The 63,191-nt window shown below is 42.3% G+C and overlaps 3 protein-coding genes across 7 annotated transcripts in view; 2 read left to right on the plus strand and 1 right to left on the minus strand.

Moving 5' to 3' along the window:
- Window positions 1-1,833, plus strand: part of tom1 (target of myb1 membrane trafficking protein) — a 9,792-nt gene extending 7,959 nt beyond the window's left edge. For all 4 annotated transcript variants that reach the window (XM_080447766.1, XM_080447768.1, XM_080447767.1 and 1 more), the window contains 3 exons: window positions 469-531; window positions 765-804; window positions 929-1,833. In XM_080447766.1, coding sequence (XP_080303892.1) covers window positions 469-531; window positions 765-804; window positions 929-1,023 — 198 coding nt within the window. In that variant the 3' untranslated portion in view covers window positions 1,024-1,833. The remainder of the gene's footprint in view (window positions 1-468; window positions 532-764; window positions 805-928) is intronic.
- Window positions 1,834-4,397: 2,564 nt separating this feature from the next.
- On the plus strand, window positions 4,398-12,730 carry gcat (glycine C-acetyltransferase). Its single transcript, XM_080446666.1, has 9 exons — window positions 4,398-4,664; window positions 7,379-7,509; window positions 7,605-7,706; window positions 7,940-8,086; window positions 9,512-9,666; window positions 10,156-10,238; window positions 10,898-11,069; window positions 11,809-11,930; window positions 12,366-12,730. The coding sequence occupies exons 1-9, from the start codon at window positions 4,457-4,459 to the stop codon at window positions 12,515-12,517; spliced, it is 1,272 nt and encodes a 423-aa protein (XP_080302792.1). The 5' UTR covers window positions 4,398-4,456; the 3' UTR covers window positions 12,518-12,730.
- An 8,342-nt stretch (window positions 12,731-21,072) lies between these two features.
- hook2 (hook microtubule-tethering protein 2) lies at window positions 21,073-40,434 on the minus strand. 2 transcript variants are annotated; one of them, XM_080448022.1, is made up of 22 exons: window positions 40,259-40,434; window positions 38,307-38,389; window positions 37,518-37,590; window positions 36,880-36,930; window positions 36,604-36,736; window positions 35,858-35,925; window positions 35,534-35,599; window positions 35,249-35,329; window positions 33,759-33,922; window positions 33,013-33,153; window positions 30,850-31,051; window positions 29,053-29,163; window positions 28,517-28,604; window positions 28,305-28,371; window positions 27,561-27,698; window positions 26,794-26,881; window positions 25,894-25,928; window positions 25,719-25,801; window positions 24,971-25,074; window positions 24,180-24,287; window positions 23,627-23,698; window positions 21,073-23,418 (listed from the first exon to the last, which is right to left on the minus strand). In XM_080448022.1, the coding sequence occupies exons 1-22, from the start codon at window positions 40,301-40,303 to the stop codon at window positions 23,290-23,292; spliced, it is 2,130 nt and encodes a 709-aa protein (XP_080304148.1). In that variant the 5' UTR covers window positions 40,304-40,434; the 3' UTR covers window positions 21,073-23,289. The 2 variants fall into 2 exon arrangements, with proteins under 2 accessions (XP_080304148.1, XP_080304149.1); XM_080448023.1 differs by lacking the exon at window positions 35,249-35,329.
- Window positions 40,435-63,191: the final 22,757 nt, after the last annotated feature.

Raw genomic sequence — 63,191 nt, forward strand, 5'->3', positions numbered from 1 at the left:
GTATCTGTGTACTGTACTGTTAAACCGGTTTCACGCGGTAGTGACCGTCCACCCCGAATGGTTATAGTTATTGTGCTTGGTGTGGATGGCCCATTTATCCTGTGTGGACTCTGAGCCAGGTGTTACTTACTACACACCTGTTCTGCATCGATGCAATTAGTTTGAGTGCTTAAATCAGCCATCAGCCACCCTACAAAGTCTATACTGTTACACATTGTGGGAAATACAATTTATATTTAGCATGACGGTACATTGTTTGTTTTGTTTTTTCCTCTTCACAATTACTTTCAAGAAACACATCCCGTTCATTCATTAATTTGCTTGCAGATGGCATGTGGATTCAGGTTCTTTGCTTGGAGTGGTTTGGTTTGGTGGTTTTGTGTGATAGCTCATCCCAGTTACACAGTGATAATTGTTGAACAATTGGTAAATGCTGTTATGGTATTTACTTTTCCCTTACTTTCTTAGATTCCTGTCAGCCAGTCTTCTGTGATGGAAGATATCGAGAAGTGGCTGGCTGTGGAAGAAGACGTGAGTGGCTACCATCTATTTTCTCATGCACGCTGGCACTGCACAGCATATATTTTATTTTATTGCATGCACACCCACCCATGCACATATTCTGACAGTTGGTAATCTTGTAATATAATGTTACAAACCATAAAAAGGGCAGATGTTTTAAAAGCTATACCAAGGTGCAGTATCCTGATGTTGACATGTGTGTGGAAATGATAACAGATGGCTTTCCTCTGTTTATGACACAGGATGACAGTTTTGAAGATTCAGACGGTGTGATCAGTGAAGGTACATATTCTGTCTAGTTGTCTGGCATCATACCTTTTTTTTTATGGGGGGGGGGGGGCAGTACGGTGAGAGTGGCCGTCTTGGAAATAGTCCCATACTAATCCTGCAATCTCTTTCTCTGCAGAGTTTGACAGGTTTCTGGCCAAAAGAGCGAAAGCAGCAGAGAAATTACCTTCAATCACATCATCTTCCCAGGATGCCTACCATTCTCAATCCTAGGCTAACCTGTCTCTGTACAACACTAATATGAATCCTGACCCACTGACTGAGGAAAGTTTATCATTGTGGATGAAAGTGACCCATGCTGCAAGCCATCTTGAAATGTGAAATACCACCCTGAACCTATGCAGATAAAGACGTCACATTGGAGTATAGTGCTGTTTGGTCGGATTGTGCTGTTATATTGTTTTGTCTGTTTATATGAAGGGTAAGTTATTTGGGACCAAGTTCATGGCCCTCCTCTTGACACTACTGCTGTATAATGCGGGGTTATTCATGTGTGGAAAGCAAATATTTGCACATTTTTATAAGGTTCCTGCTATTGAAAGAGAGAATATTGTTACAGAAAATGTATTTGCTACAATTAAAGTACTGTTGCTCTGTTAAAAAAAAAGGTCAGGAATTGTGACAGGCCACAGGAATTTGCATCTCACTATCAGAATGATACTGTAAAGGTATATTAGAGAGAAGCTCAGCTGTAATGTTAATAGTATGAGGCTTTTAATCACATAGTGATCTAAGAAAACAATAAAAAGCCAAATGAGAATTTCACATATAACATTCTGTAATAAAGTTACTTCACTTGAAGTTTAACATGATACACCATGTCGCAGTGCTTATATTAAACTCAGAAAGTATATATTGAGAACCGTGTTATGATTCCATGTGATGGCTGGGTGTATGCTATGTAATGGGATGCTTTTCATGCAGGTCATGGCTATGTAAACATGGAGAAATAGTGTCCTGACAACATGAAAACAAGTACATTAAAAGCAGATTATGTTTTATGTTATTCTGCCATGATTGATACCATGATTTGTTCTATAACTTTAAAATGTAAGTGTGATGCTCTAAAACAGGTTTTCAACTGGCGGTCCGTGAACCACTGGTGGTCCGTGAAGGTATTGCATGTGGTCCTTGACCATGCATGCATTCAGTAATTCTAAATTCAGTCATTTATTTCATTTTGTTATTTTGTTTTATTTTAGGAGAAACTTAGTAACTTGGTATTTGAGGATAGATTAATTAAAGACATTATCATCATTATCAGTGGTCATTTGAGGAGGCTTGTGTTTCAATTCCAAAACCACTACAAGCATGACTACAAAAGAGGAACTGCTCATTGACATTCACAGACTATGTCAAGAGGCACATGTATGAAACACATCCCCTTGTAAAGATCTGGATGAGTTGTCAGAATTCCCAGAGCTTACAGTGAAAACAAAATGTATGTTCATTCTGTAATTATGTATCATTGTGAGAGTGGTATTTCCACGCTGGCATACCTTAAGAATATGTACAGGGCAAGATTGGAGCCAGAAAATGAGACTGTCCCTGTCCACCTTCTGACCAAAAAGAGACAGACATGGACCACCTGTAATCATACCGTGGACCACTTGTTGAGAATCAGTGCACTGAATGACCTGGTGACCTAAGATGACACATCAGTGTTGTCAGCGTGATAGTGTCAGTTACTGGGAAGTCGGAGGTCAAGAAATTCCACAGAAAAGGGAGTTCGAATATCAAGAAGGGGAAGTGTACCGGATTGCCTGGTTGAGTCATTATCTCACTCATACAAAAGTTACAAATCAGTATCAGTTAACATGAGTTTAATATGGAAGGTTGGTTAAATAAGAGAACAGAATATGGTTAACCGTGAGATAGGAATAGATCAGTGGGTCTCAACCTTTTTTGAGCTCTGGACCACTAGCATATTTCAGTTAAAACATGACTGTTAATGACTGATATCATTCGTATCACAAAACAAATTATATCAAGCCCCTGCCCGTCATTATTTAATTTCATGCTTTACCCCCCCCCCCCCCCCACACCATGCCTATAAATTCAAATATTTTTTTAAATTTGATGTTTTTTGTGTGTTTTTTTTTCACATTTTAAAACATTTCCCCATGGACCACCTGCAGGGCTAATTATGCCATGGACCACTAATGGACCTTTGGTTGAGAAACAGTGTTATAAATCATGAGTTCTTATAAATATACATAGTTGTAAACAGATTATAATGCATTATAAGTATGTTTATAATGCATTATAGACACATACGGGATGCATAGCAACTTGGCAAGTGTTAGCAAAAAACTAATCTTAGGCCATATCCACACCCAACCCAACAGCAGTGGTCTGTCATGTCAGGGTGGTGGTCCATGGTTATATTAAATACAGTCATGGAAAAAGTATTATTTGTTTTACTTAAGTAAAAGTATCAATACTGCAATGTAGAAATACTCTGTTACAAGTAAAAGTCTGGAATTCAAAATGTACTTGAGTAAAAGTACAAAAGTATTATTGGTATCAAAATATACTTAAAGTACAAAAGTATAGGTATCATATGTATAAAATGTATTAACATCTTTTGAAAATAGCAGATCTACAAGCTCACAATGTGTCGCATCGTTGTGAGCTTAGATTGGCTATTTTCAAATAGCCAAAGTTTAAATAGGGCTGAAGTGGTTAATGGTTAATGTACTAAAGTGTTCAAATAATTGTTGTGGAGTAAAAGTGCAATATTTGCCATTGACATGTAGTGGAGTAGAAGTAAAAATACTGAAAATTGGAAATACTCCAGTAAAGTACAAATACCTCAAAATTGTACTTAAGTAGGCTACAGTACTTGAGTACATGCACTTAGTTACTTTCCACCACTGGTTATATATATATATATATATGATAAGTTGACCTCTTCAAGTGCAGTCAAGGTGGTCTCTGTAGTGTAGTGTAGTATCCTGTCTACCAATATTTGATCTTTAACATAGACATGCAACAAGCAAATATTTTTGACAACAGGTTCCCCAGCCAGAGCTATTCCCCAGCACATTGTAGCGACAGGTGCTCTGGCTTTTGATTGGACGACCTTGGCACGCCCACTGAAGTTACATAGTATCCTGTGACGTCAGGCATGGGATCAGCGTTGCCAAGTCTGCTTATTATAAGCGACTTTGGGCTTTTCTCCAAAGTTGCTTGGTAAATATTGGTAGTTGCGGCGGGTTGCGGTTTTTTGGGGGGCTTGTTTCTAAAGTGTAGTTGCTTATTTGGGCTTGTTTCCCCAATGTTGCTTAAGCCCAGTGGTTCTCAAACATTTTCATGTCAAGGACCCCCAAATGAATATGTATTTGTCCACAGCCCCCAGATTGTGGTATTCAAAAATATTCAACATTTTTCACTTTTTTCCCAAGATTTTCTTTTGAAAATAGTAGTTCTACAAGCTCACGTGAGCTTGTAGATCTTCTATTTTCAAATAGCTGACGTGTAAAAGTTGCTCATGTCGCTTCTTTTGGGCTTGCTTTCACAGACCCAGCTGCTTGTTTCTCTCCCAAAACCTGGCAACACTGCCTGCCCTGTGGGATCGTTGTAATCTTACTAGCTGAGTGTGTGTGTGACTGAGGACAATATTTTGACAAGGAGTTTCACCATCATGTCTCTCCGCACAGCTGTCCGTGGGTTCGTTAGCCCCCTCCGGTGTGTTTTAAGGTCTTCTGCACGGGGTTACGGCGCAGTCGCCGAGGCCAGGGTGGTTCTGGAGAACGAACTGGACGGGATCCGAGCCGCGGGGACGTGGAAAGGAGAGAGGATCATCACGTCCCAGCAGGGTCCTCGTATCAGCGTGGACGGTAGTCGTGGCAGTGAGTATTATTCCATGTGTTGATGTCGTCATTGATCTACCTCAGGTGACACTTGGACCATAGCCACAGATACATTAACAGTGGTGGAAAAAGTACTCAATTTTTTAACTTAAATTAAAGTATCAATACTGCAATGTTAGAAATACTCTGTTTCAAATACAAGTCTACAAAGTCACTAGTAACTAAAGTTTTCAAATAATTGTAGTGGAGTAGAAGTACAATACTTTCCTCTGGGACCCCCCTGTATTTCCTCTGGGATCTGGGATCCCCCTGTATTTGTCAAAATACTTAAATTAATTCCACGATCTCATTAACACCAGAGGCAGCTCCACTGATCATGTTCAACCCAGATTTGACACAAACAAGGGAATGAACTCTTTCTCATGCTATACAACTAAAATGTGGAATGCCCTACCCAAAGGAGTAAAGGAGTGTAAAACCCTACTCACTTTCAAAACTGCCCTAAAGAATCACCTTCAGGAGGCTGCAATTCCAAACTGGCCCCTGTCAAAGTCCTAACCTACCCCCCCCTCCCCCTCCCCTCCTCCTAAAACTGTCTATTGTACATATTTCTTGTTTTTCATACCAGTAACATGTAAGCTGATTGTATGACGTTCTGCATAGTAGTGTATATTTGTATGTCTTAAATGTCATCATGATTTGAGTGCACGGGGATCTCATTTTAAGTGCTTTTATGAGTGATCCAGTTTAGAGGACCTTGTATTGTGATTTGTACTTCCATGTACTGTTACCATGTCTTTCTAAATAAAGTATTCAATCAATCAATCAATCAATGACATGTATGGGGTAGAAGTAAAAGTATTGAAAATTGTAAATACTGAGTAGAAAAGTAAAAATACCTCAATTGTCCTTAAGTACAGTACTTGAGTACATCTACTTAGTTACTTTACACCATTGGTCATTGATCATCTACCTCAGATGACACTTGGACCGTGCCACAGATAAATTAATATAAAACTAAATACCGCTACAGATTGAAACCTTTTTTGCATTTCTTATGACTAGAATTAGACGTACGTGTACAACTAATACACCAGATGTCAGCCTTATTTCATTTACCCAGGCATAGGCTCGCTTGCTGATATGATATCTTGTGTGCCACACAAGATATTTTACATAACATAAAGTCATCCTGAATAATGATATATGCCAGTGGTGGAAAAAGTACTATATATTTTTTACTTCAGTAAAAGTATCAATACTGCAATGTAGAAATACTCAAGTAAAAGTCTGTTAAAAGTAAAAGTACTCGTTATGCAGAATGTCCTGTTTCACAAGTTATCATATGTCTAAAATCTATTAAGAAATCTTTGAAAATAGCAGATCTTGTGAGCTTGTAGATCGGCTATTTTCTAAAAGCCAAAGTTTAAATAGGGCTGAATATGGGGTTGATGTATGTTTTGTAATAATAATCAAAATCTATAAAGAAACTCAGTAAATGTACAATATTTGCCTCTGAGATGTAGTGGAGTAGAAGTAAAAGTACAAAAAAATTGGAAATACTCAAGTAAAGTAAAAGACCTCAAAATTGTACTTAAGTACAGTATTTGAGTAAATGTACTTAATTACTTTCCACCACTGATACTTGCCCACTATAGGTTGGTGGTTGCAACAGTTTGGACCTATATCAGTGAGTCAGAGTAGAGACAGAATTCGTGCTACCTTGTCATCCTGGTCATTGTTTGCTCATAAACCTTTGCGAAAAACTGACAGTGCTCTTTTTATGAATGGTATCTTGTCTGCAGGGCATTCATGCAGCTGACTTTGTGTTGAATTTGTCTTTTGTGTGTCTCCTTTCCCTCATCTTTTATGTCGTGCTGGCTTTATTGTTCTGTCTTTACCATTCACCCTTTACAGATAAATCCAGGGGTCTTCAGCAGGAGGTCCGGGACCCCTAGGGGGTCCTCAGAGTTACTACAGGGGGTCCGCCAAATCTTTGTGTGATATGATTAATACATTAACCACTTGAACCCTAGCAAACCTTTTCTGAGGAGAACTTTAGCGAAAAATAGCAGATCTACAAGCTCACAACGCCTCACACTGCGAGGCGTTGTGAGCTTGTAGATTGGCTATTTTTGGCTAAAGTTATAAGAGGTATAGAGGGGGAAAAGGGCAGACCAAGTAAAAAAAATGAGTTTAATCTGAAACACCATTTTATGCAATATAGATGGGGTCCCTGCTTCATCTCTCTCTCAGCTAGGGGGTCCTTGGTCTGATAAACGTTGAAAACCCCTGCCGTAAGCAGATTCCCATGAATGTTTCCCTGTGTCCAATAACAGTTATAGCAGGTCCCACACTATCAGGCCCTCTGTCATTTAGACAGAGGACATCTGATGCTGACAATGACCTGCTTACCTCAGAGGTATTTACCAGAGGGCCATATGACTTTGTTAAGTGAGTGAAGGGCCACACATTGAACAATTGCAATGAAATGTGGAACACATAGTGCTGAATTATGTTTAAACTGCATTAATTTGATATACATGACGGGTTGCTTTACTAATAGACTCCTTTCCAGATGCCAGTTCCGGCCTCCAGGCCGTATGTTGCCCATGTGTGTCTTATACTATGTAATAAAAGTATTCTCTCTCTCTCTGTCTGTCTGTCTGTCTGTCTGTCTGTCTGTCTGTGTCTGTCTCTCTCTCTCTCTCTCTCTCTCTCTCGCTCGCTCGCTCTCTCTCTCTCTCTCACAGGCATACTGAATTTCTGTGCAAACAACTACCTCGGCCTCTCCAGTCACCCAGAGGTGATACAGGCAGGCATTGAGGCGCTACAGACGCACGGCGCTGGACTGAGCTCCGTCAGGTTCATCTGCGGCACACAGGTTTGATGCCCTGAATACTGATCAGTCAGCACATTTTGTTTCACACACTGGCGTTTATTGACTGTCTCATTTATAATCCACATGTGATTGTCAAGGACATACACAAAAACCTGGAGCAGAAGCTGGCACAGTTTCACGAGAGGGAGGATTGCATCTTGTATGCCAGCTGTTTTGATGCCAACGCTGGGTTGTTTGAGGTACAGCTTGAAAGCAGATCTGCAAGCTTGTAGCGTGGCACGAAGTGACGCACTATGAGCTTGTGTATCTGTTATTTTTTAATAGCCAAAGTATAAAATAATGTTTTCTAATCTAAAATGACACAGATGCTTTCCTGGTTTTAATGGATTACTTTATTTCAAGAAGAACTTGCTAGAAGTGTTTTGCATCTCATTCATTAGAAATGCTTGAGCCTTGGTCACTGTACTTGCAGGTTCTGTTGGGCCCAGATGATGCGGTTCTGTCTGATGAGTTGAACCACGCCTCCATTATCGATGGGATCCGACTTTGTCGTGCCAAGAGGTTCCGCTACAAACACATGGACCTCAGTGATCTGGAGACCAAACTAAAAGAGTCCCAGGTAACGAAACAAAACAAATCCACTGCTACGGTATGCAGAAACATGATCTAATCATGGAATTGATTGTGATCTTTTGTGTGGTATAGCAGTGGTGTTTTAATTTTGGAGATATTAGTTTCATTTCATTTCATTGAAATTACCTTATTGTTTTACCTCTAACCAGTACCTATTTATGTAAAGCTAAATCTATCATATAATATTAATACTGCATCACCTGTTGTCAAACAAATACCTTCAGAAAATACAAAGGCTTTGCTATATCACCTAGAGATAAGGGCGTTTTTGTACGTTCTCAAATTAATTAATACATTTTATTTTGTAATCTCTGTTTAAAGTTATACAGTGCAGGTCCACAAATAACGATTTTTAGCAGCCTCTGCTGGTCATTACCGTCACTGCAGGCCGTTTGTTTATTCCTCTGTTACCCAGAATTCCATTTGTTTTCACCGGAAGACAGAAGCGTTTCAAAAAGCGTTCTTTTAATTGTTTTATACGATCTGTGGATCGTTTCTCTTAGCCAGTGGAGCTTTAGTTACCGTGAGCTGTGTTTTCTTTTTCTGTTGTTTTTCGATCTTCAAATCATACAATCTCTTAAAATCAGCCTGAGTTTCCCTTTTGTTATTAGCGCAGTAGTTCCTGGCCAAACAGGAAACCGGTGCGGTAGTTCCTGGCCAAACAGGAAACCGGTGCATTTCCGCTTCCGTTTTCCGGCTACATGACGTCATTTTCGCGGGAAAGACACCCCTATCACCGTTCAATAGAAAATATATGTATAAAAGGCTTTCGGGGGTGAAATTCATGGAGTGGGTGTTGTGAAACTTTTGCCACTCACAAAAGATATACAATTTAACTTTAGTTTTGTTGAAAAAGTATTACTTTAAATTCAATTATTGCTGCCTCAAATTCTCCTCACCTTTCATCCATTTTGGGTTTTTATTTTTGGGATCTGAAATGCCTTCTTGGAACAAACTCATTTTGAATTATCTTAGGGGTTTCCGAAAGATTTTCGTATTCATTATCCAAATCACTATAATTTGAAGGCTGGTGACCTAATCCTACCTCTCCCACAGGGCCTGAATTCACTTGTTCCACTTAATTCACTTAAGTCTTTCTCTTAAACATGCAATGCTTTTCTTACAGTTGTTAATTACTTACAATTTGTTAATTTAAGGTCTAATCTGTAAGGTCTAATCTGTTTACTTTGTGATGACTGTTTGCTGATGTTCCTCCAATTTCTAAATTGTATTACTTAATGCTAAATCCAGTGTATTATTCCTCTGAGTTACCGTATTTATGAAAGGCACAAGGAGGTATAGTCTGGATGTGGACAGGAGAGATAGTCTGAGTCAATCACCTAGGGAATAAATAAAAAAAAGTTACTTTACACTGAGTTTGAACATCGTTGATTTCTATTTTGTTCCGCAGTCGTCTCGTATGCGCCTGGTGGTGACAGATGGCGTGTTCTCCATGGACGGAGATGTCGCTCCTTTACAGGGCATCTGTGACCTGGCTGAGCAGTACGGAGCCATGGTCTTCATCGATGAATGCCATGCCACCGGCTTCCTGGGGTCCCGGGGCAGGTAAGTGATTTGAGTTGAGTCTTACTTCACAACAATTTCACATAGTGATGCTACGGGGTCAGAATAGGAGTCACTGTATTGTTTAGTAACTATACAGAAATGTATCTTGACAATATTGTTGCAGGGACCTCATTTTGTTACTTAGGAGGAAAACAGGATTATTATAGAAAAATATATACTAAGGTAATGTTGTATAGTACATAGTGTGTTGGCCATTGGTTATGTGACATTAGAACAAAATAGTTTCCTTAGGAATATGGTAAATTATTGCCTAGAACAGGCAAGGCGCATGGGACAGAAATTGAGTAGTTAAACCACTTAATAGCACCCTGGATTATAATCAATGTCATATAATATGCCACACACAACAATCTTTACAATTTATGATATGATACATCATAACTATAGCTCTGGTTAGATCTTACTGTGATCACCAGAAGCTAATGTAAGGAGATACACGGTAACAGTGGTGTTAAATGTTGTTTTCAGAGGAACAGATGAGCTCCTGGGAGTGATGGACAGAGTTCAAATTGTAAACTCCACTCTGGGAAAAGCACTGGGAGGAGCAGCTGGTATGTGCCTCTTTTTCGCCTGAAATAAATTACCATACTTTCATAACACAATCTGTTCCTTTTTCTGCACATGACGTCCAATGAACATCACTATAACAATGCTTTGACTAAGTGGCAAGAGGCAGATCGATATATTTTGGAACACTATCAGCTGATATTAGCTTATTACAAATCGGTAGTGGCGAATATGTTGTATGATATTGAAATACAATGCAGTACATAATACAGAAAGAAGCGCTTGAGGTAATTTAGAAACAGTGTCACCATTATTACAGTTTGTAATATTGGTTGCAATACTCTTGACCAAAACGTTTTCCACTATGTAAATACATTTTCAGTTTTTGCACCGGAAGAGCCTCTCCAGTAAACAAACCATTTATAATTCTCTATTCAGTATAACCCCAACAATAACTGTGACATCCATGTCACCCATGCTTCTCACACTCACTTGCTACTCACTTGGTAGCGACTGCAGCTAGTCAGCCACGTAGCTCTTGAGTTAACCAAACCGAAAATTGTGGGCAAATATCAGCCGATATATCAGTGGGAATTGTTTTTGACTACCAAATATCTGTATCGAGCCCAAAAAACTATTATCCGCCAGGTATTGGGCATTTTATAAAATGTCATTAACATAACGGTCTTCTGCATTCTGTCAGGCGGCTACACGGTAGGCCCCAAACCGCTGATTGACCTCCTGAGACAGCGCTCTCGGCCATACCTGTTTTCCAACTCCCTCCCCCCTCCTGTGGTGGGTTGTGCCACCAAGGCCGTGGAGCTGCTGCTCGCATCCAGTGAGATCGCCCAGAGCATGACAGCCAAAACCATGAGGTAGGTTTTACAGGGTGGGGGGGTGGAGGGCAAAACTTTATGTCTTGGTGAAAGTAGGAGGACGCTCACTCACACTTTATCACTGCCGTGGGTGGAAACCAAACTCTGGTTTTGTTGATCTTCATTTGTATCAAATATTAAAGGTCAAATACTCTGGTGAAAACATGAATGGCTCATGTGCCCATTAGGCCCTTTCAAAATGCATTGTATGTTCTAAAAAATGCATTCTTGCCCTTTTAAGATGTTTATCTTGAAAAGGCAGATATGGAGTTTCTCCCTAACAGCATTATTGTGCAACAGTTTACACAGGCCCACTAACAAAAACAGATAAGCCTCACTTGAGTTTGTTTTTGCACAGAATACATATTGATAAGTTGGAATTAAAAGGAAGGTTAAGAGGAGAAACTGTACAGCCTTTGGAGTCCATTTATGTCTTTTTCCCAACAGTATTGAGCTCGCTTCCTGTTTAAGGGAATTTCATAATCCATGTGTGCTACTGTAGGCCAGAGTTCTTGTAAGCATGTGGGAGGAATCACTCTGTTTCTTATCTTACTCAACCATGTCAAAGAGTCAAGAACACCCACACCCTTCCTCTTAATAAATTGTTTTCTCATGCATCTCAAGGTTGCTTAACCCTCATTCCAATTTTTCACATTAATACATACAAGCATACCTACCACATGATACAGTACATGTATCCTTTACACAATTTTGTATATTTCCTCCTCTCCTCTCTTAGGTTTAGGAACCGGATGACTGAGGCTGGGTTCACCATCTCAGGCACAGCTCACCCCATCTCTCCTGTGATGCTCGGGGAGGCGAAGCTGGCTTCTCTCATGGCTGATGACATGCTGAAGCTGGGTGAGACAGTTATGAATATTTGGCCCTGTGGGCTGGGTGTATTTGTGAACTACAAACTAATGCACATTGGATTTGTTTTATTTTTTTGACCCTGACAGCGACGGATGTAACATTAATCTGCTCTACAATCTGCTAAACATGCAATAAGTGTTTTAGCAGTGGATGATGTTGTGGCTCTGCCAGTTTTCATGGATTCAAGTAACAAATGCACTGATCTGTGTCGACCAGTAGAGGGAGACTTAAAGTCTTGGTTCACAAAATAAGCACAGAATAGCAACTCACTTTTTGTTTGAAACATTACTGATCTCCAACCTTGACCACAGTGACATATTTCAATAATATCGAGCACCAGATGGAAATTAATGTATTGGAAATGGGCCATATAAACTGATAATGTCAATAGTAGTTTTATAGCTTGTTTTGTCCTCTTCTCAGGTGTATATGTGATTGGGTTTTCGTTTCCCGTGGTACCAAAAGGCAAGGCCAGAATCCGTGTTCAGATTTCAGCAGCCCACACTGACGAGGACATTGACCACTGCGTTGATGCCTTCATACAGACAGGCAGAAAACATGGAGTTGTATCCTAAACAAAGCACTACTGATGCGTCCATCGATGGGATTCTTATGGAAAATAAATGGATCCGCTTGCGCTTGTAGAACATTTGGTCTGTTACAGAGCATGGACTGTTACTAACGAGACTTGTACTAAAGATTTAGTTACATTGGAAGGTCAGTTGGCGTTAACGTGATCTTTTTGTGTCTTTTCTTATTTCTAGCTGAATAAAGGACTTTTGCCGAGACATGACTATTTTTTTCCCCTCCTGAGCTACATGTCCTTAAACAAGAAATGATGACTGACAGTCATATTATACCAGGTTTCTTTTTTTAGCATGGTCTGTAGCAACCAAACATGGCTCAACTGCTGCTGTCTTTGTCAACCAAAACGGTCGCGGAGGTTAGACTGTTGCCCAATGCCCATTTAAATGAGCTTCGATACACGCTCGTCAGCCCCAGCTGCGTGATTGAGAGAGGGGGAGAAGAGAGACAGGGGAGGGGGGAGGGGGGGGTTATGATCCCATAGCATGGGAGGACGGCCGTCATTCAGAGTATGGGGAAGTGTCAGGGGAAGTCTCCCCATTGGCTTAATATGGGGAAGTGTCGGGGAAGTCTCCCCATTGGCTTAAAGGACAGCCAATGATCGAAAACATGTCACGAATATGTCGAGGAGCAGGATGACTAGTGCTCAGCCTCTTCTTAGACCTGGTTACTCTTCGAGCAACCTGTTAAAAAGGTATATTGGAAAGTAAACAGTTTGCTTAAAGGTGACTCTCCACCAAACTAGTTCAGACTGCAACAGACTGGTATTCGGTTGGCAAAAGTTGGCATTTAGTCTGTCAGTCGACGTGCCCATTGATGTGCTAATGCATTATAACTTTCAGCCCAATCTGGGAACCCATCGCCAAATAAAAAGGAAAAATCACACCCAGTGTGAAGTGGGCGGTGTGGTCATCACAGTGGTCATCACAGTGATGGAAGCTCACTTCCAAAAAAATGTTTTTTTTTAAGTGCATAGTCCTATTTATAGGTTATTAATGTCATCATGTGTCTCGCTAGCCAATCACAGTGCTGAATAGAGTCAGCCAATAGTCAGCCAATCACAGTACAGCTAGGGGTGTACTAATGAGCCAATCACAGTACAGCAAATGTGTACTAATGAGGTGTCCCAACCCCACTTATAGGGGCGGCTACACCGCCCAAAAACAGCGCCCTCTGCTGTTCTTGAGAGATTACTTTCAGCCTAGCCTGCCAGCGTTGCCAGGTCTGCTTATTATAAGCGACTTTGGGCACTCTGCAAAGTCGCTTGTAAATAGGGATGTTCCCAGCGTTTTTCTTCACTGACGTGCAGTGGTGTAAAGTAACTAGTACATTTACTCAAGTACTGTACTTAAAGGGATATTTCACTTTCAAAAAAACTTTTGGTCATTTTATCGTCTACTCAGGCTTTTGTGAGCCCCCCAGACCGTTTTTAAGTTGCTTGATTTAGTATTTAGATATGTGATAATCATTTTATCAGACACGCCCCCTTCCTATACAAACCCATTATAACTTCAAACTCCATTTTTAACCTTTTTCATTTTCCCAAAAAAATATTAAAAATAATTGAAAAAAGTTATGGAAAAAACACTGCCTCCTCGCGTATTAGGAGGGCAGGGTGAGTCACCAGAACCAAGGACGGGTGTTTTTGACGAATCTAACATGTTAAAAATGGAGTTTGAAGTTATAACGGGTTTGTATAGGAAGGGTAGCCTGGTAAACCCTCCCTCCGGAAATCTCATTTCTATTTGATTCCAGGAGTGAGTCTGGCCTGATAGCCCTTTGTGGGGGTTTCTAGTGGAATTACCAGCTAACCGAGCCTATCAGCGTCGTCGCTCATTGTTCTGTGATTGACAGCTTACGTTGGCCAATCAGGTGGCGAGTTCGAGTGAGCCCAAAACACGAACGGCAGCCATCTTTTTCTTGTCCGCTATAATCTCCGCTATTTTTTGACTTAAAAAAGCTCTCTAACTTCTATTTTGAGGCACGGAATTTACTTATAATATATCGTTTGGATAGAATTTAGTTGTTTAACTTCATATATGTGGTCAATTAATCATGACAAAGCCTATTTAAAAATAAAAATTTAGAGAACCGGTAGGGGTGGGCAGTGACACCCATGTATCCGAATAAGGCAACCCATTTTGGCCATGGCTGTCTCAAAAGTCCCGTTGCGTCACATTAGACTGGTGAACTGCTGATTGGCTGAAGGGGAAAAAATATCATTGGCTGAAGGGGTTGTCAGTCAACGGTATTACTTCCGCCCAACTCAGCCTGCAGCCAATATTGCAGAATGGGCGATCAGCCCAGACTCACTCCTGGAATCAAATAGAAATGAGATTTCCGGAGGGAGGGTTTACCAGGCTATAGGAAGGGGGCGTGTCTGATAAAATGAATATCAAATATCTAAATACTGAATCAAGCAACTTAAAAACGGTCTGGGGGGCTCACAAAAGCCTGAGTAGACGATAGAATGACCGAAAGTTTTTTTGAAAGTGAAATATCCCTTTAAGTACAATTTTGAGGTACTTTTACTTTACCGGAGTATTTCCAATTGTCTATACTTTTACTCCACAACAATTATTTGAAATCTTTAGTTACTAGTTACTTTGCGGATATAAATCATTATAAAACATACATTAACCACTATTTGAAAATAGCAGATCTACAAGCTCACAACGTGTTGAGATGCCACACGTTCTGAGCTTGTAGATCTGCTATTTTCAAACATTTTAGTACTTTTACTTTTGGTACTTTAAGTACATTTGTATACCAATACTTTAGTACTTTTACTCAAGTAAATGTTGAATTCCGGACTTTTAATTGTAACAGACTCAGAGTACATCTGTTGCATTAATACTTTTACTTAAGTAAAACATTTTAGTACTTTTTCCACCACTGCTGGCATGTACACAACATTTTTGAAAATGGTTATTCGAATAATCAAAAATAAATACATTAATTTATTGAAATTAACACCCAGAAAATAGCCAAAACTGAGCACATTTCGATCTATAAGGCCAAATCTCATTTGAAAAAAATATATTAAGAGTATATGAAAGCCAATTAAAATTTTTATTCTATTGGAATCTTACACACCTGCCCCCAATAAATTACATCACCACAGCGCAAAAGTAGGTCAAATCAATCAATCTCTCTCTCTGGGAGCGACAACGAGAAACAGTGAATGTAGGTTTTCATAGACATGGTCGCTTGTCTCCTCACAGAATCTGGCAACACCGAGCGCTGTTGTTGTCACACTTCTTCTCTGCTGCATGGCTACTCCAGTCGGCCAAAGAACTGAACATGTTCGGTCGGCTCTGGGTCGGCCGAAAAGGTCCCGACGGACCACCCAACGGACCTCTAACCGACGGGCCGACGATATCGAACGCTTCCCGACGCCAAGTCGGCCCAAAATCGGTGCGGTGGAGAGTCACTTTAAGAGGGACAGATCTCTCTCTCTCTCTCTCTCTCTCTCTCTCCGCTGGCTGGAAAAGGTTTTGAAATGTTTAATTCCAACTCCTACTGTACATGTAAAGCCAAATGTCAGGCCGGTTTGCACTGACCTCAGGAATCTCCATATATGGGCATAATGTGACGTCAGGCTCATATCAGAAAGTGTAGCATAACAGTGATGTATGACCTTAGGCATGTGCATATTTGGGCACAATCAGCCGCCTGTTTGCATTTTCATTGACAGAAAAAATACTTAAAAGCAACAGAGATTAGAACTATTGCTATTGGGATATGATAAGACTGACGTAGTGCTCCCATTGTGACGTAACTGTTGAATGTACAGGAGAATATATAGCCAATTATATTATCGATTTTCTCTATCAGTCGGTATTGCTGCACAAACCTTCCTTCAAATAATGTATATACAATACCCAGATTAACTCTTTGCCTCACAACCCTTTCAGGATATTGACAATGATACTGTTGTCAATCAAAAAGTTTACTCTTATCATCTTGGTAATCTGCCTTCTGATTGGTGGAGGTCAGTCCACATCTATATGGAACAGAGGCGAGGAGGAGACAGCTGAGTTACGAATGCTCTTTGACCCAGACCTTGTTAAGGAACATGTTAGCTTGAATGACGATCATGGTATGAAGCCTTTCCCTGTTGTTGTGCCTCCCTGCTTGTTGGAGAACCTGGAGGAGGACGAATGTATTCCTCCTGAAGATGAGGTGATTGTCACACTGGTGAATAACTACAGGTCAATCCATATCCAATCCAGGTCAATCCAATCCATATTTGGGCAAGACTGATGTCATCAATATGATGTCAGAGATCCTGATCTGAGAGATTCTACTATATATTGTATATATATATGTTGACACCTTTGTTGATGTTTTTGGTAGTTTAGTTTTTGTTCAACATACTTGTATTACAGTTCTATACACGGTTCATATATATTTGTATAAATGAAAGATTTTGGTTGATTATTGGAGGTTCTTGGCGGTCACAGAAGGAAACCTTTATCTGAACGTATGACTGTGTTAGATGATGAAGTTGACAGGGTGCTGGATCAACTTTCCAGGCAGCTGGATCAACTTTCCAGGCAGCTGGATCAACTTTCCAGCCAGCTGGATCAACTTTCCAGGCAGCTGGATCAACCTTCCAGGTAGGATCTGGATCTGGCCTGACCTGGTAAGACTCAGGGAGAATCCAGTGGGAATTCTGTGAGAGATTTTATGTTAAAATCTCCAGATTATGTCCAACGAGGACCCCCATCAGCAGAGCCAAAAAAAATTGGCACCTCTCCCTTTTGGGACCCCACCCTTGCCCAGGTCCCCATTCCATCGTCAGACCCCACAGAGCGATTCAGATGCTGAGAAAAGGGAAGACAGAATTCCGGTTTCTGAGGTGTCTTTGGGAGGGCATTTGGAATCGGTTCTTTCCTTCCTGTCACTGTTACCAAGGTGGTGAAATGTGATGGCACTGTAGTGGAACGTCGGACAGTCAGAGACGGCTATGGGAACAAGGAAACCACAGTTACACGTTCAGGAGGCCCTGCAAGCCAAGAGCCACCACATGATCAAAGTGGTCCTCTTATTCCAGAGGGTTAAAACACTAGTCCTGAGATGTGGGATGATTAGTTTTTCTCCAAGTACTTAAAGGGTTTGTGGTTTGCATAAACATACTGTCTCATGTTTTACGATAGCAGTACCCTTTCCATTAAGCCGCCTAGAGTACATGCTGTCAATCCTGTTGACTAGTGATTCTTCTTGCTTCCAAGATGCTGGTTGAACTGTTATTTCCTTTTTTACATTATTATTTTCCGCTGTGGCAAAATCATAGTTAAAAATAGGGCAAAAAAGTCAAAAACATAAAACCTATGTAGAACAGCATAGGAAATCTTACCAGAAACTGGACAAAATTGTTTGGGCATGCTGCCAGTAGGCTGGGGAAGTAACTCCCTCCACATTTCCCACATTATACATTATAGAACTTTTATTTTACAGTGGAAGTCAATGACTAAGTGGGCTGACACTTTGCCCAAATATGGAGATGACTGACATCATAATACTCACATAATAGATAACTGACATCAGACTGGCCACCACGCCATTATTTGACTTCCCCACAATTAATTTTACATGAATGAATAGGCCATGCTTCTGTGTTCTTTGTTGAATGGAAGTGACACATGGCTGCAGCATAGTGGCCCATCAAGTGTGGTGTGGTGCAGGAAACTATTATAAATTACACCTCTCATTTTACTACACTTACTTTTTGAAGAGTGTGATCAAGATTTCAGCACTAGATGGCAGTAGTATAAAGGAATAGATGATAATTAGTCAGCCCTACAGTATATTATACTGGGCAGAAGTTGACACATAATTCCTCTCATCTGGCATGAGGAATTGGCCATCTAAAAAAAATTGTGAGATGCTGCATGTAGTGCACAATTATTGCCTACAATGACATCCAAAATGGGGACACCAGGTTCAAAGTGGTTAAGGCTCTGTTCCGTTTAGTGTAGCAGAGCATATAATAGCAATCTCTCTCTCTACACAATATATCGTGGGCCTGGAGCGCAAAGGACGTAAGCTACATTTCCAGAATTTTACAGGAGAGCAAAAACAAACTTTTCATTGATTGTAATTATTTAATAAAAAAAAACATTGAATCCATTAAGACCTGAGACCGATTCTACATATATCTTCTAAATTCTAACAGTTGGTTATCAGTGGTTTTCAAACTTTTCATGTCAAGGACCAGCCAAAATTATGTATTTAGCTGTGGACCCCCCCTCCCATCTCAACATATTTTGTTCCAGGGACCCCCCCAGAAGCAAAGATTTGAGTTACAAATGTTTGCTTTAAAAATATATTTTCAAAGATTTGCACAAACTTTCACAATAAAATAAATAAATAGCAGATCTACAAGCTCATAGCACTCGGTGCCACGCTATGAGCTTGTATATCTGCTATTTTTCAATAGCCAAGGTATAAAATAATGATTATAACTCAAATCTAAGATGACACAGATGCGTTCCCGGATTAAATGGGATAAAGCTGGCTGTCTCCAGCATAGATGGTGCCACAGCTGTCATCCTCCTGGCCAGCCTTCAACCACACCAGCTCTGTCTGTGTTTGTCAGCACTTTAGATTTGGGTTAACATGGTTATATAGCCCTGGTACTGGGTGGGTGGCCTTAGTTTTCTTATCAGTTGGTTCCCTCTTTTTCTTCAGGTTATATAATTGGTTAGATACCCCTATGTAGTTTATGTCCAGGGGCCCACCCTGAGGTAAATTACCCACGTTTCAAATAAATTACAATAAATCACTGCAATTTGGAATTTAAACTTGCACCTGGTGACCCCCCTTGGCCGGGTCGGTCGTAACACCATGATACTGACCAGGACTGACATGATACTAACAAGATACTGACCATGCCTTTATTTTAAAAAAGTAAAGAATTATTACCATATTCTTTTACCATGGTCAGTTTTGCCAAAAGAAAACACATTTTCCAAGCCCTTTTTATATAACAGATTTAGGGCTTTTAATTGAGAGTGAGAGTGTGAGTGTGAGAGAGAGAGATATAACTAGAAAATGTGTTCCTCGGAGCACAAGTCTCCGCCGGCAGACCCGTGCTATTTTAATCAAATGAAATCACTTACCCTATATTTAACCATAGTTCTCTAGGAATGTTCTAATTCTTACTTAAAATAGAACATGTTACTATATCATAGCAATTATATTATCATAACAATAACTAATGATACAGTAGGGTAAAAGATATATCTTTTAGTTAAACAAAAAGTTCTTTGTTAAAAGGTGAATGTTAAAGTAATTTATGTACCCCTGAGATGAGGAACAATGTCAGAGACATAGATGTTGGTTGTCAACATGACTCTGGCCCCAACTGCTACAGACACGACCTCCCGTAAGCCTCCTGTATGCGATGGGTTGCTTGATAGTGTAACATTAACTAGTCCTGTGTTACAATCTTTTTGTGAATCAATTGCGTTGATGTTGGATATTTCTGTTATTTACTTTATTAGCTTTTCGCCATTGTGTGAATCTGTGGCTGCATTTGTTCTGAAGACATGCAATGCGTCACTTGGGTATGAGGGATCTGTTTTAGAGACGATTCTGGTGTGTAGCAGTGCAATGTCTTCTGCACAGCATGTGTTTGTACAAACTCTCATAAGCAGTTCTGCAAAGGGTTGGTCATCTTTCTGGCGCATCATTTCTGTTAGTTCAAATAGTTGGAAGTTTTCTTTCCACAATGAACCATGTAGTGTGACAGGCATCAGAAGGGGTATCGAATACTTGTTTTGCCATGACTGGTGGTAGTTGGTACAGGTCACCGACTGCGAGGATACTGACATTGCCAAAACGGGACTCTGAGCTGTGTATGCCTGTGATGTCTTGAAGGCGTTTGTGAATGTGATGTAGAAGATCTGCACCCACCATGGAAACTTCGTCAATAATTAGCAGTTTTAGCTTCCCCAGCCGTGAGCGCAATGTATTTAATGCGTCCTGTTGTTAAAGTTGCATTGTGTGATCTCAGCCTCTCCTGTCTAAGCTATTTATATATTTAGATTACATATTGTGATGTCACGTGAAACTGACCAATGTTAGGTGTTCTCAGAGGGACACACACACGCACGGACGGGTGATTTGTACTGGAAGGTACTGTTCCAATCAAGACTGATTGATCCTGTCTTACCTCACTTCAAAAACATAAATGGCTTTTTGAAGTGACACCTATTTATAGGATTTTATTTCGTCATGCGTCCCTCTAGCCAATCAAAAGCATTGGTGTCAACATATTGTCACGTGGAGCTTGACCAATGTTAGCTTGGCTAGGGGCCAAGCTAACACACGGCGGGACGAAGCGAAAACATACTCTCCGCCTCCGGCGGAGACAACAACAAACATTAAAACAAGAGTGTTTGTCCTCCTAAAGGCTTGGCAAATACGTTTTACAGAACATATAGGCAAAGGGGTTCAAAAGAGTTCATTGGTATAAAGTTAGTCAGATATTTTCTTTTAATCATGCGAGTCTGAAAACATAAGACCAGACACTGACTTAGCTTACGTCCCCATTTATTTGTAGTGCAAAAAAGACAACAAAAGTCAGGACTACAAATCTACAACTTGTTCCAAACCCCTTTTTTGTATGTAAGTATGCCATAATCTACAAGACCATAATGTTACATAACCATGAAGACGTCAAACCTTGAAACAAACATCAAAACCCCATAAAACCATGCAAATATAAGTACAGTGAAAACATAAAGACTTAAAAATACAATATAACCTTATACTCTCAAACAAACAACAAGAGCAGACTGGAACAATTAAGTGTACATGCATTGTAGTTTTTCAGTTTTGTACAGATCACAACATACATATTCACAGGGGGTCAAGTACAAGTCACAAAAAAGCAGTTCTAATACAGTAGAGATCACAGACTACTACAGTATAGCACATCTGGAGAAGGGGACAGCTGATTAATCATAAAATACGCTACATGTAGTGTCTATAGTACATAAGGTGCTGTCTATCACACAATCAAATTAGATATCAGGCAAAAACTTGATTCACTCCCAATCCAACAATCACAAACCAAAACCCTGTTGGCTTTATCCACTTAAGCCCCATACATTTAGTAGTCGTTTGGTGAATAGCTGAAAACAGCTGATCTACAACTCAGAACATGTTGCGATGCGACAGGTTGTGAGCTTGCATATTGGCAATTTTCAGAAATATATTTCAATTCTCTCTTTTAGTAATTTCTCCTATAAATGACATGCCCAAAATAGGACACCAGAGCTCAAGTCAAGCACCAGGTCTAATCCAGTGTATTGCAAAGGAAACATTTTCCTCCAGTTCAACTGAGCAGCTGCAGTCAGCCGTTGCTTGGGTTCATATACGTATCACCAATGACTTCCACTGGGGGAAGTTTCAGTTTTAATGTCGAGCTGAGAATGAATTCATGTTATTATGGAGAACAACAAGCTGAAGGCTGTTGCCCGTCAACAAAGATTGTAATGTAGATATTTAAATACATTAAAATCAGACAGCATAGAAAGTGGTGAGTGCAATTAGGCCCTACACACAACTATGGAAAAAAACAAAAAATGTTTCTAATCTTTGGGAGGAATAAAATAAATAAAAGTATTAAATTCATAGGGACATCCGATATTTTATCATTACTTCAATGAGAGACATTGCTGGCAAAGTCTCTCGGCGTATATGGAATTGAAATATTAATTAGGTGTGATACAGTACCTGTATGGACACAATTTTCCATATTGGTTTATTTGACTCACCATATCTCTGAAAAGATAAATTCATGTGGTGAGGGGAGTTTAAGCTTACTTAACTCATTTCCAAACAGAATTGCGTTCTTTATGAGTACTAATTGTTATTTCAGAGTTGTTGTAATCACTGAGGGGGATATTCTGAGGTCTTTCTGTGAGGCACTGATACAGAACCACTGTTTGTACAGTAAAGTGCTTTGGTGAATGCAGTGTAAATGATAAATGTGGAAAATTAAGGTGAGATTTAAGTGAATCAAACGGAAACAAGACTAAAGCCACTTCACATCTCATCTATATCTTCTTCCCATATTCTTAAGGTTCTTCAATTAGCAAAACATCAACCAGTGAGAAACCAAAAACAACCAAACAGTAGCTTTAAGGAAAAACTCCAAAAGAAATGGATTCAAAAAAGAAAAATGAGATTGTTATGGACTGAGGGGTCTTTGTTCCATCTGCATGTGAGAGGTATTGGGTACATCTGTGTATCTTCACAAGGCTCATTTCCTCACAGTTACATGTTACAGTTTCTCTGTAATTCCAGCAAAAAGACGCAAGCAGTATTGGAACAGAGAACCCCAAGCACTGAGTCACACCATTCTATACCATAAAAGACATAAAAAGCTATATACAAAAAGAAAAAAGTGACAAGTCCAGACGTTTGAGAGGACATGGAACAAAGACATCATCTTCTTTACAAACTCTTCAGTTCCTTCCACAAAGTCGTTTCCTCTCAGTTCAGAAGGAAACCTTTGAGTTTTATAAAACAGCAGTAGTACCTCTGGTTCTCTGGGACTCCCAGAGGAAACAAAACTCATATTGTTGAGAGCCAGTAGGGGGCAGAAGTGGGAAACATTTGAGGGTTTCCTCTGGTGTAAAAAAAGGCATTAAGGCAAGGTGATTGGGAGTTGGACAGAAACTCTCCCTTCCAGCATATTCTTTTTCTTTACACTCTCACCCAGTCGTCGTCTGTTTATGGAGTCTTATCTGGGCTGGGGGCGTGTCAGACCTCTCCTGGTGTTGGTGGACTGTCTTTGCTGAGCCAGAAAGGACATGGCCTGGTTGGAGGAAGTCACACGCTCCCCGGCCACTTTCTGATGCAGGGCCATTCCCTGAAACAAGGAGTGGAGAGAGACGGACGTGTTCAGAATACTGCAACGCAGCGATGCGCAGGCAGGAGTCAAAACAACTGGCAAGATACCTCGTCCAGTGCAGAGCGTGCTTATTATATACATGGTCTTGCTAGTGTCGCTTTAACATCCATATATAAATATATATATATATACACACACACACACACACACACACACACACACTCACCATGTTGTGCCAGGCACTAATGATGAGTTTCTCCTCTTGGTCATGTCTGGCCCTGCTCTTCTCATAGTCATGCTGAATAAACACACACACAAACCAACAGGATATCATGCATGAAGGAGCGTGCAAAATATCACCATTAAAACAATCCAATCAAACCTTTTAAAAGGAGCACTCTGGCGTTTTTAAATTTTTGCCAATCTGTATCAGTTGGGGTGAAAGCTTGTCATGAAATATGTGGCTGCATTTTCAACCCGTGATTGCAATTCTGGCATTACAAAGTTCCACAGTAGTGTGTATGTGTGTGTGTGTGTGTGTGTGTGTATATATATATATATATATATATGCTAGAGCGAATCATTCTGGGTATGCATATTGGTCCAGGGAAGGTTCCAGCAGTGATACAGGGCAATACAAAGTATAGCTGGTGCTTTTTGTACGCACTTAATACAGTAAATAATTGGAGATGAGCTTGAAAAAAAAAAATACTCCTTTACACACACACACACACACACACACAGACAGAGACACACACACACACACACGCACAGTGTACCTCTAAGTGGTGGATTCTCCTTTCTTTCTCCGTCAGCTGGTTCTTCAGGGCCTGAATGTCAGGACTCAGCTTAGGGGGCTGCTGTTTGGGGTCCAAAGTTTTGATCACCTGTACAGAGGAAAGACACAACATCTTCAATGACGTACAGTACAACGTTAATCCTTGTTAAATTGACTGAAGGGAGTATAAATCCTTCGACTTAAGGTAGGGTAAGTGATATTTTTTGGTATTTTAATTTTTTTTGTTAAAAGGTTAAAGTTCTGATAGTAATCATTGCTACAGAGCGTTTGTTCGGTCACAGGGGTATCTCCAGCTCTTTAGTAAACAGAATAAAGTACTTTTTCAGGTAGGTGACAACATTTAAGCCAATCTGGAGAGACACTGAAAATGCATTTTCTGTTTAATAAAGAGCTGGAGAGACCACTGAAAATGCATTTTCTGTTTAATAAAGAGCTGGAGAGACCACTGAAAATGCATTTTCTGTTTAATAAAGAGCTGGAGAGACATGAGAGACTCCTTTTACTGAACAAACACTCTATAGCAATGAGTACTATCAGAATGTAGAGCTATTTAACACTTGTTTTAACCAAAGTAAATCACTTACCCTACCTTTAAGTCTAGGTATTAGTCAGACCTGCCATGGATGGATATCTAAATATTGTACACCATGTTGTATAAAACTAGTACTACTGGTCAACGTTGAATACTGGATGATCCTTCAGAAAGAGTAGGTTGGGAACAAACATTTAATTGCATGGAACTAAAAACAGGATTAGTCCAGGACGACCCACCGTATTGGCCTTCTCCATGTAGCGCTTGTAACGGCCCTCCATGTGCTTCATGTCCTCGTCTTTCTTCCTCAAGATCTCCTGGAGCTCATCAATCTTCTTTGCCACTGAGAGGAGAGGAGAAGGAGCGACAGACAGAGAGAGAGAGAGGGGAAGAAAGAGAGAGTCGGGAGGGGGGGGGGGGGGGGGGAGACAAGACAACAAACCAGACGACAAGTGACCAACAAATCAGTATCAATTTATTCTACTTGACTATTAGAAGCTGTGCAGAAATTTGCCTTGGTGAATTGACACAATGACAGTTGGTAGTCGGTTTCAAACTGACTACATTAACAGTGAATGTTTCAACTGTTTGAACTTCTGTTCCCCTCATTGGATCATTCCAATGTGGGTATCACTCCACAGAGGAGTGATACCTTGCTATAAGTGTTTGCTTAAGTTTGCTATAAGTGTTTATGATGAGAAAAAAGGACAGAGCACAATTGTAGACGTCTCTTATCCCTGACCTAGTATTGTTAGCCAGCTATTGTTAGCCAATGTTAAAGTCAAACTGGTTGATGACAGCTAACGTAGCCTATGTTAACTACAAGATAACATTAACCAACCAACAGCTGAACAGATGTGTCTCAGGGTTTTGGCTCATCTCCTAACATACACATATGGGTGTTTGGATGAAACCATACGCAGTAGGAGGATGGAGATGTTAAATGTGAACAGAAGCTGCTCAGAGACAGCTCTGGGGATTCCTTACTGTTGCCGTCCACTTTGGGTTCCAGGTCATCAATAACCTCCCTCTTCTTCTGGAGGTCGGAGTGGGCCTCGTGGAGCTTCTCCCTGGAAGGACCACAGAAGGAGAACATTGTGCTTCTCATGGATCATACAAGTTGTTTTTAACCGATGGTATAAGCAGGCTGTACAGTACTTACATGTGCTCGTCCAGCTTTTTCTTCAATAAGGATGACTAAAAAAAAAACCAAAGAAAATAATTTACCAATACATGAAAATGTGGGTCATATGCTGTACTGGAATGAAATCAAGTGCATGCACGTGCACCAACTACAAAAACGCAAGCTGTCAAGAGTCAAATCATAGACCAGGTGCACCGAGGGTGGGCCGTACTTACGATGACCTGATTTTGGCAGAGTCGGCCGATGGGGAGGGGGGGCAGGCGGAGAGACAGACAGACAGACAGAGAGGGGCAGGCGTTAACGATGAATCACCACAGCAAACATGGGTTACATATCCCACACAAGAGCACCCAGAGTAGGAGGAGAGCTGCATTGCAATCCTTGAGGGCCAAGAGCTTTCAGCGAAAAGGCCTGCTGTTCAATGTATACAGTGGCAACAGGATTTACTGTGCCAGCTGAAATGTATATATTTTCCATATATATTGATTTTCATTAATCATTACTCAGGTTCGTATTAGGTTATTATAAGCACCAAATATATGTATGAAGAAGCACCAGTTATTAACTGTGAATACGGGTTGATGTAACCCTTTGATTTTCAAGGATTGCAAAAGCATCACAGAACATTTCTGACCAACGTCACCTACAGTACTTGGAGACCATGCATCCATGTGCATCACTGACATGAGTGCAAACAAATATTAGGCACAGGATCCTAAACATGATTTGCGTTGCATCGTCTAATGGGTGATACCAACGTGGGGGTCATTGATCACCAGGCTCGAGGTCAGTTTAGTTTTTTCCTAGTATCGCTACCAGCAATATTCTACCAGCTTGATTTTAGAGAATACTGTGGCCAGTGATTAAAGGACTGGGTTTGGGGTTCAGGTCAGCCGGTTCATCCCTCCCTCCACTCACATCCTCCGTCTTGCTGCCCTGCTCCTGAAGAGCCTTCTGGAGCTCCTCCACCTGGACTCGCAGCTCCGACATCTGCTGCTGGTTCAACCTGGATGACAAGACAAGGCATGTGTGAATGTGTGCATACGTGAGAGACACGTTGTAGAGGATAAAAGACAAACACAAACAGAAGGGAGCCAGGGAAAACTGTGACGAGTAAAGATAATGTGCAAGGTAGATGGGGGGGGGGGGTGAAAGAGAGGGATTATAGAAGAGATGGAAAGATATCCTGTTGGAAACTGAGGCAGAGGTCATATAATCCTCGTACATCTGCTGCAGGGCAATGTTCATCTATTTCACAGTATCTCTCCATTCCTCCTGTTTCTGCTGCTCAAAATGCCTCCCACACCATGGGCTTGTGTGCAACATGCATGCACGTACACAGTCCACCCACATGTCCACATGCCCACAGGCATGTGCTGTAAACACACACAAAACCAAGGGACAATCTGGCCTTCTGCTGTACGTCCTCCCATTGCAGCCCACACACAGATACACACACAGTCCAGAGGGTGAGCTGACATTTAAGCTAGAGCACTTCTACCGTCAGCCAAATGTGAGAAATTAACAAGCCACAACCAGGTCTTAATGTTCGGGGACACGTGCGCTCTCGCGCCCACACGACAATGTGCTGACCTACAAAAAGAAAAAGCAACAACACCCAACATGATAATTAAACAACGGTACCCATCCTAACAACCAGCAGCAGCAGCTGCACTCGTCTCTACCTGTTCTGGGTTTCCAGTGCGTTCTCGTTCCGCTGGGCTTCCTCCAGCTGGACCTGCGCCTGGGCCAGCCTCTCTCTGTAGGTCACCTCCTGGACGCACAGCATCTTGTTCTCACTCTGCAGACGCACCACCGTCTCCCTGTGGATGAAGAGACGCACAAACCGGATGATGAGGAAGAAAGAGAGAGGAAACATTTGGGGGGAAAAAACAATAACACAAGAAACTGATGCTTAATTTATGCTCTGTCGTATGACTCTGGCACTGAACATAGTAGATCTACAAGCCACAGCGTGTCAAATTGTAGGCATGTAGATCTATTTTTGACACGACACCGGCGAGCAAGTATAAATCAGGTACAACGCATGAGAAAAGGAACCAGGAGGAGTGGGAGGTTGAGGTTGGATGGCCAAAAGGCAATAGGTCTGCGTTGTGTTGAGCTGAGCCCCACCCCCCTTCTCCGGGGCCAAAAACATAGCAGTGCCATTTGTCTCTATTTTCGGAGCCAATTGCGCATTCTCGTTCTAAAAATAATCTGCAGTGCCAGTGCCGTCACATCGAAGCAATTTGTCACACAGACTACAGAATAAATGAATATATAGGCCAGGAGTGGGTGAGTGATTTCGACATCTTGTTTCTATTATAGGCAACGGATGGAGAAATCTCGTTGGTCATGCCTAATGCCACCATGCTGTTTGTACACGTAGAGGCACGAATACACACTGAAAAATTACTAGGCAGACGTACTTGAACTCTGTGGGCATCATCTCTGCCGCTAGATTTCCTGCAGTACCGGAGTTATCACACTTGCTTCCTGCGGAGAGGAAAACAGACGAGTTGTCAGAATGGCTGCTGTTGGGACTGAACTGAGAAGCCAAAGTTCAGTTAGGAGACGAGCAATGTGCAAAATCACTTCAAAGCTGTGACTGATGTGGTTGTTTCTGTCCATAATGGCTGACCTGCTTCACCAAGACACTGCTGTTGGACCTGTGCACACCTCAGTTCATCATTGGTCTCACGAAGGGTCTCCCTCTCTGAGATCAAACGCTGGAAAAAACAACACATCATGACGCACTTACATCAGCTTTGACATTTCTATCTTACTGTGTCATTTCTATCTTACAGATCTATTCTGCACAGCATCAACGCAACTTCCTTGGGCGGCTCTTCCTGTACTTCTGCTTAGACCCTTTCAGTAGCGGTTCTCACATAGTAGTCATAAGTAAATGCTGGCCTGTGGTAAAACATTTTTTAACCAATATCAACCTGGGGTCCTTATTTTGGGCACATCATTATAGGCAAAATAAAAACGTTTTCCAAAAATGTCAGAAATGCTATTTTAAAAAAAAACAAGACATTAACATATTGGACTACTCAAATCCATGCAGATGTCCAGTACTGATGAAGTAGCTGTTAAGTGCTTGATATTTTGTGACTCTCAGCGTCCCTTACTCGTTCCCCGTCAAGTGAGTCATCACACAGTTGACCAACTCACCTCTTTCTCCTTTAACAAAGCATTGTGCTTGTCGAGAACATTCTTGTACTCAAACTGCCACTTCTCTGCTTTCATGGCCTCTGCAGAGTGCTTGGTATGAAGGTCGTGTACCTGTGAGTGAAGCCAATTTTTTATTAAATAAATACAACTTGCTAAATACCTAGCGTCGGGAAAAAATAGCTAAATTTCACCCACTTCTTTATTTACATATCGTCGGTGTCCGGGACTAACCAGCTAACTCCATTTTCAGCTTCCTTTTTTTTCCATAAATCAACGCTATTGAACACCCTTTACGTCTGTGTAAAAAATCTAAACATTTGAACCAATGAAAAGTATTAAAAAGCGCCTCTGACGAAACCTCCCAACTCCATTGGATCCTCAAACTGTCCGTCAAAAACAAACAACTCCCCCTCTCTACTTGCTGCAGCCTTTTCACAACACAGAACAGAGCGCGCTGCGCAGTGAACGAGGAGGAGTATCACGTAAACAAAACCCCCCGTAGTCTGTTAAAACTATGCAGTGTACCTGTTTATCAAACTTAGCACTGACGCTAATGTTATGAAAACAAGTAATTATATTTCTAAAATCTATGAAGTGTTTAATGAAGAGAGCAATGTGACAAGAAGAAAGGAGTTGATAGCATTTCTGTCGCGACTCGCGCTAGTTCTACTGAATCTCCAATTCTGTGAACCCCTCTTTGCAAAAGTTATTGTAATATTTAAAGTCCTGTTTAATATTGTTGGCCTATATAAGTGTCATGAAGCATCAGGGCATTAATTCACACGTTGTTGTGATGCATTGTGAGCTTGGAGATCCATTGTTAGCTTTTGGACATTTGTACCCTTTTGAAACCTCTCCCTCAGCAGCAAGTGGAGCTATTGTTGTTTGGACATGGATTTGGGTAAAGTGGTGATAATATAATGACACATGCAAGTATCTGACGATATATAAAGTCACTATACCAACTTTGATGAGGCAGTATTGCTTTGTTTTAAAAATATAAGGTTTTCTTCATTTCCTAAAAAACGTATATTTTGTTTTTCGTTTCCTGAACAATGAGCGTTTTGGAGTTAGCAGGTTCGGGCTGGACAGCAGAGATATAAACCTATAGTGTGACAAAGTTGATTCTTACACCTCTGCACAAGAGTCTCACTGCCTTTCTCAGAGTACTCATACAGTAAATGACCGGTTGCAATAACTTCAATAATTCTCCTTCTTTCCCTCTGTTCCTCCCTCCAGCCAAGAAAAGAACAAACAGACTACTAGAAGCATTGCACAGTGGAGTGCATACTGTATATCTGCCAATTGTCAAGATATATCATTCACAGAGATGAGCGATTATGTACTTTGGCCTTAATTCTGACCTTGACCGTTAACAAAGTTAAATATCTCTTGGGACAGCCTATTGATCACTCCCAACTTTCATGGATATCTACCCAAATTTAGCTTGATTGTGAGCTTTACCTTTTTAGTCCAATAGTGAACATTTCTCCTGGGCAGCCTATTGATCATTCCCACCAAGTTTCCGGACTTTTGACACTCAATACTTAATCACCATTCGGGGCAGCCTACTCACTCAAAGTTTCATGAATATCTGCCCATCCATTCTTCAGTTATTTTGTGAACAGACAACCAAACACAATGGGGTGAAAACATAACCCAGATCTAACTCCATTGGCAAAAGTAATAATGTCCACAAATGCACCTTTGGCTTCACTGTGGTGGCATCGAAATATATAGTACAATGATATAATACACATGTCCATATATAACAAAAACATGTACAAAAGTGCCCACCTGTCTCTTGTAGGTGTCCAGCTGGCTGCGCACAGCGTTTGCCCTGCGTAGCTCCTCCTCCAGCTCACACGTGCGCTGCATGAACACTGTATTGCGCTCCTCCAGGAGGCGCACTTGCCTGCGTAGGTCTCCCAGGTCCTCCAGCTTGCGCTTGTATGTCTCCACCAGCGCCTCCAGCCGGCTCACCCGGTCCGACGAGTGCCTGGAGGGAGAGACCATGGAGAGACATTGACAGAGATAGAGAGCGAGAGCGTGGGAGGTGTTGCATTTGACTGGTAGTTAAACAGAACGTCTCCTCTGGGATTTGTCCTCTTCTTAAACAATGAATATTAGCTAAGCTGGGTGTAAGTCAATATCTATACACAAAATCCAACGTATCAACACGGATCATTGTGACGTACAGTACACAGTGAGAAGTCAGAAATATGGGCTGACACAGTATACAGATAAATCCCCAGCTGTTGCTACAGGCATGATGGCAGTCTAGTATTCCCTTGTGGGATGCCATTTATACAAGTGTGTTGGAGCAAGAATGCTGATCCGCTATTATTGATTAAGGCGTTGAATTAACCATTAACATTCATTATCATTATAAAAGCAATAACTGAGCCTTATGATATTTCTGACGAGGTTGTGCACTCAGAAACGTATCATACTAGAGGGGCCCCTTCCCCCTATCCGCTGTGCGGGGCTTTGTGCTTGTTGGTCCCTCCGTGTCCCTCTCTCTGTATGTATTAACTAATTTTTTAAAAAAAAAGAGGAAAAATATATATATATATATATATATACACACATGGGGGCCCCCCTGGGCGTCCGCGGAACCCCTCGCGGAACCCCTGGGAGTCTTGGGAGCCGCGCGAAACATTGCGGACCCCTTAAGACCCCATATAGATCCACCGTCTTGCTCCCTGTGGCTTTTGTTTTTTCATAAACCTGCTTGCTTGTTTCTGGCGCTTGTTTTTCTCCAACCTGGTATCCTGACTGACTGGCGAGTTCGGGTGACTGTTAGAGGCGCGTAGGCGCTGCCGCGGGTAACTAATAATGTATTGTTTGGGGTGTGCATGCCACAAAAATGAAGGACGTATTAGCGTGAGTGTGGTGGGATAGAGACATGAGCAAACAAAAAGGTAAGCAAGAGCGGGGGTTGAAGCGAAGGGCTCGCGTCTGTTGTTGTTGTGGAGCTGGAGAGATTTCAATGGCGGCCGCGTCGTGTTGGCTCGGGGTGCTTCGGTTTCGCTCGGCGGTGCCCACGCTAAAGGGAACGAAAGGGTGTCCCCGTAATGTGGTCAGTTTGTGCTGGGCGCAATTAATTATGCTCCGAGGAGGCACATGTGTAGTGAGCAATGAAAAGTAGCCTATGCCACCCGTAAATTAATCACGCGTGTTGTGGTTTCTCTTGTAGTGACGTGGTTTCTCTTGTAGTGACATGTGATATGTTGCTGTTGTGTTTAGTCCGAAACAATGAAATTAGTGGCGAGGGGAAATGAATGCGGACGGAAGCTGAGACTTTTGTCTAATGTATAAAAGGATACAGTACACAAGTATTGTGTTTTTGCCAGGCATTAAATCTGTGCGCAAAAGTAATTGAGATCACCATACTAGATCACTATTCTCAATATGAGAGGCTGTGTGCGAACCCCGACCGCCGAGTATGATGCAAGAGCAAAATGGCCGCTGTGGGAATATGGTCAGTTGGACCAAAGATGGTTAATTTATGAAGATCCGCCATCCCAATTGTAGCCAATAGACGCGAAATGGTACACAAATTCTACAAATGGTCTCCTAAGTGGGCATCATGACGTGGGCTCCAGCGTCTGACAGAAAATCTCGCGAACGTCCTGTGTTTACTGGTGCTAGATCCCACGAGAGTGTGTTACTCGAACAGAGAAAGGTTGATAATAAAGTTGATTTTCTCCCGATTCGTCTCTCTGAAAAAGGTCATTTTAGTATAAAAATCTTGGGAAGATTGTGTAGCTTGTAACGATCGGGTCCAATATTTAGTTCAGTGAAGAATGGTTCAGAAGCGGTGTTCACGTTCACTGAATTGGGATTAATACCCGCTTCCGGTCTCCTAAAAAAGGCGGCCGCCTACTCAGATACGCAGATACGGGAAGTAAACCAGAGATGGCAAGTCTTGCTATTTCTGTCTTGGGTTGGACTCACCTGAGGATGTCCATTTCGTCTTTGAGGGTCTGGGCTTCCTGAGCAAGGCTGGTTAGCTCTTCGTTACGGTGGCGCAGCTCAGACACCTCACGCTCCAGAATGTCCCCTCGTACCCGCACATCATCCCGGTTGGTCTCCAGTCTGAGGAAACACCCCGTCAATGCATTGCAATGACTTCTAAATAACTAACTTAATTTCCAAGACCAGAAGAAACAAATTTTCTGAGAGCTAGCACTGAAAATATGCATTGTACTGCAACACTAGTTAATGTGCGGCATGAACTTCACACCCATGATTCTGTGTGCATTACATTTTTTTATGACTTTCAAAAGCTTACTTTCAAAATTATAACTTCCCACAACTGTTCCAGGGCCAGTAAAATGCATTTCCAATTTGACTGACTTTTCTATGCCTGTGAGAACCCTTTATGAAGCAACAGATTATGTAACCTTACAGTAGGTCCACTGTAAGATACAAGTTATTAGATGACTACATTCAGTTTACATCATGTGAACTTCTTATATGCCAGACTTGCTTACAGTGAAACAAAACTATGTCAAGTCAATGTAAACTGTGTCTGCATGTCATTGCAGTGTCATAGAAAGTGTGCATATCCATATCCTCTAGCATTTACCCACACTTTATCTACATTTGTATCTTGCCTCACGTATTTCCCAATGTACATTACACAGTCTCAGGCCCCCTGTGAGTACTGTACGTCTCGGCCTAAAAAGTCTATTAATGACCTGTAATTCTCCTCCTGAAGTTGCTCCATCTGGCTCTGAAGCAGCAGGAGCTTCTTGCCCGTGATGGCAGTGGTGCCGTCCAGGGAGTCCGAGCGACTGAGTCTCTCCTTCAGCGAGCGTGTCTCGACCTGCAGGGATGACCTCTCCTCCAGGGCTAGTGACAACTGAGCAGATAAGAAGACGAGAAGCCACAGAAGAGGAGAGTTAGACTGGGTGAGAGAGGTGTAAAGCAAGTGGTGAGGGGTGGGGACAGGTTTAGCAGCTAGGAGACGGCAAACGCACAGAGTGGCACAAAACTAAAAGAAAGACGGGGCAAGGTGCAGATGAAGAACAAACAGATCCTCGAGGTTGGAAAAGAATTAAGTGCCGTATCTTGACAAAGAGGCTCGCACATTTCAACACTGAACTTGGTCAGGCAAAAAGAAACCTCACGCGTCCTACAGAAAATGCTGAACAGCAAACTGACAGGTTACGTTCACAAGAGAAGAGAGAGAGAAACTTACAGCGACAAATTTATCACTTTGTACATAAGACGCATTCAGAAAGTACATGCATCAGATGTTTTTTGCCAGTTCACATGCGCAAATTGTCAAAGGCCGGTTAGTCAGCTGGTATGCTGTGGTCTCAGGCAGATGGAACGTTGTCAATGGTGCAGTTGTTAGCATTCCCCTGAGGTCAGGACGATGCCATTGCAGCATAGATGGGAGGAACACACACACTGTACTGAAGGTCCATTTAGTACCCCCCGATGACACTGGTTAAAGTTACAAGGGTGTAGAACATTCCATTATGAATGTGGGTGGATGATGTAGGTAGGCTGAACTGACTGAGGCGGAGAGATTTAGCTGGACAGAGGATGTTGAGTGAGCTCTGTGATTGCGGATGGGCTTCAATACATGTTGCGGTCACATGTGAGGTTGCAGTTAGGCAAGCTGTCATTCAGATTACAAAAAGGTGAGTATATACTTACCAGCAGGCCATCTCTCCTGTTTGAGTACAGCAATACCCTTCACTGAACTTTAAGGACAGATTGCATGCTTTAGGACCAGTCCAAGTTAATCGCATTACAAAAACAACAAATTGCTCATTTTTAAAATGTGCTCCAAGTGAAAGAACAAATAGGTGGGTTGAGAGCAATATTGATGTTTATTTATTAGTGACTCATGTGACCCCATGCTCCCAAGAGAAGTGAGTCAGTTCAATGTCATCATGATGTTAGAAAACTATCAATAACATCCCTTATCAGTCGGGGGCACAAAAATAAGCACGGTTTACACAACACACTGTCATAGCAAAACAAACCCATCTCAGCAAAGCTAAGCAATATGGGCCAGAGCACAGTCCTGCAGGCACACACACACATTAACTAGCATGCAGAGAGACACACTACAGCAAAACTAGGCCTCTAAAACTATTTGAAGTACTGTGGACTGCCGAGTGGCTGATGTCATCATTATTCCCAAAGCATGTTTGACATTGCCCGTGCTCACCTGATGCTCAAGGTCTCGACAGCGCTGGCTCATGTCCTCCTTTTCGCCAGCCTCCTCACTCAGAAAGTAATATTTCCTGGACTGCAGAAGTGACATGACGAGAGACAGTGGAGTTATCACAGTAAGCATAGCAAGGAGGGAGTGAACAGGAGTGAAAGGAAGAGACGGAGAACAACAAAAGACAGGCGTAAGTGATATGCCGAGCGGTGTACACCGGAGGGCTGCAAAAGTGTAACAGTATGTGTTGAGAAAAATTACTGGGTGGAAAAAGAGAGCAGGTTTCACCTGGTAGTCGAAGTCCCCGTAGGTCTCCGGACTTCCTGGTTCGGATGAAGGCTCTTTGGATAAGAGCTGTAATGGTAACACACACACACGAAAACAGCAGGTTCAAACAGGATCACACGATCAGTGTTACTGTCAGACAATAGGTGATCTATTGCATGTTTATGAGCATAAGCACTGAAGAATATTGTTTGCTAGACACAGAGAGCGGAGACACAAGGACTTGGCCCTGTGCTTATAGGATAGGATTTATTTTCATATGAATTAACTGTGACTAAAAGTGTGACAGAGAGAGAGAGAGAGTATAATGGAAAGAGGCTCGCTCACCTCCTGAATTGCTGTCATGACGACGTGCTGGACGGATTGCTCCAGAGTCATTATCTGCTGGATTTGCTCTGTGTGGAATAGAGGACAATAGAGAGAGGTTAGGACACAGCCAAACCCACATTTAATAGAAAGAGATCCACCAGTGAGGCTTCCTTTTCCAAATAAACCGCTTGTTGAACAACCCCTTTTTACTGTGTCTGAATATACTTTCTTCACATTATCCATACAAAATTCATATAAGATTGTAAAAATCCATGTAATCAATAAACAGGGCTCTATTCTTGATTAGCAGTGTGTATTTTGTTGACCACGATAACTGGGCTTTTTCAGTTCCAGTATGAAACTTCCCCACAAGTCATATGATTTTGAAGGAGGTCGGGCAGTAATCCCCCATCTTAAATCACACGGGTGGCTGCCTCTTGCCGGACAGACTTTAAGGAATTTAAAGTCTCTGTCCATGTCCCATTATATCCTCAGAAAAATAAATGTGACGCTGTTGTTAATCAAAATCTGTTTAACCTCGTTGAACGTGTTTTGTACGGCTATTTCAGACAAATCCTGAGAAGAATTGTGAAAAATTTGGAATAATTTAGAACATTTCTAACAACACAAATCTTCTCTTATGGGGGTCCCTAGCAAATCTAATCAGATGGGGGTAAATACATATCTATTTGGGGGTCCTGACACCTTGACATGAAAATGTTTGAGAACCACTGCTTTAAGGACCTGACAGGCCGTCTAAGCACCTTGCTTCTTTTCACAGCTGACAGCGCAGCCCAGCACCAGCTGTACCAGTTTTCCCAGCTCCGTTACATCTCCCATCTCGCCAATCAGGTTCACGTCTGGTAGGTGCGCATCCGATACCTGGTGACCGAGCACCTATCAGTGACAAGAGGAAGAGAGGGAAGACATTAGGACACTGGGTGCCGGGACTAGATTAAAAGCAGTCAGTACAATGGAAAGGAATAGGGGGTTGAGGGAAATTCCAACAGTAGAAATATGAGATATTCTAATCCTCTTACATCATGGTAATACTCCAGCATGCTCTGAAGAATCTTCTTCAAGTTGCTGACCTGAAATTAGTCATGTCCATTAGTACATAACATTTTCACCACTTAAAAACATAAATTACAGTTCTATAGACTTTGTCATACTACAAAGAGAAGCAAAGAGAATCATCTATTCTACAAGCTCAGAGATTGTAGATTTGCCATTATAACAGAATTACAAAATATATATAAATTTTTTTGTAATCTTTTGAACATTTGCCCAAAATAGGGACACCAGAGCTCCATCTAAACAAATTCTACCGGAGCATCAAATCACACACAACCCATCTCAGTCTAGTCTGCACATTGTTGCAGTAGAATACGTAATGTTATTGTGTACTGTATACTGTGTATATAATGTTGAGTACGAGTGCATTATGTACACAATCTATGTATATCTGTAGTATTTTTGTGTTGGTTTCAGGATGGCGTGTCCTTTGTGTTAAGGCAGAGAGAGCATTTCATTGCATTAAGTATTTCATTGCATGACAATAAAGTTTAACTTTATTGTCTAACTGGACAAAAAAAAGTTATTTGCTGTGATACATGGTCACTCCAGGTTGCCGTAGTGACTACTCCGTTATATCCTATCCTACCGTTTCACAAATTACCTTGAGGCGCCAGTTGGCCCCGCTCTCCTCCTTGATCATTCCCAGCCATGTCTTATTAAACCAAGAGGGGTCTCTGTTAATGAGAGCACAGGAAACAGCATTGATGAAGAGGATCTCTGGACATCTACAGTAGATATAGGACTCACAGGGGGCTACAGGGTGATAGATACAGCAGTTTGCTTCCATTCCACTGAGCCCAGTGGCATTTCTTTAGGACAGGTCATCATTATCATCTTTCTCATATGGCACACATGGGAATAATGATTGGTGTGAACGCACTCAAACGTGAAGAGCGCTGTACTCCAAACTAAACTGACCTTCAGATAAAAGGAACATTTTGTTTCCTTCAAAACCAGCTGGGTCAATTCTCATTCATATATGTGTACTGAGAGTGAAAAAAAGAAAGAAAACGCCAACACAAAGTATAAAGGTCATCGAGGCTTGGATATGGACATGGATATTTGCATAACATGGTACCCATTTGCACAAATTCACCTATAGCGGGGGCTAGGCTTTAAGTACAGTAGTAGGCCAATCCATTCAAATGTGAGGACTATAAATGCAAAGTGCACAAATCCTTCATGAATCAATTTTAAAATCTTTCCTGATTTTTGTTTCCCATAGATAATTCAAACTTCTAAATCCCATAGATAACCAACTTACAGCAAACATACTTGGTATGGTAACTGTTCATTGTAAGCCTGTGTTTTGACTTTGCTCTGGACAATACAAGCACCAACACAATGATACAATAATGAACTTTTTAACAGGCATAAATTGTTCCCTTACATTCTGTGTAGAACATGTGCAACAGCCACTCCACTGGTTAGATCATTCTTGCTGGTACAGGAAGGCACATGGAACGTTTGCAGCTGGAGAAATGGAGAATGTAGATAAAAGGAATACGAGATTTTAACCCCATTAGGCCTATATACAGTATATGACACATTAGTTTAGTTGTACACTGCAACCCAGGAGTCAGGACAGATAGCTACCTAGTGTTCATATGCAGCCACCAAGTACTATAGTCCCTCAGAGCACAGCTGTCTTAAATAGGAATTAGTCTTACATAAAAAAAAGGTTAAAAGTTCAAAACAAGAGCTTTAATCAAAAGGTGATTAGACGCCTGTGGTAGAGAAAGCACCTAATCCTAAGGTCAGAAGTTAACATGAGTCAATTGAAGGGCTTTGGACAAAATCTCTTCCAATCTCCTTAATGACTAAACAACAGTTTCTAAGCAGTCAAAGCTGGATAATGCTTTTATATGATGGCATATTATTAGATGGCCAGTGTTTTTCAGATGCTGCAATAATACTAGTACGTCTGCAAAGTGTGCATAATAATACGCATTGAACGTCCACAGTTTAAAAGTAGAGACTGTGTTTAAGAGTTAGGTCATGTATTCAGTGCTCACTGCAAACAGGTGGATTTGGTCTGAACTCGAGGTATGTTGGGCAAACTATCGCATAATAAGTCATAATATTACATTATAAATTAGTCACTCCACTTGAACTGAACGGTGTTGTGTCTGTATGCTTACAAATGTACTGATATTGCGGCAATTTTGTGTCCAGAGATAAGAAAAACAAACTGAAGAAAAGCAAACTTCATGCACTGTTGGCCAACTAACACACACCCTGGCTTATGACAGTCGATTTTACACGCAACTGGTCAAAGTTACAGGTGTATATTCAATATTCTAAGTCATGTAATGCACTTTAACACATCATTTGATGGTATTTCTCCACCATCTCTGCTGACATCTGCAGTCACTATTAGCCAGCTAGCTTCGCTAGCAGTGTTGCCAGATTCTGCGAGAGCAACAAGCAACCAGGTCTATGAAAATAGCAGATCTACACGCTCACAACGTGTCGTGATGCGACGCGTTGGGAGCTTGTAGATCTGCCAATCTCAAAACAAAAAGGGGGAAAATAATCTTGAAGTACAAAAAGTCATTTGGCATTTTTTTCAGATGGGGGGGTATCGATCTGTGTATTAAATACATATTAATATGGGTGCTTGCCATGAACATGTTTGAGAACCACTGGTTTTAAATAGCTGTAGTATACAACTCTCGTAGACGTATTTATGATTCTGACGTTTTCAATCTACGAGAGTTGTAGGGTTCACGCCCCATGGAGACCTGGACTTTCTGCACTATGCCCCGCAAAGTACTCCAAACGTGTACAAATTGAAAATAAAGGTGCTTACCTCAAAGCTCCAAATGTTAACTACTTCTACGGGGTAGTAGTTTAATGTAATAATCCATATCTTTCAACAAATAAGTGTTTTAATGCCGTCTGTGGCCGAACGCCATTTTTTCACCCTCGATTACTTCCTGTTTACATTTAGTGTAATTCCGGGTTTCACCGGATGCGCCCCCTCACTTCCCGTCACTACCGCCCATTGGGAACTTCCGACAGAATCGGCCACAGACGGCATTAAAACACTTCTTTATTGAAATATATGGATTATTACATTAAACTACTACCCCGTAGAAGTAGTTAACATTTGGGGCTTTGAGGTAAGCACCTTTATTTTCAATTTGTACACGTTTGGAGTACTTTGCGGGGCATAGTGCAGAAAGTCCAGGTCTCCATGGGGCGTGAACCCTACAACTCTCGTAGATTGAAAACGTCAGAATCATAAATAAGCAACTTTACAAAAAAATAAGCCCAAAGTCGCTTATAATAAGCGGACATGGCAACACTGTTTGCTAGCTATAGCCACGTCAAACTTACCCAGTTTAGCAGTGAGTCGCAGAGCTCTGCTTTGTCCAAACTCATCTTGTTGTGTCCGCTGATAACCAGCGGTTAGCCTTTTCTCAAGCCTTTTGGACACTATTTTGTTAGTTATTGTATTATGAGCCTCGACTTTCCACGTCAGACTGGACTATGGCCGCCTCCTGTAATGTTTGGTCTTTGAGTTTGCTTTTTTGAACTGTCCCCGTGCGAGTTTCCGTAGAGCGTTGCCATGGCAACGGATTTAGTTGGGACACAAGTAGCAGTGGTGGAAAAAGTAGTCAAATTATTTAACCTAATCAATACTGCAATGCAGAAATATACTCAGCCAAAGTTTAAATAGGGCTGAATTGGTTGACGTATGTTTTGTAATAATAATCAAAATCTACAAAGTAACTATGTAACTAAAGTTTTCAAATAATTGTAGTGGAGTAAAAGTACAATATTTGCCTCTGAGATGTAGTGGAGTAGAAGTAAAAGTATTGAAAATTGGAAATACTTTAGTAAAGTAAAAGTACCTCAAAATGTTACTTAAGTACAGTACTTGAGTAAATGTATTTAGTTACTCTACACCACTGGACACAAGTCGCTCTGCTACTTTTCTGGTCATCCATGTCCTCTTCAGTACAAAGACGAACAACATGATGAAAACGTTTTTGAAGGAAAGGACATCGAGAAACGTGGAGATGGAAAACATACTTTCGGCAGGCTGAATAATCTAATGAAGACTAAGTGAAGAATACAATGCTGGGTAAGAAGACTTGTTGAACTCTATTGTTCATGTTGTGTACAACTAAATATAGTGAGACTAAAAGACATAAATGACACTTACATTTGTAAATACAGAAATACAGAAAAAAAGGAATGGCTCAGAAAATCTACAAATGGAAGACTTACTTTTTATCTTCCCTTTTTAATGGCAGGACTGTAGGAGCAGCCTAGTGATTCACATGTGTTTTTGTTTTGGCATGGATAGTTCACATTGTTACATCACCACTAGATGGCTCTAGTTGACAAATAGCCATTCAGTATAGGGAGTATTGGATAGCCCAGTGGTTCTCAACCTGTCGGTCCCCACATGATTTTTGGGGGGTCCCCAGATGACAGTGTGAAGTGACAATTTAAGACAATTTTAATAACTCAAAAATAAGAAAGAAAGAAAAGAAAAAAGACCATTACTGCATCAAAACAACAAACTTTACTATAAAAACTGGTCAAGAATTGTCAAATAATACAAGAAAGAGGCAGAAAATAGTTCAAATATGATTATTTTGGGGGGTCACGGACTGAAAAGGTTGAGAACCACTGGGATAGCCTACAGGCCCCAGCAGACCTAAATGGTCTCATGGTGGGAAGCTCTCAAAGCTCATGGAGGTACTCACGCAGTAAGATAAATGGAAGATCACTAAATTATTTCATATACAATAATATATTGATCATTTAGGCTGATTATGCTTTTAAATAAAGACAACCAAAGAATTATTTCAAGGGTAGCATAGGCTATAGAATCGGGTTCTAGACTTCGCACTCCTCTGCAATTGACCAACTCTGTGCAAGGCCGCACGTCTCCACTATTATTAACGTGCCTAGACTGCCTACTCTCACACACCCACACAAACACACCCACACACACTCAAGTGCACTGTGTTACACGCACACGCACACGCACACACACGCACACGCACACGCACACACACACACACAGTCTCACACAGTCTCACACACACACACACGCGCACACGCACACTCACACGCACACGCACACACACACACACACACACACACACACACACACACACACACACACACACAGTTCTTTGGTAATCTGCACATGTGCTTGTCAACACGTCTCTCCCCTGCTTTCAGTCTCTCTCACAATTCAAATCATGTTATCATTCCGCCCACTTCCTGTTTGATCTGGTCAGTACAACCAGTAAACCTGCCCAGCATGGCCTGCCGCATGTGTTCCTCCTTCCACCACTGTTGTACCTGTGCTTTCTGAACACCTGCTGAGCTGTCTTACTTACTTATAGCATAGGTTCTCAACCTGTGGGTCAGGACCCCCAGGGGATTCCCCACATGATTTTGGGGGGTCCACAGATGACAGTGAAGTGACAATTTAAGGACTTAAGACCTTTATAATACCTCAAAAAAGACAAAAGACCATTACTGCATCTAAAGTAATCAACAAACTACACTATAAAAACTGGTCAAGCCAAATTGTCAAATAATATAAGAAAGAGGCCAAACTTGTGAAAATAGCCGATCTACAAGCTCACAACGCCTCGGGTTGCGAGGCGTTGTGAGCTTGTAGATCGGCTTGTAGATCGGCTCCAAGTGCTTGTCAGGGTGGGGGGTCCCCAGTTCAAATACGATTATTTTGGGGGGTCGCGGCCTGAAAAGGTTGAGAACCACTGACTTAAAGCACTGCCTTACCTGTGGCGTTTTGCCCTACTTGTCTGTTAGGTGTTCCTGTTTTTTCAAGATGAATTTCAAGCCAATGCAACATGCGTGTTTGCCCATGCCTCTCCCTGTGGTTGTTATTGCACAGGTTGGAACACATACACTGTTGTTTCACAGTCGATCTTAGTCCGTGATTGTTTATGTTCCCTGTGTGACTGTAGACGTTATAAACTCTTACTGTTGACTGTCAACTGTTAGCTCATCGATCTCACACCACCACATCTCTCTCCATATAGACTCAACGCAGCACTTGGATTCACCTCGTTGACTGACGTCCACTGGAGGGCCTTTCATTTTATTGTCCATGTAATCTTTTCCTGCTAACATTTCCTTTGCTTTTCCCTCCCATATGAGAACGAGATGAGGCAGGGAGCGTGGGGTAAAACAAGTTTACATTCACAACAGTCTACTCTGGACCCAAGCACAACAAAGAGCAGGCATGAGTTGAGGAGACAGACCAGGCAGAACAGAATACAGGAACAGACAGACATATATACAGGCAGGATAACAACGGAATCTACAGAATAGAATTCAGGAACATCCATAGTACAGGCTAGAAAACAACTATTAATCTTCAGAATAGAATACAGGAACAACTATAGTATACGGGCAGGAAAACAACTATTAATCTTCAGAATAGAATACAGGAACAGGCATAGTACAGGCGGGATAACAACTATAAATCTACAGAATAGAATACAGGAACAGGCATAGTACAGGCGGAATAACAGTTATGAGTCTACTTACACTAACATAAACACAATCAGACAACATGGCAAGAGGGCAGGGAAGGGCTTATATACACATGCACACAGGCTAACAGGACACATGTGAACACAATGCACAATCAGCACAGGTGTAATGCCAATTTATGCTCTGTTGTACGGCGGTGTCATGCACTGGAAATATCTGATCTACAAGCTCACAACACGTCGCAGGTGCGAAGCGTTGTGACTACCTCACTGTTCCTTGGTTGGTTGATTTGATTGATTCTTGATACTTGATATTGATTCTACGCTAGTTATTCCCACACTGGTAATAACATAAAATTAAATACAGTGTATGCATTTTTTTTATTATAATCTTCACTTTCTTAATGCATTTGTATTTGTCTCATATGCCAATGCTTGGCACTATGGAAAGGTTACTGCCAATAAAGCACAATTAATTGAATTGAAGAGAGAGAGAGAGAGAGAGAGAGAGAGAGAGAGAGAGAGAGAGAGAGAGAGAGAGAGAGAGAGAGAGAGAGAGAGAGAGAGAGAGAGAGAGAGAGAGAGAGAGAGAGAGAGAGAGAGAGAGATGGGGAGGTCTCAGCTTAGGTAGCCCTGAAATTGATTATGAGACCTGAGAGGAAGTGAGGTTGATAGAGAGGGAGGGGGGTGTCATTACAGTTGGGGGTGAGGTTGAGGGGGTCAGTGGAGTGGCTAGTCACCCGCTGAGGGAAGGGTTTATGTGACTAACACTGGAGTGGCTGGGAGGTGTGGCCCGGCTTTTGGCCGGGCGCTGCGATGAGGTTGGCTATTTTTGGCCTGCTCCTCTTCCTCCACGCTAATTCCTCTTTTCACCCGTTCTCTCTTTCCTTGTTGACCAGATGTGTTTCCTTCCTCCTGAAAGTCCAAAAAGCAGTACTTCTCCTCTTTTCCGAGGCCGCACTGACGCACTTGCATCCCTCTGGGGAACTGGAGAGAAGGGTGGAAGGTGGGAGGGCCAACAGCTAAGATTGAGTAATTATTCCTTTTTCTAAACTTGTGGTTTCCTCGCCTGGAAAGAAATTGGGGATAGTTCCTTTTTTTTACTTGATGTTGAAAACCTCAAATAGTGGCTCACAAAGAACTAATCACCAATGGCATACTACATTGAATATTTAAGGTCACATATACTTCCGTTCTTATGACTAATCATATATCTAATATTAAATTATTTATATTTACATAGCCCAAAATATAAAGGCACCATAGCCCTTTTGATATCAAGGTTTGACATTTCTTATCCTAGAACTTGACACAAAGTCCTCACTTTTTGTATCTCGTGTCAGAACTTATCTGGCAGGACTTCAGTCAAACATTAAATAAGAACAACGTGAAGGCCTTCTAAAGCTGTAAAAGACACTTCACACGCCTACATGGGAATGAGGGCTGTGGTTTAGAGAAACAAAGACACGCTGCACCTTTAAGTAAAAGAATGCCAACAATCTGCTGCTGTGCCCAGGCATTTGGTGTTGGAATCTGATGGAATGTTGGCAGAGGTTTATTCCCTACGGCTTTCCCAGGTGTTACAAAGGCAGGAAAACAACCTAAATCTGGAAGACACTGTGGGGCTTGTGAATAAAAGAGAGAGAGGGGGGGCAGCTTATGAAGAATGCACAGAAGGTTAATCACAACGGCCATTTCTAGACATGAGATCATCCACAGGGACACGTGGACACAGAGAAAAACACAGAAGGGATAAGACAACACTGGGGCACGCCGGTATCTGACCGGATAGTGCGTCAACCACATAATCACAAAGTCCCCGGTTTGATTCTGGCTGGAGACCTGTGTTGCACGTCCTTCTCCCTCTGTGCCCTCAGTTTCCTGTCTCTTTATTGTCCTGTGTTAAAAGGAGGAAAAAAGAAAACGATAAACAAACAAAACGACTGAGATTTAAGACTCTTTCAAGCTTATCAGCACACTCCTCCCTCACTACCTAACCACACATTTATGTGTTTGGCATTGGCAGGCACTCGATAACCTCGCCTATGGACCTGGGAAAGGGAGTGTTTATCACAAAGTGCACGCACGTGAAAAACTTCAGATGGCAGGGCCAAACTGGTTGCTGAGACATGGAAAAGGGCTTTTTAAGCTGTTAAGACTCTTACGGATCCATTTGGGTCCATTTTTACTCTCGCAGAGTTAAATTAAAACAGACTGTGTACTGTATACATCAGGGTGGTTCAGTGGTCTCGAACACCACTCACTGGTGACTCAGTGATTAGCCAGTGTTATGTCTAGAACACTTTAATACAGTGAAGCTTTGCCCAGGTTACGTAATAATGCATGAGCTGGCCGTCGAACTTATCGATCTAAATATCCACATGACTCATGACAGCAGCACTTTAACACTGGTTGTTCTGTTTTTTCAGGCGTGACCACGGGCTTGACCCACAGAAGCACCAAACCTTCTGCCCCGGCACAGGCGGGGCAGAAGGAGGAGGGCTACTATGAGATCAGCTGTGCTGAGTGGGCAGTGACAGCGGATCAACCTACCACAGTCACGGCATCTGTACACGAAGAAAGCAGGTGTGCTTCGTCTGGTTTTTACTCTCACTGCGAGTGAAAAAGGGATTGGTTTCAGTGTTACGTACTGAAGTGAACCTCTCTGACTGTCTTCTCTCTCTGTCAGTTCAGTTCAGTTAATCTGAATTCTCCTCAACTTCTTCAACTACTTTATTGTTGCTTATTATCACAGGTTTACAGTGTGTGAAATTATTTTCTCTCGTCATTTGTAGTTTTCATGAAAGGGAAGAAGAATAGAGATAGAAAGAATGAACAAGGAAAACAGGTCAGATATTCCAAACATTCCTGATATGAGTAGAGTAAAAGATATACAGTACATACATTCAGTACACAAGGTGCATTTACAGAAGAAAATGTAACGAGGCAGTTAATAGCAGCAGACAGATAGTAACTGATATATACAGTACAGTACAAGAGGTGCAGTGGTAGAATAGCAACAGATATAGAACATATAGAGCTGTGCGCATATACTGTAGTTTCACGTGCAGGTGAGACATCATTTAGCAGCATATATCAGACATGTCAGTGTAAGCCTACTGTTAGTAGGTGACAGTTCGAGCTGTCTTTTATTCTCTATGCATTATTGGCACAAGCGCTACATGAGCAATGTTGCAGATGCATCCTGCTACAAAGAGAAACAATCAAACAATACTGGAAGGAATTGACATAACAGACAAAAAGAAGAAGATAAAAAAAACAAGCAGAAAGCTCTCTCTATTTCTCTCTCTCTCTCTCTCTCTCTCTCTCTCTCTCTCTCTCTCTCACACACACACACACACACACACACACACACACACACACACACACACACACACACACACACACACACACACACACACACACACACACCCACCCACCCACACACACACACACACACACACACACACACACACACACACACACACACACACACACACACACACACACACACACACACACACACACACACACACACACACACACACACACACACACACAGATGCAGCACATGGCTAGCGGGGTGAGTCATTTCAGCCTGGTAGCAAGTGCCTCGTCCTGGGAGAGTCCCCCCATGTGTCCTTGTGATTACGGCCAAAGCCCCAGAGGGCATCAGGTGCACTGCCACTTAAGGCAACGTGAGCCCATGGTATCCATTGTCTCCAGGCTCACAATGAAAAACGAGCACATGCCAAGCACACTTGAAAGATGATACAAACACCTCGAGAGATGAAAAGGCGCTTCTTCTTTTTTTCAGGAACTTGAACTGTATCAGAACCAAGAGGCAGACGTTTTCTGGCCTAGTTCCATCGCGTTCTTTGTTGTTGTTGCGATTCCGTTGTCGTATGACACACACTGGTGTGTTGTGCGGTTTGCCGTGCATCTAATAATAGGGATATTGATGTTGGTTCGAAGAGACATTAGGACCCTGGACTGGGCAAAGTGTGTGCATTGTGAATGTGGAGCTGGTACTAACTGACATGGTCTGATACCTTCAGAACCTGACCTTCCCTGTAAAAGCAACCACGGTGGCAAATGTCACACAATACTCTCACAGGATGATAATTACAGCTGAACATTGTACAAATACAACCTACTGTATGGGCACTGTGCCAATATGGATTTTAAGATTAGTACATTATTAATTATTGTTTATGTCAAATCCCCTTGAATGTTCTGGTTTGTTTTGTTTAATCACTTGACCCCAGGCATCCCAATTTTAGGGGGAAACGCGCTGAGGTGAGCTTGTAGATCGGCTATTTTCGGTGTAGAGGGAAAAAGAGCAGACCGAGTACAGAGCCAAACCTGGTCATCTAAGTACTAATTTCCTACATATAGAGGGTTTAAGTGGTTAATGTAGACAAAAAAACAACAACAGGTTCTTGTTTGTTTATGTTATTTGTATGAAGGGTGCAGATGATAACCCTGTCATCGGTTACAAATAACACATCTTAACGTCTGCCTAAATGGAGCTGGAGCGCACTGTTATTTAGGTATTATAAATGCAATAATTGCAGAGTACGACTAATGACAGGCTAGGCAGTTCTCTACTTAAGCCTGTTCTCCCCAGCACGTGTTCACAAACCAGCAAACACACTTCACACGCACACGTCTTAACCGTAACAATAGAAACGCACACACTCCACCTCGCAGAGATAGGTTTGTCGTAATCTCCCTGCGCTCCACCTTAGCACTCCACAGGTCATTTACCCGGTTATTGTGGCTTCTGGTAGCGTTACTGTATGCAAGGCAGTAGCGCTGCAGTGGGCGTATTTTGGAAGGGTGTGTGTAGACATGACTGGACATGCGAGCACAATGAAGTGTTGTTCTACCAGTAAAGTAAGACAGTCCGCTCCATCAAAATCAATAATGCAGGGAAAGTGGGAAATGATTAGCTCAGACAGTATGTGTAACCATCCAGCATGGAGTCATCAAATCTCTGTGTGCGTGTGTGTGTGTACGTGTGTGTGTACGTGTCTGTCTGTCTGTCTGTCTGTCTGTCTGTCTGTCTGTCTGTCTGTCTGTCTGTCTGTCTGTGTGTGTGTGTGTGTGTGTGTGTGTGTGTGTGTGTGTGTGTGTGTGTGTGTGTGTGTGTGTGTGTGTGTGTGTGTGTGTGTGTGTGTGTGTGTGTGTGTGTGTGTGTGTGTGTGTGTGTGTGTGTGTGTGTGTGTGTGTGTGTGTGTGTGTGTGTGTGTGCGTGCGTGCGTGCGTGCGTGCGTGCGTGCGTGCGTGCGTGCGTGCGTGCGTGCGTGCGTGCGTGCGTGCGTGCGTGTATATCGGTCATTCAATTCTACTAATCAATGATAGGAGTGATCTCAACGGTCCGTCTTGACTGTTTGTGAGGGCGTGAGAATGAGATTTAACGAATCATTACCAACGACGGTCAAAATAATACAAGAAATAGCCACACCTCCACCCTTGCACAACTTCCCTATTCTTCTGGTACCCACGCTTTCAGCAAACACACCCAAATGTACCCTTTTCCCTTCTTGCTCTCTCTCTTCATCTCTCTCTCTGTCTGTCTGCCTACCTCTCTCTCTCTCTCTTTGCAGCCAGCCTAACATAATTGATGCCCTTCCCTAACGACCTTTAATTATACAGTGAGGGCAGGGTGCCTGCAGCTTGTCAACAAGTGTGGCCTGGGTGAAGCCACGGCCCTTCACCAGGAGTGACACTCCACCTGACTCAGCAGCACAGAGGCCCCTGTTTACTGGAGCTGCTGTCCACCGCAATCAACACGCCTGCATCTGGCCTGACTGTAATTCCACTGAGGCACAGCAAGCTCTCTTAACCCTGTCACTGCCAGTGAAGGCATAGGAACAGAGGCTAGATGCAAGGACGGTGGGAGAAGAGTAACCCGTCCTCACCACATATACAGTATACACAGCACGCGCATGCATGCACGGATGCACAGACGCATTCACACACACACACAGTCACACACACACACGCACGCACGTACGCACGCACGCACACACACACACACACACACACACACACACACACACACACACACACACACACACACACACACACACACACACACACACACACACACACACACACACACACACACACACACACACACACACACACACACACACACACACACCCACCACCACCCCTTATTTTTGTCGATAGAGATCTGTCATGCATGAGTATCAAACAAACAAACAAGACACGCACATTAAAATTGAGACTACAAGCACTTGCTCGCATGCAACATGCACACCCACGCATGTACTGTACACATGATAGTTTTTGTACATGGCTAGAGCCATAGTATTCATCCTGCACAGTAAATTCTCTGTCCGTCCTCTACCATTTTATTCGCCGTATTTGCTGCCTTCATTTGGGGACCTATTTGAATGAAACTTGGTACAGGGATTCAATACTAACATAGCTGCACTAAGTTTATGTTTCAGCATTCTGTTCCCAAAGTCGTTGTTTTACCACTAGTTGATGGGTGTATGACACACCTGTACGCAGTGCCTTCGTTATTGTGTCGAATGTGGGGAAAGATGTAAAATTCCATTACCCCAGCCCGCAATTTTTTCAGTTTCCCTGCCTTTATTCTTGGTCTTAGCATCCCTCCCTTTTCCAGCTGCTGACAAAATGCAGGGTGGTCTGTAAGAATAACATAAAATAATATATACTGTACTTTAGTGTCCCCCATAGGGAAATGAGTTCTGGACTCTGTCCTGTTGTTCCACATAAGATACTGGAAAAGTCATACATCAACATCAGCAACATATAGCTTTCATTTTGCGGTTTACACATATGATACACACCTTTTGACAATGGGGACATATTGCACAACGCCAATGACCAACATCCTACATTACGTGGTATTGAGGTGACATACTGTACAGTATTGCACAACCCTGCCCAACATCCTGCATTACCTGTTAGTAATGAGAATCCTAAGGCAGGAATTGTTTCTTGTTTATTAGATCGGTCCCCATTAGCTGAAGCCTTGGCGACGCTAATCTTTGTGGGTTCCGTAAATAAACATACAACAAAACATACAATACAATACAAGATATACAATTAAATACAGTCTACATAAACGTTTTGTATCAGTCCAAACAATACTTTATACTTTGGTCACTGTATTTAGAACTTAACGTAAGAAGTTGTATCAGTCAGTGACTCAAAGCATTTTAGAGTCCAAACAATTCCTAGCGTACTTTGGTCACTGCATTTAAAATGTCCTATAAAGAAAAATCGGAAGTCCACAAATCCAACAAATTAAAATTTAAATTAATGTTTATAACGGTTCAGCCTGCTCTTGAACCATGAATCTTCTACCAGAAGCTAAGATCTAGAATTCTGGGTGAAGAATGTGAGCTGGGTCAGTCAGACACACATCTTCTGTGCCTGTCTGATAATAGACTGCTCATAGACTGTTTGGAGGAACAAGTGTTTTCTTTAAACACCCATCATTTTTCATTGCAGTCAGACGAGCAATCTGTGATTTCAGCTGAGTGTAAATATTTGCGTTCTTTACACGTTTGTGTTTGTGTGTGCAAATGCGTGCACATCAATGTATGCTGTGGTGCATGGCTGCTTTCCCACTTGTTGCAGCCTTTAGTACTTTATCACCGTCAGCAGTTATGTCCTGTCCATCAGACCTTGATATATTCAGACAACCACATCTATTGACTGCTCCAATCCAGACCCAGGTGAGCCACTGCCCCCATCGGCTTCTAAACACCACCGTGACAGCCGGCCTCCACCGATTGACACGCTCTACGTGACGTTGATGACTGACAGGCTGAAAGCTGCTGACCACACATGTTGTCTCATCCAGTTAACCTTTGTTGTGGCAGTGTTTTCTCACTGCTGGGGGTGCTTTCCTCAGCCCTCGATGTAAACTCATGTTCTCCGTTTGTCATCTCTCTGAACTCCATTATTAAACCCTGGCTGGTGATTGATAAGGCGAGTCTAAAAACTGCAGAACATGACCCCATCAGATCTCTAAAAAAAAACCTTTGAAGTGGCTGGGGCTATCACACGAGTGGTAAAGTAAACACGCAGTGAAGGCATGCGGGAGTCACCGTTAGCTTGCACAGAGAGAGATGTGTAGTCAAAGAAAAAGCGATATCACCTGTGGTTTAGCGAGATAATTACAGGGACAGTGTGCAGGCTCAGTTCAGTTTGAGAGGTGTTTGAAAAGGGAGTTGTCAGGGGAGGATTAGAGCCTTGTTGAAACGATAACTCCTGCTGTGACCTTTCAACCCTCGTTGCAGGGTCATTCAGAGTCCCTCTCATGCAGTGGTGTAAAGTAACTAAGTACATTTACTCAAGTACTGTACTTAAGTACATTTTTGAGGTATCTTTACTTTACTTGAGTATTTCCAATTTTCAGTACTTCTACTTCTACTCCAATACATCTCAGAGGCAAATATTGTACTTTTACTCCACTACAATTATTTGAAAACTTTAGTTACTTTGCAGATATACATTTTTACATTATAAAACATAAATTAACCACTTTAGCCCTATTTTATACCAAGGCTAATTGAAAATAGCCGATCTACAAGCTCACTTTTATACTTTTGATACTTTAAGTACCTTTTTATACCAATACTTTCGTACTTTTACTCAAGTAAATTTAGAATTCAAGACTTTTACGTAACAGAGTACTTCTACATTGCAGTTTTGATACTTTAACTTTTTGCACCACTGCTCTCATGGCAGTGCCTGAGAGTTCACAGAGCTGAGAGCTCTCTCCATTACCGCAGAGTGTGATGATCTCACCTTTACTCCCAGCATTTAATCACTCACCATTATTATCTGTGAGATGGTCTCTGAGGTCTTCACTCATCAGTGGAAAACACAGGTTCTGTGGTGCACAATGGATGTGTGTAGAATGCAAGAAATACGTTATTTCTATAAATGTGTTGCTCATATACCAATCTCATCAATTAACCAAAGCAAAACATATCACAGAAAACAAGATATCCTTGCTGTTGGGCAGAAACCTTGTATCTGTATTTCACCTTTTTATGTGGAAAATTAATGCCCTACTTTGTCGTACAAGAGTGTCAAGCAATGTGGCGCGTTGTGAGCTTGTTGATAGGCTATTTTAGCTATTTCTTAAAATGTTTGAAAGTTAATGTGAAAGTGGTTAAGTGTGTCTGTGGGTTTTATTCATATTGAACCAATGGAAGGTATTAACAAGCTTGTGACTAAATAATAACTACATGGAGCCATTGGAACACAGGTTCTGTTTCCATTTCCTGAAAAGTAACAGTTTTGGACATACAAGTTTTACACCCAACAACTATGATATGTAAATTTGATGCACATTGTTATCATGAACATAATACCCCATGACATTATCCCACTATACCACACAAATATACTGTTGGCCCAGAAATGTCTGTTCAAATGTGGCTACAGACAGGGCCAAATAAAACAGCATCTGAAAAGTGGCTTTAAAAAGTGTGGCCCATTATAATCTCTTTAGGAAACATAAAACTAAGCGGTTCTTTTCTATTGATCCGTTAATCCCTTTTAGATTAACAGTGAATTAATTTGGCAGCTGGCAAATCCCAACCCTACATGTATAAATCAGTGGAAATAAAAGGACTGTTTGTGATGCAGAACAAAGGCTTATCTGTTCCACAAGCGACTACTCTATCTGTTCATGTCCTCCCCCGCATCGCTAACAAACTTTCAAACGGCTGCCCCACATAATTAGTCCCGTTCGCCCGATTGCCCCCACAGAGAGGGATGAAACGATCCCACAGACAAACATTAACCCAGGGCCTGACCGAGCAGGCTGTCAAAAAGATGAACGGCCCAGACCAGGAGGGAGAGAGAGGGAGGGAGAGAGAGGGAGAGGGAGAGAGGGAGAGGGAGAGAGAGAGAGAGAGAGAGAGAGAGAGAGAGAGAGAGAGAGAGAGAGAGAGAGAGAGAGAGAGAGAGAGAGAGATGAGAGAGAGAGAGAGAGAGAGAGAGAGAGAGAGAGAGAGAGAAAGAAAGAGAGACAGAGAGAGAAAGAAAGAAAGAGAGACAGAGAGAGAAAGAGAGACAGAGAAACAGAGAGACAGAGAGAGAGACCGAGACAGAGAGACAGAGAGAGAGAGAGAGAGACCGAGACAGAGAGACAGAGAGAGAGAGAGAGAGAGAGAGAGAGAGAGAGAGAGAGAGGGAGGGAGGGAGGAAGGGAAAAAGAGACAGAGAAACAGAGAGAGAGAGAGAGAGAGAGAGAGAGAGAGAGAGACCGAGATAGAGAGAAATAGGGAGGGAGGGAGACATAGAGAGAGAGAAAGAGAGAGAGAGGGAGAAAAACAGCATTCCATTTCCCGTAAAGCAGGAGGGGAGGGGGGGGATTTTGGGAAGTCCAGTGAGTCATCACTTTTTCTTTTCTACCGGCGCACCCCCCACCCCCCCGGTCACACAGCGGAGCTTGAATGCCTCCACTCCAGTTTGCCCCGTCATGTTTTCAATGGGCCGTATTGAATTCTGACAAGCACCTCGCATTAAACGTTGCCGCGCTGCACTACTGGAGAATGCAGCTGTCTAACACGGCTGTCACCAACATGTAAACTCTCTTTGTTGGAGCAGGCGGCTCTTTTGCTTTGAAACCGGAGGAGATAAGAAGTTATGGCTGCCAGTGTGGAAAAAAAACACGTAACATGTTTTGACTCGACCTCCTGCCGGACCAAACTATTCTTGTTTGTCACTCAAGTATGTCTTCGTGTGACATGATGGATCAAGTGTGACTTTCAAGTGATCTGGTCAAGTAGGGCGGTCACATGAGTCTCAACCCCATAAAAAAGAACAATGTGTTAATTTAAACTTGTGTCACAATACCATTGGTGACGAGAGCCTGTAAAAACTATGACATTGCTCAAAACATAGAAGCGTTTACAGACGTTTTTGGTGGGGAACCAACCACATAATGGAAAGTGCTTAAATTCTCAAGAAGGAAAAACCACAAATCTTTATTGCCCCTCTTTCTTGTCCTATTTTTGGTGTCAGTGCTTTTGTCCAACCACTCATTCAACCTTAAAGCGTCCCATTTCACTAACTTATTGTCTACATCATTTTGCGGTCAGGGACTCTCCCCCCGCAGGGGCCCCTTATATGCACCCTCAGCCCTCCCATTAGGGGCCCTTAACCCCCCCAGGGGCCAAGCACCTCTCTCCACTGTGCAGCGCTACGCAGGGTATTTATCGCTCTTTAATCACAGACTCCGCAGAGGGTGATGTCATCGGCCGCAGCACACTAACATACAACAGAAAGGGCTGCCGTCCCACTCTCCCCTCTATCCGACCACACTGACCTCACATGATTGATAGGACTCCATCTCACAGGGCCCTTTGTGCCACTGTGGCCGGCGCGGCATGTGGCACATGAGGGCACGCCACTGCTGCTCGCTGCTACCGCTGCCCCTGATGAGTAAGGGTGAGTAATGACAACAATCGTAGAAACGGCCCTGTTTCCCAAGGAGGCTTGTTCACATTAAACTGTCTCGGCGTGGTTGATATAAGGCAGCTTGTGCTCTCTGCAGATGCACCGTGGATGAGCGCACATCGGCTGCCTCAGATGTGGTGGTCGGAGGTGTGGTAGTGTGTGTTTGTGTTTGTCTTGCTTTGCGTGAATGGTTGCCTTCCTGTGTGTGTGTGTGTGTGTGTGTGTGTGTGTGTGTGTGTGTGTGTGTGTGTGTGTGTGTGTGTGTGTGTGTGTGTGTGTGTGTGTGTGTGTGTGTGTGTGTGTGTGTGTGTGTGTGTGTGTGTGTGTGTGTGTGTGTGTGTGTGTGTGTGTGTGTGTGTGTGTGTGTGTGTGTTGGAGAGGCCAGCCAGTTATAATATACAGTAGATATAGATGCAGCCGTAGCTGAGTGGGTAGAGAGGCTGTCTTGGAATCAGAAGGTCACCAGTTCGACTCTCAGCTCGTCCAGTATAAGTGTTGAAGTTACACTTATAACCCCTAACAAAGCCCCAAAGCCATCTGAGAGCCATCAGCTGGGTGAAGCTGTAGGATCAATTTCCCCTCCCCCGCGGAACAGAAAAGTACTCCGCTAATAAATCTATGCCAACTCATGACATTGGTGTGTTGGACATCAAGGTTGAAGGTCACGTGTTGGTTTCATTGTGACAAGTAGGCGCAGTGTCTCTGTGTGTCGCCTGTCAGCCTCCATTCGTGGGGTTGCCAGTCGCTGTCGTGAGGCGTTTGTCCGTCATAGCGCACAGACACACATTGTATTCCAAACAATAGCTGTCATGATGCCCCTGGTGTACGCCCCCCCCATCTTACTGACAATACACTGAGCACACAGAGATAAAAATCACTTTCCCTGGCAGAGAAAAAACTTAAACTCACAATAATTCTTGCTTGTGTGTTGTAAAATTGTTGTGTGAACTACGCTACATTTGTCTTTCTTTAAAAGATGTGTAAGAAGTCTGGCAAGCTTTCCTTCACTCCTGTTTTCACATACTGTACAAACCATTGACTGTTAAAAAACAACAACAAACACAAGCCTATTACACACACACACACACACACACACACACACACACACACACACACACACACACACACACACACACACACACACACACACACACACACACACACACACACACACACACACACACACACACACACACAAACACATCTATAAGTGTGCGTTAAGTTAAAACCACAGGAAAACATCCCACAGTAATTACACACAACTCTTTTTTCAGTTTCCAGGAAAGGTAAATAATTTTAACAGCATTTCTCTGAATGTGTTCCCTTGTGTAAACACACGCACATATTTCACTAATGCATACTACAAAGACCTTCCATTTGAAAGAAAAAAAAAACACACTCCCTCCCGACAACCTCTGCTGTGATTTATGAAAAACAAAATCCATTACTTCTCTAAGCCAAAAGCTGGTGCGGTTTTCCTTCAAACGGGTGCCTGGCTAACTGACTCATTGGCTGAAGTACAGCGGATTTCCACTTCCACTTTGGCCCGTTCCTCTGCAACACTGAAGCACAAAAACAGAGCGACATGGAGGGGAGGAAGAGATGAGCGAGATCTGGAAGCCATTAGGGCCTGGCAGCTGCAGCCCGGCGTGGCTGATTCAGAGAGAGAGAGAGAGCAGGGGGGGTGACAGCACATGTATCGCCATAATGAATCTAATATCTGTATGTATGTGTGCGTGGGGGGGGGGGTCATTAATGTGCAGCCTGGTGATTTAGCAGCAAGGACGATGAAGAATTGTGAAAGATGAAGAAGTCTACACTTCGAAGGCAGCCTAGTCTCTTTTACAGCTTTCTGCCCGCATTTCCTCCAGCGGGTAATAAAGCCTTATCTGACGGCTTATCCATCCTCTCCAAGCCCTTATCGGTCTCTTTCATGCTTCCTTCCTCCCTCGCTAAGTGTTCAGCTACCCACCACCCCGTTACACACTGATAGACACTAACACTACTACAGCATCTCTCTCTCTCTCTCTCTCTCTCTCTCTCTCTCTCTCTCTCTCTCTCTCTCTCTCTCTCTCTCTCTCTAAACCACCCACCACCATCATTACCAGAATCTACTTATAGAACGATCCTCTTGAGAGTGGCAAATTGCTTTGAAAGATTTGAGCAGATCCAAACTAAGAAGACGACACAGGATCGGGACAAGTTCTCATTAAAACTACCTACAGGCTATAGAAACTCAGCGGGAACTCTAAGATGGAACGCAGTGTACTGCGAACAGCACTATATACAGTACAGTATAGGGGGGTGAGTGCACTGTGAAATCCTGAGTGTCAATGTAACTCAGACCATAAAAAGTGACCTAAAATTGATCCTGCTCAGGATGCTGTGGCGTGAGTGACTGGGTTTTGGTTTGGTATACCAGACCATGGGGAGGTAAGATGGCTTTCGCTGTAAGTAGACAGATTCCCCAGGAGCGAGTCGTACCTCCTCTGTATCCAGTCCAAATGTGGCCCCTCACATAAGACATGGGCTCCAGTGGAAGACAGGTTGGTTATTTTTTTTACCTTGTGACTCACCCGTGCGAATCACAAGGACATGCGACTCACCCAGACCCCAAAACCCACAGACGCTCAACCTCCTTCTGTCAACATATGTATGCTTGTGGAATATTGGTACACATTATAATACACACACACACTGATCCATTCTGTATTATTATATCCTCATGACAACCTTCCATTCAATCCTTATGCCTAACCTTTACTGTGACCTTAACCACATGAACCCTAGCGTACCTATTCTGGGCATGTCATAATAGGCAAACATTCGGCGATATGGCAAGCAGATCTACAAGCTCACAACGTGTTGCAACGTGAGACGTTGTGATGCTTGTGGATCAGCTATAAGAGATTTGTTGTGGAGGGAAAAAACTAGGGGACCAAGTATAGACCCCTGAGGTACGCCAGTCAATGAAATATATATTCTGAGCTTAAGTGGTTGATTCAAAACCCTAACCTTTGACAGATCTATCTATCTATCTATCTATCTATCTATCTATCTACAGTATCTATCTATCTATCTATCTATCTATCTATCTATCTTCACGTATCTATCTATCTATCTATCTATCTATCTGTCTGTCTATCTATCTATCTATCTATCTATCTATCTATCTATCTATCTATCTATCTATCTATCTATCTATCTATCTATCTATCTATCTATCTATCTATTTTGTTGATCTGTCTTTCCATATAGAACTACAAGAGTGTGTGCACGTACGTGCACGCGCGCACACACACACACACACACACACACACACACACACACACACACACACACACACACACACACACACACACACACACACACACACACACACACACACACACACACACACACACACGTCTAGTTTTTGTAATTCTATGTGTATTATGTACTTGGTAGAGTCGTCTTAGTTAGTATGTTCCTCTTCTCTCCTTTCCTGTATTAGATTCTTCTCTTCTCTCTTGTCCCAGTCTCTTCTGTCCTTCTCTTCTGTCCTCCTCTCCTCTCCTCTCCTCTCCTCTCCTCTCCTCTCCTCTCCTCTCCTCTCCTCTCCTCTCTCCTCTCCTCTCCTCTCCTTATGCATTGTCATCTCCTCCTGCCCTACAGTGTTTCTTTCATCCCTGGTGGTCTGACATTAAACCCTGTTAACTGAGGTGGTCTGACATCCCTGTGGTCCTGCAGGTCAGGTGAACACAGACAACAACTGAGTCACAGCGCACACACATGCACGCACGCACACACGAACACGAGCACAGACACGGGCACACACACACCCACACACCCTCACTCACATGTACCCACACACACACACACACACACGCACACACACACACACACACACACACACACACACACACACACACACACACACACACACACACACACACACACACACACACACACACACACACACACACACACACACACACACACACACACACAGGTAACCTTCCGCTGGCTAAGTGGAATAATTAATATTTGTATTCTGTAAAGAACCTGCTCTGTCACAGCAGCATTAATTGTAGCTCATTAGCAGCAATGCAGTGACATTTCCTAATACACAGGATCTGATGCAACTGCAGCCAGTAGTAGAATGTACAAATATGCCTTGATTTTCATACGAGGTTGAGTGAGAGCAGCCTATGTCTCACACAGTATAATCCTCAATTCATCCATAATGCAACTCTGAGAGTGTACAAGTATAACCATTATTACCAAATAATAATAATTTGGTTATATTTGTACACTCTCAGAGTTAAAGCTCTATAATATGTAACGACCCCAATATAATTGAGGAGGTTGTATTTGGTCTCGCTATTCTTCTATTGAGACATTTAGATCCTGTGTCTAGGTTGGACACGACATTGACAAGATCCTTTTTCTGGTTTGACAAATTTTTTTACCTGAAGGTAAAAAATCAGGCAGGCTCTATTAGCTCAGTGGTAAAAATGACTTGCACAGGAGACCCTGGTTCAGAGGGTTAGGGTTAGAACAGCTTTAAATGAACACTTAAGGACTTTACTTTTGCACTGAGGTCACAGATCAACACTTGAGGCCCTCAACACCTCCAAGAGGCTCAATGGTAATTTCTGGCCTCCAAGAAACCGTCCCTGTCCGTCCACACCCACTCTTAAGTCTGATGTGACCTGTTGTTATCTACACTACACCTACACACATTTCACTCAATAATTAGGCTACGGACCTCACAGGCTGTCTCCCATACACACAAATGCGCAAGTGGCTGACCCCGCATGCCTTGAAAATGCCCGCTCAGCATTTCATAAACTGCATCGTCCTGATGGTTATAATAAACTAAATTGACGTCTGACCCTGCTGGCTTAAAACAATGTCAGCCTATTGCAGACATGTCTATTCTGTTCTGTGTGTGTGTGTGTGTGTGTGTGTGTGTGTGTGTGTGTGTGTGTGTGTGTGTGTGTGTGTGTGTGTGTGTGTGTGTGTGTGTGTGTGTCTGTGTGTGTGTGTGTGTGTGTGTGTGTGTGTGTGTGTGTGTGTGTGTGTGTGTGTGTACATAAGTAATAGTCCTTTGACATTTATTAGCAACTCCTTACTGTCTGCAAATGCGATCATTTCTGATCATTTCTAAAGCCCAATATTTATTAAGAGAGAAATATACAGTTTTTTTGTTGTTGTTTTTCTTGGTATGCTGTAAACACAAATGAATTCGTGATGGGACAATAATCTTTATTATCGGGTGGTGCAGTGGTGAAGGTCCTGCCTACCACCGCAGAGGTTGTGGGTTCGAATCCACCGTGGTGCATCGCGCTTTGTCGATACGTCTATACGAACACAATTGGCCCGTGTTCGGGGGAGGCGGAAGCCGGGCGGGGAGGGTGATGGGCGGGGAGGGTGATAATTGTCACTGCACGTAATCCCACGGGCTGGGGTGGCACCTGTCAGCAGGGAGTGTTTGGCGGGAGGAGTAGGGCGAAGGCTCTGCGACTACGTCCTGCCGGTGGGGGCTCCTCACTGGTAGGTGAGTCAGTATAGGATACAACAGCAGTGACAACACAGACACGTGTGTGGGGAGGAATCAATTGCCATAAGGACTACGTTGGGGAGGAAAATGGGGTAAAAAGCAAAAAAAAGAAATATTTCCAGAATCTGATCACATAGTGACCTGGAAAGAATGAGTCACTTACAGTAATTTCCTCCCACTTTATTTACTGTAACTCTCTATTTACAATCCTCCATCAGATAGAGCTGGTCTACCACTGGCACACAATAATAGCAATGGCTAGACGTCTGGCCCTTATCACTGCCATACTTGCCTCTCTTGACTGATTGAGACTGAGCTCCTTATCACTTCAAAACCATGAAGATAAATAAATGAAATTTTATATGCTACATTGCTGAATAAATAAACTTCCACTTTAACCAAAAGTTCATGATCTCTTCAGGACAGCGGTACTGACCACCACGTTTCTTGAAAATACTTCAGCATTTGTGTCATCATGTGTCTACACTGGTTGCTTATTGGTTACCTCCTAGACGGTGACTGAAAGTTCATGGCAAGTCAGACTCCCACAACAGCCACGTATCCCAGTGAAATATCCCACTCAACTTGTATCTGTCAATTTCCTACGGAGGGATTTGTTAATATCACTCAACAAGAGGTGGGAGTATCCATGCCGACATCTCATATGGTGACCTTGGATCCTAAAAACAGAAATGTGTTTATCCACCACTTCCTTTTTGGAGTTATTATTAGTCTTCTTAGTTCTTCGTCATGGAATTTTGCCAAAAATAAGGCTAAAATAGCAATGGTAACCATGGTCCCACCCACCGTGATGTTTAAGTCTTGTGGACGTGAAGATATGGACTTACTTGAGGTAATGTGTTGAGATGATAACAATGTTTATCATCATTCCATGTCACTGCCCTGTTTCATCACAGTGGGGTTTTTCTTTTACACATTTCTATGAAAACATTATGACATGGTGTCCTAGCTCTATGAACGTAACAAATACTCGTGTAAATATCAGTTGCAACACAGAAATGTGTTGGCATAATTGTTGGGTTAATTGGCATAATGACAAAATTTGGAGGAAAGAATTGGTCAAACTACAGTAATTGGCTACTCAAAACAAAATAGAGCATAAACTCTATATATGTACAGGTCTCTTTGAAATATATTTTATCTTTGTCTACAAGGAACCAAGCTACATTATATCAACATGTCTTTATGTTGTGTCCTCTGGTACTGTATCCTTAACTGAAACGTGGCTAAACAACAGAACATAATAGTAAATCCAAACTAAGTGCCGTTTTGATTTGGCTGGCCCCCCATAGCAAGCTCATATGACTAAGCACCATGCTTTTCCTTCCTCTTGCAGACAGTATGTACTGTACACTGCTTATGGAAAGTATTGTGTATGGGTGGAATATGTTTGCTTTTCATTTCAACCTCGTACCATATGTCTGTCTTAAAAGGCTCTCTTGCACTCCTTATTTGCCCTGAATTGAGCACTATGTTGAGGTCACAGCCTCCTTGCTTCCTTGTGGGTTGGGAGACTATTGAGCAACATTGTTCATTGACGTACATACAAGTCGAACATGATGACTCGACATCTGAAAAGTCCTGTGCTCTGTGGTATCTATAGGGCCTACGTGTCAGGTTGTCCTCCATGGTGTCTGTGGAGCATACGTGTTAGACTGTCCTCCGTATAGTGTCAGAAGAGTGTAGAGCAGTGGTTCTCAAACGTTTTCATGTCAAGGACCCCCAAAAGGATATGTATTTGGCCGCGGACCCCCATGTCAAAATATTTTTGTTCCAGGGACCACCCCAGAGACAAAGATTTGAGTCACAAATGTTTGCTTTAAAAAATATCATATTCAAAGATTTGCACACATTTTCAAGATAAAAAAAAAAAGCAGATCTAGCTTGTAGATCTGCTATTTTTGAATAGCCAAAGTATAAAAGGTTAAAGTGGTTAAAATGATTGTGACGCCATATTAACTAATTTAGCTGGGGACCCCCTGGTACCCCGGACCCCCCCGGACCCCACTTTGGTGTAGAGCAGTGTGTCAGACTGTCCTCTGTGGTGTCTGTAGGAGAGACAGGGAGAGACAGGGACCTCGTTCCTCCTGGTCTGTAGGGCCTACCGTGCGTGTTGTGAGGGTTTTTCGTGAAGACAGATATTGATCAGTAATCATGCCGATTAGCAACAGCTGGGATGTACTGTATATCACCTCAGCACCGCAAACAGACAAGCACACAGAAAACTGCCTGTACATAATTGAAATCTGCACAGAGAAATGAGTGTTGGTTTAACAGAGAGAGTATAATGTATCCACAGAGTGGATAAATTAAAAAACAATTTTACGCTATTACTCTCTCAGAGATAAAGCTGCAAAATGTCATGTCCAGATTCAAACCCGGGTCTAACTGCGTGAGAGACCAAATTTCTACCGCTCCTTCGAGACAGAATGCCCCCAACTAACCAGGGGAGTTACACTTATGAGCTTCAGGCAGTACTACTTGTCAGTAGGTGACCTACACCGGGGTCTAAATGTCTCAATGGAAGAGGAGGGAGACCACCTCCAACCACTGCAGATGTGCTAGTTATTGTATTAACATGCTCTACCATGCAGATTGGTTAAAATAACGTTCTATTCTTTAAAATAAGTTATGGATTGCAGGCTTTAAATTAACACTCAGAATTGTGCCTGAGCCTTTGAAGGCAGTGCAGCTGCCTTGCCCGGAGGCACAGTGGAGGGTG

The sequence above is a fragment of the Gymnoscopelus braueri genome (assembly GCF_963280865.1).
Source record: "Gymnoscopelus braueri genome assembly, chromosome: 13".
Taxonomy (NCBI): Eukaryota; Metazoa; Chordata; class Actinopteri; order Myctophiformes; family Myctophidae; genus Gymnoscopelus; species Gymnoscopelus braueri.

Excerpts from the sequence above, each read along its gene's own strand:
- gcat (XM_080446666.1), top strand. The coding sequence starts at position 4,457 with ATGTCTCTCCGCACAGCTGTCCGTGGGTTCGTTAGCCCCCTCCGGTGT. Across the intron at positions 7,510-7,604 it reads GGTTCATCTGCGGCACACAG|GACATACACAAAAACCTGGA; the intron begins GTTTGATGCCCT and ends GTGATTGTCAAG. Across the intron at positions 11,070-11,808 it reads ATGACAGCCAAAACCATGAG|GTTTAGGAACCGGATGACTG; the intron begins GTAGGTTTTACA and ends CTCCTCTCTTAG.
- hook2 (XM_080448022.1), bottom strand. The coding sequence starts at position 40,303 with ATGAGTTTGGACAAAGCAGAGCTCTGCGACTCACTGCTAAACTGG. Across the intron at positions 29,164-30,849 it reads TGGACACCTACAAGAGACAG|GTACACGACCTTCATACCAA; the intron begins GTGGGCACTTTT and ends CTTCACTCACAG. Across the intron at positions 24,288-24,970 it reads ACATGGAGAAGGCCAATACG|GTGATCAAAACTTTGGACCC; the intron begins GTGGGTCGTCCT and ends TCCTCTGTACAG.